Source organism: Acipenser ruthenus, chromosome 20 (assembly GCF_902713425.1).
Source record: "Acipenser ruthenus chromosome 20, fAciRut3.2 maternal haplotype, whole genome shotgun sequence".
NCBI classification, from domain to species: domain Eukaryota; kingdom Metazoa; phylum Chordata; class Actinopteri; order Acipenseriformes; family Acipenseridae; genus Acipenser; species Acipenser ruthenus.
The window spans coordinates 12,861,876-12,933,964 of NC_081208.1; the positions used below are offsets into that span (position 1 = coordinate 12,861,876).

At 46.6% G+C, this 72,089-nt stretch overlaps 2 protein-coding genes across 4 annotated transcripts in view; both read right to left on the reverse strand.

The window, feature by feature from the left end:
- Window positions 1–7,930: 7,930 nt before the first annotated feature.
- On the reverse strand, window positions 7,931–45,085 carry p3h3 (prolyl 3-hydroxylase 3). Its single transcript, XM_034043248.3, has 15 exons — window positions 44,473–45,085; window positions 42,867–43,019; window positions 30,651–30,843; window positions 29,982–30,113; window positions 29,050–29,189; window positions 28,237–28,326; window positions 27,064–27,116; window positions 24,922–24,992; window positions 21,577–21,704; window positions 21,290–21,385; window positions 20,386–20,536; window positions 9,903–10,020; window positions 9,014–9,089; window positions 8,617–8,757; window positions 7,931–8,149 (listed from the first exon to the last, which is right to left on the reverse strand). Exons 1-15 carry the CDS (start codon window positions 44,998–45,000, stop codon window positions 7,958–7,960), a joined length of 2,262 nt encoding a protein of 753 aa, XP_033899139.3. The 5' UTR covers window positions 45,001–45,085; the 3' UTR covers window positions 7,931–7,957.
- A 23,429-nt stretch (window positions 45,086–68,514) lies between these two features.
- The window catches only part of LOC117425400 (probable G-protein coupled receptor 162), a 14,179-nt gene continuing 10,604 nt past the window's right edge, over window positions 68,515–72,089 (reverse strand). The window contains exons 3-5 of one of the 3 annotated variants that reach the window (XM_058993506.1): window positions 69,984–70,135; window positions 69,445–69,632; window positions 68,515–69,362 (exon numbers count right to left, since the gene is read on the reverse strand). In XM_058993506.1, coding sequence (XP_058849489.1) covers window positions 69,080–69,362; window positions 69,445–69,632; window positions 69,984–70,135 — 623 coding nt within the window. In that variant the 3' untranslated portion in view covers window positions 68,515–69,079. The remainder of the gene's footprint in view (window positions 69,363–69,444; window positions 69,633–69,983; window positions 70,136–72,089) is intronic. The other 2 variants (XM_058993505.1, XM_058993507.1) reach the window with 2 other exon arrangements.

Here is a 72,089-nt window from a genome sequence, read left to right on the forward strand (position 1 = left end):
TAACAGTCCCAGCCTCCCTAAGAAAGGAAGGAAGGGCATTCCATACCTGTGGTGCTCTGTGTGAGAAAGCCCTTCAGAACACCTGCATCCTGTGATCTGAGTTAGTGACGGGGTGACACTCAGAACACCTGCGTCCTGTGATCCCATTGAATAAACGGGTGCCAGGCCATTCTGGGTTTTACAGGTTAGCAGCAAAATCTTCAAATCAGTTCTAAACTCCACTGGGAGCCAATGTAAAGAAGCCAGAACAGGGGTAATGTGTTCCCTGCTCCTAGTTTGAGTTAGGATCCTAGTGGCAGTGTTTTGGACGAGCTAAGTAATCAATTCTGGATGATACAAATGCATGCATAAGTCTCTTGGCATCACATATGGAAATTATGGGCAGGATTTTCAAAACCCAGTGTTATTATATGGAACTCGTGGTATAGAAATGACAGCTTCAGAAGCATGTGATTTTCAAACGAAATGTGTTAATTACATCAATCCGTTAATGCTTTGAAATTGAGTCAATGAGGTTGTTAATGAATGCATTTCCTGTTAAAAAGTTTAATTGTCGCAGGTGACCTACATCACTTCCTGTCTTAACGACTAGATAAGGGGAACTCGTTAATCAAAATGCATGTTAACGAGATCAGGAAAAATGAATGGAAGCAGAATTCACTGTTATGGAAACTACTAGCGTACAGCGAGACGACTCTCTCACAGCAGCAGCCAAATGGAAATGAAATAAAAAATAATGGGAATATCTATTTTGTGTATAATTTGTAAACTTCATGTAAAATTGTGCATTTTGTCATGCAGAATGTACATTTATTTAGAACACTTCACACATAAAATGTTGATTTGCGATTATCTGGCGTGCCGAAATCGGACGGCACGGATTAAAAAATAATAATAAATCAATACAAATGAAAGCCCATTATTCATTTCCCCTCTTCCGGGGGATATTGTGCCACATCTTACCGTATACAACTCTTTTAATGGGCATTTCACTTATTTTATTGGTTAAAAAGAAAATAAATACGGTAAGCCATCTATATATAGTGGCTGACATTTATTTTCTTCTGTTGACCTCTACTTGTGTCTGTATTTTAGTATGTATGATTGTAGGCTATAAATAAATATGTTTGAAGTGCCATTGGTGTTTGTAGTTGTTAGTTATTATACATGTGTACCATGTATGTAACACTTCATTATACATGTATTAAGATTTTATAATGATGATAGAACTCCCTACCCATACACAATGTGTTTCTAATTAATTGTTTGGTGAATCTTCTAGTCTTCTGCATTTAATCTGGTATAAACTCAGCATGATTAGAAGTATCATCAGACACTGACAGTGTTATAAGAACATGTTATATGCATACAAACGAGTGAAGGTGAAAGTGTACATAAAGTATGAGGGACAACATTAAATAGACAGAATCCATGTCCACGGCCTCGATCACATTCCCAGTGCATCGCTGTGTGTCCTTGACGTCTGTTCTTCGTTCTTGTGTGGATTAGACACAGGTGCCAAGGACGCATTGCAAATCCACAATCACCTAAGGAAACTTTAGTCTAATATCTAATATGCCATTTACTATATCAAGATTTCAGTTATATAATTCAAATACAATCTACAGTAGAGGTTGTATGTACGGCTTGAAATTTCAAAGGAACAAACTTCTTTTTATTTGGAGGGCTTCAGGCGAAGGCAGGAGTATAGCAAGTCTTCCATTTTACTACACCGCTGTTTCCATAAACGTCCACAGCTTCATAACATAACTGTTCTAAAATAATTCTATTACATAAACAGCCAATAGAATCTACACGTATCACCCAAAATACGTGAACACCCAATAGTAGACTCAGTGCTTAACAAGTGAAAAAGAAATAGCGTTCTGCTTTAACCCTTTATACACCACAGAGGTCAGCTGTCACAATGTATGTATGCACAATTCAAATAGGCTACAGCTGCATTGATAATTTCTTGGTAGTACACTTTGTGTAAATAACGGTATATCATTTTAGCAATACAACAAATGTTCCATAAGGTTACAAATGGTTAAAACAAGTGAATAAATCTCTTTCATAGAAAAAAAAGAGCAGACGCACACTCAAGCAGCATAGCCGAGCCAGACAACGGAGCAAAGCATAAATCAACAAAGAAAAGGGGACGTCGCACACTCAAACATGCTCCAAATTTATTGAGAAAGAAACCGACGTTTCAGCTGCAAAGCTTTCATCAAGGTATAGAGAGCCACTATAGAGTGTTTTATTATAGCAAAAGTAGCAGATGTTAACAAATCAGCAAGTTAAGAAGTCACAATCAGTCTCCATAACTGATAGCTGTATAAAGACTTAATAGACTGAAACAAGTTATTAATTAAAGATAAGTATAGAATCACTAGGATAACGCTGCGTGATTCATCATCAGTAATAATGCAAACGATAAAGCTAATATATAACCAATTATACTTTATAATAGAAGAATAGAAGAAATGCAATAATAATAATTTAAAGGAACGGTCTAAGATTGAAATCAATATTCATACCATTAGGAATAAAGTTTTTAGACATGGAGCCAAAAAACTTCTCTTTTTAAGAGAAAAGTATCAAAATCACCACCCCTCCTTGAAAATACAACCTTTTCTATACCAAAATATCTAAGAGATGAAATGGAATGTTTGGCTTCTATAAAATGGGCAGCAACTGGATAGGTTTCATTTTTACATCTTATCGTGCTATGGTGTTCAGATATTCTAGTTTTAAGAGCATGTTTAGTTTTACTGACATAAGATTTACCGCAAGGGCATTGGATCAAGTATATCACTCTCTTTGTGGAGCAAGAGATTATACCTTTAATAGGAATCATTTTACCAGTAAATGGGTGTTTGAAGGGATGACATTTCAAAGCGCTGTTACATTGAGCACATGCTCCACATTTATAATTCCCATCTGGTATAGGTGTTAAGAGGAGTCGTTGAGGGAAGGGAAGCAAATCAGTTTTAACCAGACGAGCCCTAAAATTCTGTCCTCTTAAAAACAACAAGAGGGGGATCCAAGAACAGGTGTGTCAAATTGCTGTCCGATTTTAAAATGTGCCAATATTTATATCACATTCCTTTCATTTGTTTAAAACATTTGGTATATTTAGTGGAAACAATTACAGAATCGTGCTTCGTTTTAGTTTTAGCTTGTAAAAACTGTGTTCTTGAGTTGTGTTCTTGTTCCATTAGCATAATTTGGTGCCATGGACGCCCCCATGGCAGTTCCTTTAATTTGATTGAAAAACAAAATAACACTGTGGAACAATTTTTTTTTTTTTGGTTCCTGGTTAGTAAGTGTTATTTCCTAATTGCTTATGCCTCAAAAGTATAGAATATGGCTATTATTCCCCACAAACTTTGCTTTTGTGACCAGGACAGTGATATTTTGAAATTTACCTATTTTCCAGAACATTCCAGATAGATTCAGTGCTGAGTAAACTTGGAGTAACTTCTAGAACTTTCTAGAACTTTCCAGTAATATAAATAGTAGTATAAATACAGGGGCCTTAAGCCCACCAGTTCAGTTTAGTTCCAGCTGCCTAAGTGGATACATATCTGCATTTTACTGAGATGGCATCAAGGTCATAGGAGACTTCAAAATGGTGGCATTCCTGATGGGTCTCCCAGGTGGTTTTACCAAGTTTCCCTGCTATCTTTGCCTTTGGGACAGCAGGGACACCAAGGCGCACTACCACAGGCGGGGCTGGCCACAGCGGACCGAGTTCTCTGTGGGGAGGAACAACGTCAAGTGGGAGCCACTGGTGGACCCCCGGAAGGTGCTGATGCCACCACTGCACATCAAATTGGGCCTTATGAAACAATTTCTCAGAGCTCTAGATAAGGAGTCGGCAGCCTTCAAGTACCTTCAAGACTTCTTCCCTAAGCTGTCTGAGGCAAAGGTCAAAGCCGGTGTCTTCGTTGGACCACAGATAAAGAAGATCCTGGAGTGCAATGAATTCCCCAAGAAGCTCACTAGTAAGGAGAAAGCGGCTTGGAACAGCTTTGTCGCAGTGGTTCGGGGCTTCCTGGGCAATCACAAGGCCGAAAACTATGTGGAGCTGGTTGAGACTCTGGTGAAGAACTACGGCACAATGGGCTGTAGGATGTCCCTCAAAGTCCATATCCTTGATGCTCATCTTGATAAATTCAAGGAGAACATGGGAGCGTACTCGGAGGAGCAAGGCGAGCGCTTCCACCAGGATATACTGGACTTTGAACGCCGCTACCAAGGACAGTATAACGAGAACATAATGGGAGACTACATTTGGGGGCTGATTCGTGAAGTGATTTACAGTATAATTGTAAATCTCGAAAAACTACTCACTTCTAAATCTTTTGTAGTCATTTTTGTATTACTTTAGTATAAATACATGTTAATTTGGATTCATATGTTGTTTTTTTCTGACTTTATGTGAACGAAAAGACACAAATTCGCCCGTTTTCTCATTGGAAATAGGTAAATTTCAAAATATCACTGTCCTGGTCACAAAAGCAAAGTTTGTGGGGAATAATAGCCATTTTCTATACTTTTGAGGCATAAGCAATTAGGAAATAACACTTACTACCCAGGAACAAAAATTGTGTTACATAGTGAAATCATGAGAAAGTACCGATTCAGCCAAACTCAAAATACATGAATTAGAAGGTAAGGGGTCATCTCGTTTTTGGAGGAAGTGTTCAAGTATAGAAAAGTCTACAATATTTTCATAACTACAAATATTGAATTATCTAGGTTGTCTGTGAGACATTAACTCTGGTCCTGTACACTCTTTCTCACTCTCTGTATCGTCAGCCACAGTCTGTTTCAAGGGGAGTTATACTCTTTCGCTAATTAAAACCCTTCTTTTCAAGTGAAAAAATTAACACGGATTTGCTTTGAAATTCCCACCCAAACAAAAGAAAGTCAGAAGAACATTAAGATTACAACATTATTTTATAAATCAACATAATTTTGGGGATCACGTTAGCATGATTATTTAATAACGAGAGAGGCATAACGACCTCTTGAAAATACCAAAATCAATGCTACATACCGATGTGTTGATTAACACTGGAGACTGCATTTACAACATTCTGAAAATATGACCCTATGTGTTTAATTTCTGCAATATTTCACAAATGATAGTAGGAAACCTTCGTAACTTCTCTGATATGTTTCTCAAATGACAGAGCGGGGTCAAAAATAACACCTCTGTTTTTATATCTGATCTAGACCTGCAGAGAATTTACTAAGCTCAGGCTCATGTAATACCAGCACTTAATATCTGCTAGAATGGCTTTACGGACAAATAAAGCTGCATAACACTGGTAAATTCACCCCATGTCTACGGATAATGTCACCCAGAGGAAGCATATAGAGTGAGAACAACAGTGGAACAAAGACAGAGCCCTGTGGGACCCCATATATGACATCAGACCTTTCAGACATGTCCTCCCCATAAGAGACAAACTGGAATCTGTCTGCAAGATAAGACTTGAACCATGAAAGAACAGTACCAGACAGTCCCACAGTGTATTCAAGGTGTTTAAGTAGAATGGAGTGGTCTATAGTGTTGAATGCGGCACTTAGATCTAAGAGATCTAATACTGAAGGAGACCCAAGTCAGAGCTGAAGAGCAGGTCGTTAACAACTCTTACAAGGGCTGTTTCAGTGCTATGAGCCCTACAGAATCCAGACTGGAATTTCTCCATGACTACCTTTAGAGTGATATATTTATCTAGTTGGGTTGCAACTACTCTTTCTAAAATTGTCTAAAAAAGGTAGATTGGAAATTGGCCTATAGTTAGTAAGGACTTGAGGATCCAGGTTGTTTTTATTTATTTATTTATTAATTTATAAATTTAGTAATTGCCAATTATTTTATTATTTTCTCACAATTTGGCATATCCAATTATTTTTAGGCTCTGACCTGCGCTGACTCGGGAGGGCGAAGATGAACACACGCTGTCCTCCGAAGCGTGTGCCGTCAGCCGACCGCTTCTTTACACTCTGCAGACTCACCGTGCAGCCGCCTCAGAGCTACAGCGTTGGAGGACAACGCAGCTCTGGGCAGCTTGCAGTCAAGCCCGCAGGCGCCCGGCCAGACTACAGGGGTCGCTGGTGCGCGGTGAGCCGTGGACACCCTGGCCAACCTAAACCCTCCCCTCCCCCGTGCGGCGCTCGGCCAATTGTGCGCTGCCCCCTGGGAGCTCCAGTCTACGGTCTGCAATAGAATAGCCTGGACTCAAACAGGCGACCTCCAGGCTATAGGGCGCATCCTGCACTCCACTCGGGAGCCCCAGGTTATGTTTTTTAAGTACTGGTTTTACCACAGCTACTTTGAGTGCCAGTGGAAAGTGAGTATTTAAAATGCGGTTGCTAGCAGCATTAAAAATATCTTTTAAGAGTGTAGTAGGAATTGGGTCAAGGGAACAGGTAGTGGTTCTCATCTGCTTAACTATCGTTTCCAATTCCTCGAAGGTAATTGGAGAGAAGTCCTCCAGCTGTCTGTAGAGTTCAGAGCAGTGTACTGGGAGCCTCCTGAGTAGAAGGCGTCAATGTGATTTGGTTTCTAACGGCCACTATTTTATTGTTTAAAAAGTCAGTGCAGCTAAGAGAAGAATCAGACTTAATAGTAGGATTATTTTTGGGCAGATTTATTAACTTGTTTACGGTGTTAAAAATAACCTTAGTATTATTTACATTGGTTTGAATAGAGTTTGAGTAGTATGCTGACCTGGCTAACGACAGAGCCTTCCTGTACTTGGCCTGATATTCCTTCCTCTCTCTCTCTCTCCTCTCTCTGCAATAGGAAGTGGAGCTCTGTCTCTATCGGGCCTGGCTCACAGTGCTCACACAGTCTCCTCTCTCTCTCTCTGCAGTAGGAAGTGGAGCTCTATCTCTATCTGGCCTGGCTCACAGTGCTCACACAGTCTCCTCTCTCTCTCTCTCTGCAGTAGGAAGTGGAGCTCTATCTCTATCGGGCCTGGCTCACAGTGCTCACACAGTCTCCTCTCTCTCTCTCTGCAGTAGGAAGTGGAGCTCTATCTCTATCTGGCCTGGCTCACAGTGCTCACACAGTCTCCCGATAGAGACAGAGCTCCACTTCCTACTGCAGAAAGGAGAGAGAGAGGAGACTGTGTGAGCACTGTGAGCCAGGCCCGATAGAGATAGAGCTCCACTTTCTACTGCACTGCCCCAAATACAAGCTGGTCAGACACATTCATTCCCAAATTCACGAGTTACAGAAGTGACTTCACCCACCTCACAGAAACAGAAAAATTACAAATATTTTTAGGAGAGGTAGGGACAACATCTGGACTAGCTGCAGAATATGCGACTGTCTGCCACAGTCTGAGAGACAAAAACTAACCTGTACTGAAAATATGTCTATACATTGTGTCTGTTTGTTTGTTGTTCGTGTGTTTTCATACACTGTAATTGCTTTGTCAAAACTTGTTTATTCTTATCATGCCTATAAAGCTTATTTACTTGAATTGAATTGAGAGAGGGGAGAGAGAGAGGGAGGGCAATCAAAAATCACATGGAAATGATACAATTACAAAAGTGTAATTTATTACAAATATTTATTTTTTTTATAAAATTCTCAGCATGACATATGCAAGCTGTACAAGAAATACAAACACCATTCTCCCTGTCTTCCCTCATCCTCCCTCTCTCCCCCTCCCTCTACTCCTCCACCCTCTCTCCCCCTCCCTCTACTCCTCCACCCTCTCTCCCCCTTCCTCTACTCCTCCACCCTCTCTCCCCCTCCCTCTACTCCTCCACCCTCTCTCCCCCTCCCTCTACTCCTCCACCCTCTCTCCCCCTTCCTCTACTCCTCCACCCTCTCTCCCCCTCCCTCTACTCCTCCACCCTCTCTCCCCCTCCCTCTACTCCTCCACCCTCTCTCCCCCTCCTCCTCCCTCTCTCCCTCACCCTCTCACAGCTCATCTCTCCACCCTACTCTCTCCCTCCTCCTTTCTCTCGCTCCCTCTCTCAGTCTCCCAGAGCGGGGGGGCTGCGGGATGGGGTCATTGCTCTCTGCCACCCTCTCCTCCTTCCCCTCCTCTCCCACACTTCTTCCATCTTCCTCCAGAATCTCTGTCCAAATTGACTCAGCTTCCTTCCGCTCCTGAAACAAAAAACACACAAGCTACAGGGCGAAGAGAGAGAACCAGCCTGCACTCTCACACTCACACCCACACACTCACTTTCACTCACACCCACTCTCACTCATTCTCACTCACACCCACACTCACACACTCTCTCACACTCACTCAAACTCTAACTCACTCACCCACCCACACACTCTCTCACACCCACACACTCTCTCACTTAAACTCTCACCTCACACCCACTCTCACACTTTCACTCACTCTCTCTCTCTCACACTCACAATCACACTTGCACTCTTACCCTCTCATTCATTCACTTGCTCTCTCACACTCACTTGCACACTCTCACACTTACACTCACTCACTCAATCACCTCACTCTCTCACACTCACTCATACACTCATACTCTCACTCTCACTGTTCCACTCTGTCACTGGCACTCACTCTCACACTCACGCTCTCACACTCATTCACACTCTCACACCTGGTCGGCCTGTGTCTCCTGCAGAGTGAACCACAGAGCGAGAGCGCAGCGCTGCCCCCTGGTGACGGCTCGCACCCCATGAGGATTGTCCGAGCCCGAGGTGAAGCCAAGGAGACGCCCACAGCGAGGAGAGACCTCCGCCTGGGGGAAGAGGGCACAGCTGTGATTTAATAAAGTTCATCAGTAATTACTGTACACATAGGGAGAGTCAGGCAGACAGACAGGCAGGCAGGCAGGCAGACAGAAAACAGACAGACACACAGAGACAGACAGACAGGCAGGCAGACAGACACACAAAGAGACAGACAGACAGAGAGACAGACAGGCAGACAGAGAGACAGACAGACAGACAGACAGACAGAGAGACATATAGACAGACAGACTGACAGATCCTTACTGTGACCGTTTTGCCATCCAGGTCACTGAAGAAGAAATTTCCTCCTTCGAAATCTTCATTAAGATACAGGATCGCACTGGAGAGAGAGAGAAAGAGAGTGAGAGAGACACAGAGTGAGAAGAGACACAGAGAGGAGAGCCACAGAGAGTGAGAGAGCGTGAGAGACACAGAGTAGAAGACAGAGAGAGAGACAGAAAGTGAGAGAGAGCAAGAGAGTGAGAGAGCCACAGAGAGTGAGAGTGAGGAGAGAGAGTGAGAGTGAGGAGACACATAGTGAAAGACAGAGTGAGAGTGAGGAGACACATAGTGAAAGACAGAGTGAGAGTAAGACAGGCACAGAGAGTGAGAGAGACAGAGAGTGAGAGAGAGGAGAGACAGAGAGAGAGAGCGCAAAATAGTGAGAGAGACACAGAGAGTGAGTGTGAGAGAGAGAGAGGGGAGAAAGGCATTTATTTATTTCACTAAAAACAGTCCAACTACTTTTTGTTAAGTCTTTAGATATTCTTCAAATGAAGCAACTTTTCAGAGCCTCACAGATCTGGGGTACCCTTACCGAGGCTCCCTGTGCATGTGGACAGACTGGCAGGCTGGGGAGTGTTGCCTGAGGTCCCTGTGCATGTGGACAGACTGGCATGCTGGGGAGTGTTGCCTGAGGTCCCTGTGCATGTGGACAGACTGGCATGCTGGGGAGTGTTACCTGAAGTCCTTGTGCATGTGGACAGACGGACAGGCTGGGGAGTGTTACCTGAGGTCCCTGTGCATGTGGACAGACGGACAGGCTGGGGAGTGTTACCTGAGGTCCCTGTGCATGTGGACAGACGGACAGGCTGGGGAGTGTTGCCTGAGGTCCATGTGCATGTGGACAGACAGGCATGCTGGAGAGTGTTACCTGAGGTCCCGGTGTATGTAGGCTGGTGGTTCTCTCCAGCACTGCCTGGTCTCGGGTTCAAGGAGGCAGTTATCAGCATGGACTGGGTGAGAGAGATCAACCCTGCCCTCCTGCTCCCCTGAGAGAGAGGGATGAGAGAGAATGAGTGGAAACAATACGCAATAAGAGACCTAGACATCATGGATATCAATGCACTGACAGTCAGACCACAACCTTACATAAGAGAACATAAGAAAGTTTACAAACGAGAGGAGGCCATTCAGCCCATCTTGCTCGTTTGGTTGTTAGTAGCTTATTGATCCCAGAATCTCATCAAGCAGCTTCTTGAAGGATCCCAGGGTGTCAGCTTCAACAACATTACTGGGGAGTTGGTTCCAGACCCTCACAATTCAATATGTAAAAAAGTACTTTCCTGAACAAAAACTACAATCAGACCCAAAAAGATATAAATGTGGCCGTTACAGATCTAAACACCATCTTCAAAACAACTGCAGAAAAATCACTACACAAAGGATCAACAACAAACACTAAGAGAGATGAGAAGAGATGGTTTGACAGAGAATGTGCAAAATGAAGACACACAGTAAGAAAACAGGCCAACCTGAAACACAGAGAGCCCCTCAAGACCTGCGAGACTCCTACCACCACACACTGAGAGAATACAGAGCCACTCTCAGACACAAACACACCCGCTCCCTAACCCTAAACCTGAGAGAATACAGAGCCACTCAGACACAAACACACCCGCTCCCTAACCCTAACCCTAACCACACATTGAGAATACAGAGCCACTCAGACACAAACACACCCGCTCCCTAACCCTAACCACACCTGAGAGAATACAGAGCCACTCAGACACAAACACACCCGCTCCCTAACCCTAACCACACATTGAGAATACAGAGCCACTCAGACACAAACACACCCGCTCCCTAACCCTAACCCTAACCACACACTGAGAATACAGAGCCACTCTCAGACACAAACACACCCGCTCCTTAACCCTAACCCTAACCACACTGAGAATACAGAGCCACTCTCAGACACATGCAACACACACTGATCGACGAGGCCATAGATGACAACTCCTTCTGGCATACCTGGAACAAACTGAAACCCAACAAAAAGACACACCCCACAGCAATCCAAAATGGACACACCTGGACAGAACATTTCCAACACCTATATAAAGGAATGATCTGATCAGATCCTCAGTGAGATGTGGAGACACAGCAGCCCTGATCAGATCCTCAGTGAGATGTGGAGACACAGCGGCCCTGATCAGATCCTCAGTGAGATGAGGAGACACAGCGGCTCTGATCAGATCCTCAGTGAGATGTGGAGACACAGCGGCTCTGATCAGATCCTCAGTGAGATGAGGAGACACAGCAGCCCTGATCAGATCCTCAGTGAGATGTGGAGACACAGCGGCTCTGATCAGATCCTCAGTGAGATGAGGAGACACAGCAGCCCTGATCAGATCCTCAGTGAGATGTGGAGACACAGCGGCCCTGATCAGATCCTCAGTGAGATGCGGAGACACAGCAGCCCTGATCAGATCCTCAGTGAGATGAGGAGACACAGCGGCTCTGATCAGATCCTCAGTGAGATGTGGAGACACAGCAGCCCTGATCAGATCCTCAGTGAGATGCGGAGACACAGCAGCCCTGATCAGATCCTCAGTGAGATGTGGAGACACACCACTCACCTCCGGGCCTCAACAATAGTCCTGACACTGAGCTCAGCAGCCAGAGGGCTCTGAGAAAAGCTGTAGGATCTGCCCCGATAGAGAAATACACCCTCTACTGGAGACAAAATAAACGGCACCTCTACAGAGAATACATCCTAACCTTACCTAAATACCTAAAACCTATCTAAAAAAAAAAAAAAAAACACCTGTTAAAATATAGGATTAGTGACCACCAGTTAGCCATTGAAACAGGCAGGTATAGAGCACAGTGGAAACCTAGGGAAACCAGAATCTGTACCCAGTGCAACAGTGGAGAGATTGAAACTGAGACCCACTTCATCCTCCACTGTGAGAGACACAGCCTGAGACTGGCAGATAGGAAAGAGGGTTTCCTGCTCCAGACCCAAGAGGAGAAACTGCAGGTTTTCTATGGCAGGATGCTATAAATTCTGCAGCTATTATTGCTCCCTCTCTTTCCTGGGAGAAAGGGAGCAATAATTGCTGCAGAATTTGTAGCATCCTGCCATAGAGCCAGAGTCCTTCTGTAAAATGTGCTCAATATAACCGTGTGGTATCTGTTCTAATTTATGCTTGTGTATTGTGTTGTAGCTTTGGCAATACTTGTTCTGCTTGTTCTATGCCAATAAAGCATTTGAAATTGAACGAGAGAGAGAGAGAGAGAGAGACTGACTTAAGGGTCCTTTATTGAAAACATTTTGAAAAAACAAATAAAGTAATTAACAATTCACAATACACCTTTTTTTTTAAGATAAACAAGGTTATATATAAAACAGATCTAAATTATATATATATATATATATATATATTTTTTTTTTTTTTTCTCCCCCCAGTTAGATAAATCTGTATATACATGCACATAAATAAATACATACAGATTATTTCACACAAAAAACTGTAGCTCTCCCTCCTCCCCCAGCACACACAATTCCTCATTCACACACCAACGCTGCTGAAAACTCTGTAAGTCATGGACTAAAGAAAAATAAGCAAAATCAATTTGAATTCTTGTTTTCAACAACAATTTTAACATTAATTCAGCGTTATAAATTCCCGACCCCTGCAGCTTGTTTTTCCTGGTTTTCCAGATTGCTGATTTTCCTTGACCAAACATAAAATTAATTAAAGCACTTTTAAATCGTGTCTTGTGACTGTAAGGAAAATGAAAAATGAATAATTATTTAGTAAAAATCACATTTAAAGAATTTAGCAATTCAGCAATAGCATTAAACAAGGGGTCCAGCCTTCTGCAGTCAGGAAAAAGGTGAAACAGTGTTTCTTCCTCTTCACAAAAAACACAGTCTTTACTAACTGCAGGGTCAATACGGTGGACGTGGCGCCCAGTGGCTATGATGCCATGAAGAATGCGCCACTGTAGATCTCCTGAACACTTAGGCAAATGCGGTTTATATAAAGACCTCCAGGCCGGAGCAGTACTACCTACACAGTCCACATGAGCTCTCCAGCTGCTATCAGGCAGTGTCTTTAGCGCATTCACATGGCACACCTTAACACAGAGTGTGTACAGCTCCTTTTTTCCAGAAGAGTGTGCAGGAAGCTGTTGCAGCCTCTCAATACTGTACAAACCTTCCCCAAGGTTTTCAGGAACAGCAGGGGACACTAAAAAGGAAGGGCAAGCCAACTCTTGCTCATCAGTGCCTCCCAGAGCCTGGTTCAACATCTCTGTAACCCTAGGGGAGAAAGAGTCTCTGAGCTTTTTCAAAAGATTCTCTAGTACTCTGAGTGAGTGAATTCCCAGCTGTTTGGCCAGGCTTTCCACCTCTCTCCACCTCCCAATGCTCACCTGCAGTAAATCTTTTAGTTTTGTAATGCCCCCTTTTGCAAAACTAGAGCACAACGCCCCAGATTGGAAACTATCTGCAGGGAACAAGGAGTTAAAAAATAAAGGCTCCTCTAGCAATGCTCCTACGGTCAAATAATCCTCCAGTCTCTCCACCTTCACCATTCGCCAGGCTTTGAGCATGTTCTTATAGAAATCTGGGAGTTCATTGGTGTCTAGCTGAGATAGATTTATTAAAAACAATTGCCAATCCCAGCCCAGTTCCCTCACTCTGTGCAGGAAAGAGAAGGCGATGTTTCTCCAGCTTAGCTCAGGTAAAAACAGCAAACGCTGCACTGCTTGCAACCGGAAAGTAGCCACACGACTGCGTACATCCACTAACCCTTGACCCCCTTCACTAGGGGGCAGGTACAAGACAGCCTGCTTTAGCTAATGATGGCCACTCCAAAAAAACTCCAATAGCACTCTTTGTATCTCATTTATCAGCCCTGGGGGAGGATCCAGGCACACCAACCTGTGCCATAGCATGGAGGCCACCAGATTGTTGATCACAAGAACTCTCCCCTTGTATGACAGCTGAGGTATCAGCCACCGCCAACGCTGCAGCTTTCCCTTAACCTTTTCTGTTAAATCCTCCCAGTTCTTGGATTCATACTGTCGTTCTCCCAAATAGACTCCCAGAACCTTGATCCCAGTCCTCCCCCAGCGCAAAGGCTGAGGGAGCGTCGGGGGGCCGGCTCCACGCCACTCCCCTGACAGGAATGTGCTGCACTTGCCCCACTTCACCTTGGCTGATGAGGCTTTCTGAAAAATGTCCAAAGTGTTTCTCAGTGCTGACACATCAGCATGACTGGTGATGAAGACATTAACGACATCAGCATAGGCAGACATTTTGACTGGAGGAGCATTACGTGTAAAAGGTACTCAGACCAGCCAGCTTACTCCTAAGATGACAAAGCAGAGGTTCAATAGAGAGGGCATATAGACGTGCTCAAATTTGTTGGTACCCCTCCACAAAAAACGAAGAATGCACAATTTTCTCTGAAATAACTTGAAACTGACAAAAGTAATTGGCATCCACCATTGTTTATTCCATATTTAATAGAAAATCAGACTTTGCTTTTGATTTTTTATTCAACATAATATTGTAAATAAGAAAACAAATGAAAATGGCATGGACAAAAATGATGGGACCGCTAACCTGAGATTTCATTGTGTCCTGCACAGATTCAAGGCACCCTGTGCCAGGCGCAGCAAAGCAGCCCCAAAACATAACCAAGCCTCCTCCATGTTTCACTGTAGGTATGGTGTTCTTTTCTTTGAAAGCTTCATTTTTTCGTCTGTGAACATAGAGCTGATGTGACTTGCCAAAAAGCTCCAGTTTTGACTCATTGTGCAAAGGACATTCTCCCAGAAGGATTGTGGCTTGTCAATATGCATTTTAGCATATTCCAGTCTGGCTTTTTTATGTTTTTCTGTCAAAAGTGTGGAGGACAGCAGTGTGGAGTAGTGGTTAGGGCTCTGGACTCTTGACCGGAGGGTTGTGGGTCCAATCCCCGGTGGGGGACACTGCTGTTGTATCCTTGAGCAAGGTACTTTACCTAGATTGCTCTAGTAAAAACCCAACTGTATAAATGGGTAATTGTATGTAAAAATAATGTGATGTCTTGTAACAATTGTAAGTCGTCCTGGATAAGGGCGTCTGCTAAGAAATGAATAATAATAATAATAATAAAAGTGGAGTCCTCCTGGGTCTTCTTCCATGAAGCCCACTTTCGCTCAAAAAGCGACGGATGGTGCGATCAGAAACTGACGTACCTTCACCTTGGAGTTCAGCTTGTATCTCTTTGGCAGTTATCCTTGGTTCTTTTTCTACCATTCGCACTATCCTTCTGTTCAATCTGGGGTCGATTTTCCTCTTGCGGCCGCGCCCAGGGAGGTTGGCTACAGTTCCATGGACCTTAAACTTCTTAATAATATTTGCAACTGTTGTCACAGGAACATCAAGATGCTTGGATATGGTCTTGTAGCCTTTACCTTTACCATGCTTGTCTATTATTTTCTTTCTGATCTACTCAGACAACTCTCTCCTTTGCTTTCTCTGGTCCATGTTCAGTGTGGTGCACACAATGATACCAAACAGCACAGTGACTACTTTTCTCCATTTAAATAGGCTGAATGACTGATTACAAGATTGGAGACATGTGTGATACTAATTAAAGAAACTAATTAGTTTGAAATATCACTATAATCCAATTCTTTATTATCTGTTCTAAGGGGTACCAACAAATGTGTCCAGGCCATTTTAGAATATCTTTGTAGAATAAGCAATAATTCATCTCTTTTCACAGCTTCTTTGCTTTATTCTATGACATACCAAAGGCATGCAAGTATACATGATAAAATAGCTTTTAATTTCATCACTTTTCAGGAGGAATGAAGCATTATTTCAATGAGCTGTAAGGGTACCAACAAATTTGAGCACGTCTGTATAACCTGCCTGATAGGGAACATCCCTGGCGAATCCCTCTGTACACCGGAAACGGACGGCTCAAGCTATTATTAATTTTCAAAACACTAAAAACATTTTTATATAACAGGGAAATAAAAGAAATGAAATTAGGACCAAAACCAAAAGATTGTAATGTTTTAACAAGATATTTGTGATCCACCCTATCAAATGCTTTTTCTTGATCTAGAGAAATAATCCCCAAATCAAGATTAAAAAGATTACTAGCAGTTAAAAAGTCTCGGATTAGAAAGATATTATCAAATATTGTCCTTCCTGGAATGCAATATGACTGGTCTTTATGAACCACAGTGTGAATACATTCCCTCAGTCTATTGGCCAAGGCTTTTGAAAATATTTTATAATCCGAACATAAAAGTGAGACGGGGCGCCAATTCTTTAGTTCTTTTAGATCTCCTTTTTTTGGCAACAGTGTAATCACAGCCTGACGACAGCTCAAAGGCAGCTCTCCTTCTCTAATGCACTCTTGTAAAACCCGGAAAAGGTCTTCCCCAATCACTGGCCAGAGCTTTTTATAAAACTCTGCCTGAAGGCCATCAATCCCAGGGGCTTTTCCTGGTGACACCTGAGTGAATGCCTCCGTCAGCTCCTGCATTGTCAAACAGGCTTCTAGGGGGCGCTGTTGTTCTTGAGACAAGCTGGGCAGGTCCTGGTGCAGTAAAGCAATTTGCTCCTCATCACAGGGCTCGGCACTAAACAGCTGGGTGTAGAAATACACAGCTGCTCTATTAATATCTTCTTTACTGTGCACCTCCTTCCCGCAGGGCAGACGCACACAAAACAGCTGCTTACTCTCCACCACCTTCTTCTCTAAATTGAAAAAGAATTTGGTGGGTGCGTCCATGTCCTTTAGCTGCGTGAAACGAGAGCAGATGAGGGACCCCTTCACTCTTTCCTCCAGTAGGCTGCTCAGAGTTTCTCTTTTCTCTCTCAGAGACTGGTTGATGTTTTCATCACTATCGAGAGTAATTTTTGTTGCTATTCTCAATATCTCTCTCTCAAGCTCTTCAACTGTCTGGTTCAAAACCCTGGTTGTATTTAAAGTATACTGCTGACAGAAAATTTTAATTTGTATTTTTCCAATGTCCCACCACTGTCGTATACTACTATATTTCATACTCTGCTGCCTCCAGGAGACCCAAAATGCTTTAAAAAGATCTAAGAACTGTTTGTCTTCCAATAATTTAGTATTAAAATGCCAGTATGACTTTGAGGGAGCAGCAGAAGGCAGGCAAATGGTAAGTAACACACAGTGGTGATCAGACAACATAGTGGGAATGATACTGCTCTTAAAAATCTGATTAAGATTTTGTTTAGTGCAGTGCAATCTATCTAGTCGCGCTTTTGATATCTGATTATTATTATTGATTTTAACCCAAGTGTACTGCTTTACTCTGGGATATAAATTCCTCCAGACATCAACCAGGCTTTGAACTTTTAAAACAGCAGACAGTTCTTTTGAGGACTGGGGATGTGGCTCATCATGATTCCTGTCCATAATAAAATGTTCTGTACAATTAAAATCACCCCCCACTAAAATCATATGTGCAGGATTACAATTAGATAAAACCTGATTTAATTTTTTAAAAAATAAAACTTTTTCCCTGCCCTCATTTGGTGCATATAGATTGATAAAAAGAATCTCAGTGCCTTTGTCGGACTGGGTCCGACATTGCAATTATTCCTCACAGGTCCTTTGTCGGACTGGGTCCGACATCATTATAGCAATGCAAAAAACGGGTTTCTAGTCGGTTTTTCTCCGGAAAAAGCCGAGAAAACCATTCAATTGCCGAGTGATCCGGAGATGATCGATCGGTATGTACGACTATTATTATTATTATTTATTTCTTACATAGGTGAACGCTATAGCAAACAAAAGGGTGGGGCGGGGCTGGAGATGCCTAGTGAGTGCTTTGTTGATATGCAGGGCCATTTAAACCTGTTTGACTGTGAAAAAAAATACTTTTAAACAGCGCATCTAAAATGAACTGCGCGTGTGAAAATTAATTAGACCTGACGTGCCTGACGCGCGATTAATAAATGGACCGCAAAGGGTTAAAAACCGTTTCTATTTTTAAAAGGCGCCCTTGGATTTCCTCACTAACTGATAAAATATCTATTTGCAGCCCTGGGGAGAACAGCACAGCTACTCCAGCACTGACATTAGAACCGTGACTTAAGACGCCCCGCCCCTTCCATTCGCTCAGCCACTCACTCTCATTCATACTGTCTGTATGCGTTTCCTGTAAAAACATCACATTCACTCTCGTCTGTGTGATAAAATGAAATAAATGTGCTCTTTTATTGACACTCCTACAACCATTTACATTAAAAGTAGCTATTTGAATTTGTTCCATAGGAAACAAAGAAATCAAAAACAAAAACAACTAAAAACTATATTAAAATGTCTTATTAAATAATCCATTAATATGTCTTCGGTTTGTTATCATTCAACAACTTTCTTGCAGAGGCTATTACTTTTTTTAAACGATACCGTTTCTTTTGGTCTAGCTCCTCTAACGTAGCTTTTCTCATTGCTATTTTTGCAGAGTAGATAAACAGCTGGATATTAGGAAAGAACTGTGTTAAATCAGTTCCCCTTTTCTCTTTGATTTTATCTAAAAACGCTGATATTGTATCAACTGGATACATTTTACTCTTACCAGACGGGTTGGGCAGAGCCTCATCGAGCAGCACCGAGGAGTCAGAGAGCTCTCCTCCATCATCCATCTCTGATATCACCGACTCCTCTTCGGATTCTTCAGCGTCATCCACAGCTACTGTATCCAGCAACAGGTCCTCTGATCTGGAGGCTGTCTCAGCGCTGGACTGAACTGCAGCGCCGCTGTTACCCTTCTTCCCTGAACGCTGGGTTATCGCAGGTTTACACTGAGATCCAGCTTTACCTTGATCTCCTGTCCCAGAGCTCTGAGCTGCAGCAGCACCGCTGCCCTGAGAGAGCGTCTCAGAGTCCCAGACAGACTGCCCTTCTTCAGCTACCTTTCCTGGGGTAGCCACACGTCTTTTCCTCTTTTTTACAACAAGTTGAATATCTGTGTCCTCTAGGGTATTCACTGTTCCAGCTCCTGTTTCTTTATTGTTTTCTTTAACCTCTGCACCGATCCCCCGCTTCAGTCGAGGCGCTGGCTCGGGTGTCACTGTCTGCGCTGGCGGCTGCGTTTGCTGCTCAGCCCCCGGTGCTGTCTCAGAGACTCCGTCCTCCCCACTTGCTGGCTATCTTGCCTTATTATGCTCAGTATCATTATTTTTTGAGGGCAAGCCCTTCTAAGGTGTCCTTGTCCTCCACAATGAAAACATTTCATTGATTCTGTGCTGGCAAATATAACATAATTACTACGGTCAATATTGAAAGTCCACGCAACTTCAATAGACGAGTTGGGGTCATTCAATAATACAAAAACTTGTCTCCTAAAAGACATGACATGCTTAACATCTGGGTTTTTACACCTGAGTAAAATAGGTTTAATTGGGGACATTATTTTTCCGTATCTTAGTAGCTCATTAATAATCAACTCATCTTTAATGAAAGGTGGGACATTTGAAAGGATAACTTTAGTGACAGGGGAAGCTAAAGGTAAAACGCTGACAAAACTTTCTTTGATATACAAACCTTCTTCAACAATCCTGTTCACTAACAGTTCACTACTAAGAAAAACAACGATGGCTTTATTCATTCTTGCAGCAGAGTTTCTTTTTCCATACCCTATTTTTTCCCCGACAGCTAACAAACACTCCTCCACTGTTACTGAACTGTCTGGAATACATTTAAATCCGTGCCTGCGGGTCAGCGACCCAAAACCTCCCGATTTGGAACCCATGGCGGCTCCAAATCAGGAGAAAAAACTCAAATTAAATAATACAAATAAATAAATAAAACTAAACGTGTACAAAATGAATATAACTTCAGTAAAAGTTTTAGTCGCGCACAGTACACACCACTCACTCTACACAAGCCCCTCCCACGATCCCACAATCCTCAGAGAGAGAGAGAGAGAGAGATCAACCCTGACCACCTGCTCCCGAGAGAATGAGACAAACAAACACACACACACACACACACACAGACAGACAGACAGACACACACACGCACAGACAGACACACACACGCACAGACAGACACACAGACAGACACACAGACACACACAGACACACACAGAAGCACAGACAGACACACACAGACAGACAGACAGACACACACACAGACAGACACAGGCAGACAGACACACAGACAGGCAGGCAGGCAGACAGACACACACAGAGACACACACGCACAGACAGACAGACAGCCAGACACACACAGACAGGCAGGCAGGCAGACAGACACACACAGATACACACACGCACAGACAGACAGACAGCCAGATAGACAGACAGGCAGGCAGACAGACAGACACACAGACGGACGGACAGGCTCGGCTCTCACCTGGCACGGCCGCTCTGCACACCAGGTGAGTGAAGGAGAAGTACAGGGGGGAGGGGCTGTTGAAATATGATTGGAGGAGGAGCCGAGCACGTTCACCAGCATCAAAGAACAAGCGGGCGTCTAACTGGCTGACAAAGCCCTCCTGAGACAGCTGGAACACAAACAGGAAGTAGGAAGATGAACATGAATCAGGGGTCACACCGAACTAGAACACTGAATGGAGAGAGATGGGGAGAGCGAGAGGGAGAGAGGGGAGTGAGAGAGGGGAGAGAGAGGGAGAGCGAGAGGGAGGGGGAGTGAGAGAGGTAGTTAGAGGGAGACTGGAGTGAGAGACAGCGAGAGAGGAGTGAGAGAGAGCAAGAGAGGAGTGAGAGGGAGAAAGGGAGTGAGAGGGGGAGAGAAAGGAGGGGGAGTGAGGAGTGAGAGATGGGGAGCGAGAGGGAGAGAGGGGAGTGAGAGGGGGAGCAAGAGGGAAAGAGGTGAGAGAGGGGGAGAGGGGAGTGAGAGGGGTGAGCGAGAGGGAGTGAGAGGGGGGAGCGAGAAGGAGAGAGAGGAGTGAGAGAGGGGGAGCGAGAGGGAGAGGGGAGTGAGAGGGGGAGCAAGAAGGAGAGAGGGGAGTGAGAGACAGGGAGAGAGGAGTGAGAGGGGGAGAGGGGAGTGAGAGGGAGCGAGAGGGGCGAGCAAGAGGGAGTGAGAGGGGGGAGCGAGAGACAGGGAGAGAGGAGTGAGAGAGAGGGGGAGAGGAGTGGGAGGGGGGAGCGAGAGGGAATGAGAGAGAGGAGTGAGAGGGGGAGCGAGAGAGAGGGGAGTGATCCCGTGGTGTAAATAAGAGGTAATCCCGGCTGGACTTGCTGGTGAAGAGCACTGTGGGAGCTGTATTCTTTATATTCTCTCTCACTCTTACCCTGAGCGCTCTCAACACGGTCAGACCATCAAATTTCTCGTGCGGGGTATGGGGAGACCGTCGCCCCCGGTAGCCGTCACCTGACGCTGCTGCGGCCTATCAGAGGAGAAAGGGGGTGGGGTCAGAAAACAGGAAATATTGTGTCTCACATTACAACTTTATGTAGACACCACGTAGTTCTGTACAGGGTTTTATATTGGGTTATATAGTGTGGTCTGTGATTGGCTCCCCTGTCCCTGCACTGTTTTTGGCTCCTCAGTCCCTGTGCTGTGATTGGCTGGTCTCACCTTGGCCAGCCTCAGGATGGCACCGCACTCTTCTGGGTTCAAAACCCCATCCAGAACCGAGCGGAGGGACCCATTCAGAGAGAGAGAGTCCTGAGAGACTGAAACACCAGGGAGAGGGAGAGCGCCACCTACAGGAGACAGTGAGAGAGAGAGAGAGAGACTTTTTGACTTTAAAGGTCCTTAATTAAAATATTTGGTTAATCCATAAAACCTTTAATAAATAAAAAAGCTCCCTCTGTAAAAAGACTTCACCAATACAACATGATAGACTAATACAATACTGCACCCTCCTGTAAAAACAAACTTCACTGCATACAACATGTCCCTCCTGACTCACAGCACACACAGCCTGGTCAGTAACCTGGAAGATTCTAAAATACCCACAATCCATGTGATCCGGCTGACCAGTACTCTGAACTGCAGCACAACATCCACCCCGGCTCCAGAGAAATTGCTTTAAAACACTCGGGTAAAGCGATGGGAGATCTGCCTTGCCCAACCTTTTACTTTCAATTAAAAACAGGTGCTTCCCAATCCCCAGATCCCTGACTCTGCTGAGGAGGAAGCAGGCCAGCCTCCTCCCCAGCGTCCAGGAGCCTCTGCACCTCCTGCAGTCTGAAGGCTGCCACCCTGCTTCATCAGTGGAGAGGTACAGAACTGCAGGCTCAGCCAGTGTCTTCCGCTCCAGAAGTCGTCCAGCTGCACCCTCTGGATCTCCTCCACTATGGGGGCACACCAGCCTGTGCCACAGCATGGAGGCTCCCAGGTTATTCAAGGATGGCTGAGCCAGCAGTCCCCACCCTCTCATTCGGCTGAGCCAGCAGTCCCCACCCTCTCATTCTGTCCACCAGATCCTCCCAGTTATTCTGCATGTATTTTTCGATTCCAAAGAACACCCCCAGCATTTTAATACCTGTCCTGTCCCATCTCAGTGCCTCGGGCAAGACAGGGGGATGCCCTCATGCCAACTGCCCGACAAGAAGGTGCCGCACTTTGCCCAGTTGATGTCTGCAGAAGACGCTCTCTGAAATGTGCTCAGACTCTGCTGTAGCGCCTGGATGTCTCTGTCACTGCACACAAACACATTTACATCATCTGCACAGGGAGACACCTTCACTGTGACAGGGGAGGTGAGGAGGGCACTGCCCAGCCAGCCAGCCAGAGACACCTTCACTGTGACAGGGGAGGTGAGGAGGGCACTGCCCAGCCAGCCACAGACACCTTCACTGTGACAGGGGAGGTGAGGAGGGCACTGCCCAGCCAGCCAGCCAGAGACACCTTCACTGTGACAGGGGAGGTGAGGAGGGCACTGCCCAGCCAGCCAGCCAGAGACACCTTCACTGTGACAGGGGAGGTGAGGAGGGCACTGCCCAAGCCAGCCAGACACCTTCACTGTGACAGGGGAGGTGAGGAGGGCACTGCCCAAGCCAGCCAGACACCTTCACTGTGACAGGGGAGGTGAGGAGGGCACTGCCCAAGCCAGCCAGACACCTTCACTGTGACAGGGGAGGTGAGGAGGGCACTGCCCAGCCAGCCAGAGACACCTTCACTGTGACAGGGGAGGTGAGGAGGGCACTACACAGCCCGATCTCCCTGTCAGGATCACACCCCCTCCACTCCACCTCAATCTCCCTGTCAGGATCACACCCCCTACACTCCTCCTCAATCTCCCTGTCAGGATCACACCCCCTCCACTCCGCCTCAATCTCCCTGTCAGGATCACACCCCCTCCACTCCACCTCAATCTCCCTGTCAGGATCACACCCCCTCCACTCCACCTCAATCTCCCTGTCAGGATCACACCCCCTACACTCCTCCTCAATCTCCCTGTCAGGATCACACCCCCTCCACTCCGCCTCAATCTCCCTGTCAGGATCACACCCCCTCCACTCCACCTCAATCTCCCTGTCAGGATCACACCCCCTCCACTCCGCCTCAATCTCCCTGTCAGGATCACACCCCCTCCACTCCGCCTCAATCTCCCTGTCAGGATCACACCCCCTCCACTCCGCCTCAATCTCCCTGTCAGGATCACACCCCCTCCACTCCGCCTCAATCTCCCTGTCAGGATCACACCCCCTCCACTCAGCCTCAATCTCCCTGTCAGGATCACACCCCCTCCACTCCGCCTCAATCTCCCTGTCAGGATCACACCCCCTCCACTCCGCCTCAATCTCCCTGTCAGAATGCGTTTCTTGTAAAAACGCACTTCTCCAAGGCGGATAAAAAATTATGTAAACCGACAAATTCTTCTAAAGTTGCTTTTCTTGTTACGGTATGTGTAGAGTGGAGCTTGAAACAAACGCTTTCAATTTCGATCGCTGTCTCCCGTTTGTTTCTTCCAAGAACTGCTTGATTTGTTCAAGGGAATACATAGGGTTGACTATCGGGGATATCAGAGATGAGCGAGGGGTCGGAGGAGCTCCCCTTCCATCTCCTCTGCTTACAGAGATGAGCGAGGGGTCAGAGAGCTCCCCTTCCATCTCCTCTGCTTACAGAGATGAGCGAGGGGTCAGAGGAGCTCCCCTTCCATCTCCTCTGCTTACAGAGATGAGCGAGGGGTCAGAGGAGCTCCCCTTCCATCTCCTCTGCTTAGAGAGATGAGCGAGGGGTCGGAGGAGCTCCCCTCTTTGTGACAGGCTGTCGCTGGTCTCTTTGTGACAGGCTGTCGCTGGTCTCTTTGTGACAGGCTGTCGCTGGTCTCTTTGTGACAGGCTGTCGCTGGTCTCTTTGTGACAGGCTGTCGCTGGTCTCTTTGTGACAGGCTGTCGCTGGTCTCTTTGTGACAGGCTGTCGCTTCTCTTTGTGACAGGCTGTCGCTGCTCTTTGTGACAGGCTGTGGCTGGTCTCCGCAGCTGAAGCACCACATTGTGTCTTAGCTGGCGAACACCAGGTGCCCTCGACAGTGAAGCTCCAGGTGACATCAATCACTTGACCTGGGTTGTGAAGCAGCAAGAACGTCTGTCTTAACACTGTCATGCTTGCAGTCCAGAGGAATGCTTCAATGGGAGACACTATTTTACCACACGGCAAGCTCTTTCTCCAGCGTCTCATTTTTGATATTATTTTTGTTACAAGGGTTACTAGGGGGACATCTGAACAAATTCACCTTTTATTGAAAACCATTCCATGACAGGGTCTACAAACACTAAACGTCAGACAACAACCAAAATATTAAAGAAACAAGCTAAACGATTAACAAATAAACACAAAACAAGAAAAAATGGAGCGCAAAAATCCTGCTCTGTGCAGCACTACCTCCCTGCAAGCTCCTCCCACGAGACCACAATCCTCAGAGACACAGACACACACACTGACACACACACTGACACACACACAGATTACCTTCAATGAAGTCAGCCTGATCCCCCTTGTTCTCTTCTCCTTTCTCGCTTCTTCGCTTATCCTTCTCAGATCTACAAAAAATAGAAGAAAGAAAATCGGTGCTCCCAACAATCTCCAAACATGACCCCCCCCCCGTGCTCCCATTCTACCAACAACAGCCTCACCTCACTGCAGAGGCCCTATAGTACTACCCCCCTCAGTGTAATACACCCCCTCTCACCCCCCTCAGTGTAATACACCCCCTCTCACCCCCCTCAGTGTAATACACCCCCTCACACCCCCCTCAGTGTAATACACCCCCTTACACCCCCCCACTGTAATACACCCCCTCAGTGTAATACACCCCCTCTCACCCCCCCACTGTAATACACCCCCTCAGTTTAATACACCCCCCTCACTGTAATACACCCCCTCACACCCCCTCAGTGTAATACACCCCCCACACCCCCCTCACTGTAATACACCCACAAAGTGTAATACACCCCCTCACTGTAATACAGCCCCCCACACCCCCCTCACTGTAATACACCCCCAAAGTGTAATACACCCCCCACACCCCCCTCACTGTAATACACCCCCTCAGTGTAATACACCCCCTCTCACCCCCCCACTGTAATACACCCCCTCAGTGTAATACACCCCCTCAGTGTAATACACCCCCTCACACCCCCCTCACTGTAATACACCCCCTCAGTTTAATACACCCCCCACACCCCCCTCAGTGTAATACACCCCCTCACTGTAATACACCCCCTCACACCCCCCCCACTGTAATACACCCCCCCACACCCCCTCAGTGTAATACACCCCCTCACACCCCCCTCAGCGTAATACACCCCCCACACTGTAATACACCCCCTCACACCCCCTCAGTGTAATACACCCTCCACACCCCCCTCAGTGTAATACACCCCCTCAGTGTAATACACCCCCTCACACCCCCCTCACTGTAATACACCCCCAAAGTGTAATACACCCTCCACACACCCCTCACTGTAATACACCCCCTCACTGTAATACACCCCCTCACTGTAATACACCCCCTCTCACCCCCCCACTGTAATACACCCCCTCAGTGTAATACACCCCTCTCACCCCCCCACTGTAATACACCCCCCACACCCCCTCACTGTAATACACCCCCTCTCACCCCCCCACTGTAATACACCCCCTCAGTGTAATACACCCCCTCACACCCCCCTCACTGTAATACACCCCCTCAGTTTAATACACCCCCCACACCCCCTCACTGTAATACACCCCCTCACTGTAATACACCCCCTCACACCCCCCCCACTGTAATACACCCCCCCCACACCCCCTCAGTGTAATACACCCCCTCACACCCCCGTCAGTGTAATACACCCCCTCACACCCCCCTCAGTGTAATACACCCCCCACACCCCCTCACTGTAATACACCCCCTCACACCCCCTCAGTGTAATACACCCCCTCAGTGTAATACACCCCCTCACACCCCCCTCACTGTAATACACCCCCAAAGTGTAATACACCCCCCACACCCCTCACTGTAATACACCCCCTCACACCCCCCCCCACTGTAATACACCCCCTCAGTTTAATACACCCCCCACACCCCCTCACTGTAATACACCCCCTCACACCCCCGTCAGTGTAATACACCCCCCACACCCCCATCACTGTAATACACCCCCAAAGTGTAATACACCCTCCACACACCCTTCAGTGTAATACACCCCCTCAGTGTAATACACCCCACCACACACCCTCACTGTAATACACCCCCTCAGTGTAATACACCCCACCACACCCCCTCACTGTAATACACCCCCTCACACCCCCCTCACTGTAATACAGCCCCCCACACCCCCCTCACTGTAATACACCCCCTCAGTGTAATACACCCCACCACACCCCCTCACTGTAATACACCCCCTCACACCCCCCTCACTGTAATACAGCCCCCACACCCCCCTCAGTGTAATACACCCCCTCAGTGTAATACACCCCACCACACCCCCTCACTGTAATACACCGCCTCAGTGTAATACACCCCACCACACCCCCTCACTGTAATACACCCCCTCACACCCCCCTCACTGTAATACAGCCCCCCACACCCCCCTCAGTGTATTATTTATTGGGATCTCTGTCGCTCACCTCCACTCTTCCAATATTGATTCTGGGATGACAGATTCCGGGGTCCACAAATCCTGAAATAAACAAAACAATCAATTACTCTGTCCCTCACCCTGGTCCTTCACTCTGTCCCTCACTCTTGTCACTCACCCTGCCCCTCACTCTTGTCCCTTACCCTGCCCCTCACTCTTTCCCTCGCTCTTGTCCCTTACCCTGTCCCTCACTCTTGTCCTTCAAACTGTACCTCACCCTGTCTCCCACCGTCCCTCAATCTTGTCCCTCATCCTGTCCCTCCTCTTGAGCTTCACCCTGTCCCTCACTTTTGTCCTTCACCCTGTCTCTCACTCTTGTCCTTCACCATGTCCCTCACCCTGTCCCTCACCCTTGTCCCCCACCCTTGTCCCCCACCATGCCCCTCACTCTTGTCCTTCACCCTGTCCCTCACCCTTGTCCCCCACCCTGCCCCTCACTCTTGTCCTTCACCCTGTCCCCCACCCTGCCCCTCACTCTTGTCCTTCACCCTGTCCCCCACCCTGTCTCTCTCTTGTCCTTCACCATGTCCCTCACTCTTGTCCTTCACCCTGTCCCTCACCCTTGTCCCTCACCCTGCCCCTCACTCTTGTCTCTCACCCTGTCCCTCACCCTTGTCCCCACCCTGCCCCTCACCCTTGTCCCTCACCCTGCCCCTCACCTTGTCCCTCACCCTTGTCCCCCACCGTGCCCCTCACTCTTGTCTCTCTCTTGTCCCCCACCCTGCCCCTCACTCTTGCCCCTCACTCTTGTCCCCCACCCTGCCCCTCACTCTTGTCCCCCACCCTGCCCCTCACCCTTGTCCCTCACTCTTGTCCCCCACCCTGCCCCACACCCTTGTCCCTCACTCTTGTCCCCCACCCTGCCCCTCACTCTTGTCCCCCACCCTGCCCGTCACTCTTGTCCCTCACTCTTGTCCCCCACCCTGCCCCTCACTCTTGTCCCCCACTCTTGTCCCCCACCCTGCCCCTCACTCTTGTCCCCCACCCTGCCCCTCACTCTTGTCCCTCACTCTTGTCCCCCACCCTGCCCCTCACTCTTGTCCCTCACTCTTGTCCCCCACCCTGCCCCTCACTCTTGTCCCCCACCCTGCCCCTCACTCTTGTCCCTCACTCTTGTCCCCCACCCTGCCCCTCACCCTGTCTCACTGGTCCGCACACTTACTGGATCGTTGAATGTAATTCCAAGGTTTTTGACTCCAAAGTAAAGTAATTTTTTTTCTCCGAGGGACTGGTTCACAAAAGCTGAGATTTCCTGGACAAAAAAATAGAAATGCTGTATTATACGCAGACACCAGCAATCTCCACACTTTTCTATATTATACATAGGGCTTCTGTTTTTCGGTTGTTATTCATTTCACAATATGTATAGTAACTCGACAGGACTTACCGCCCGTCTTCCACAAAGGAATCCCCATGTTCGCAGCACATTCATCCGATTGTAAATCCTCGCTATTGAACTGTAATATAACTTTACATGTCGCGAACAAGAACAATCGTCCGTATCTTGTAATCTCGTTTTAAATCTCGCAAGCGTGTACAGTCCTCCCTGTGTGCCACGCAGTGCTTTTCAGAAAGAATCAATGCCAGAACTAGGAAGGAGGGACATTGCATAACTGCAGTGGGAAACGTTTCTATTTTCCACTGGGAAAGTTATTCTCTTTTTGTAGGTATATATTATTTTTTTTCCACGGGGAAAGAGGTCGACGTGAATTGAGGAACCATTCCCAGTTCATCCGGTGTTTACTGGATATACACCAATTTCAGTTTTTTGTATTGGGGGTGTTTTATCGGTTAATATTAGTTAACAATGAAAACCAGAAGCCCAAATTATACAGCATGGACACCAGCAATGATTCAGACAGCTCCCCTGAGTTTCAATCTGCATAGTTTAATATATTATACAGCATGGACACCAGCAATGATTCAGACAGCTCCCCTGAGTTTCAATCTGCATAGTTTAATATATTCCTCTCACCTCTCTTGCAGTGACAGCCTGTCCCGCAGCACCCCCCGCAGTCTGGAGGTAGTACTGCAGGTTCTCCAGCATGGGCTCATCCGCAGGGTAGAAGAGCAGGAAGGTTCTCACACTCTCGAGAGCCTTGTCAATCCTGCCAGCTGGGGAGGGGGGTAAATTATTTAAGTTCTTTTAGTATTTTCTAATTTAGTATTATAGTTATAGATGACACACCACACAATCACTCACACACACTCACTCACCCTCACACAATCACTCACCCCCTCACACACTCACCCTCAACCTCACTCACCCTCACCCTCACTCATACTCACTCTCACCCTCACTCACCCCCTCACACTCACCCTCACTCACACACTCACCCTCACCCTCACACTCACACCCTCACATACACTCACACAATCACTCACTCCCTCACACACCCTCACTCACCATCACACCCTCACTCACCCTCACCCTCACACACTCACCCTCACCCACTCACCCTCACTCATACTCACTCTCACCCTCACTCACCCCCTCACACTAACTCACCCTCACCCTCACTCACCATCACTCACACACTCACCCTCACACACACTCACCCTCACATACACTCACTCACCCTCACACAATCACTCACCCCCTCACACTCACTCACCCTCACACCCTCACCCTCACTCATACTCACTCTCACTCTCACCCTCACTCACCCCCTCACACTCACTCACCCTCACCCTCACTCACCATCACACACACACTCACCCTCACACACACTCACACTCACACAATCACTCACCCCCTCACACACCCTCACACTCACTCACCCTCACACCCTCACTCTCACCCTCACCCATACTCACTCTCACCCTCACTCACCCCCTCACACTCACTCACCCTCACCCTCACTCACCCTCACATACACTCACACTCACCCTCACACAATCACTCACCCTTGTAATAGGTGAAGTGTAGGTGCTCAAATATGGAGGGCAGGAAATCCTCGACTGCGGAAATACGTCCGGGGCGAGTCGCCACCTGAGAGACACAGGACTGACGGCAGGAGAGCACCTGCAAAAAATGGTCTGGAGAAGAGAGAGAGGAGCGAGACACACTGTGAAAAATAGAAAAACATAAGGGACATTTTCTTCCCCAATTTCGGCGATTTAGTCCCAGAATTCCACAAAATGCACGATACCCCGAAGCTGTCAATCCTGCTGGGGGAAGACAAACACACAGCCTGTGGCAAGGTGCCCGTCCCTTTTATTATTTATTATTATGATGTTTGTGTTCAGACGGACAAAAGCCATCCAACAGTATTATTTATTATTTGAGACTGGAGAAAAGCTGGTCTCGTACAATGAGGTTGGCATGGATGGGGCTGAGCTCGTGATAATGTGGCTGGAGTCTTAATAAGGTAATTATGTAATGGGTAATTAAAGCTCCAGCCACAGTATAAAAGTCCCAATCCGGGCTCAGAGCAGGGGAGAGTTGTGAGGAGAGTTAACGAGTTTAAATAAGGTAGATGAAGAAGGCCATGAAACTGCACCCAGTGTATGCCATCTTGGCTCCATGTTCCCATCCTCCAGGACAGAGACACAATGGCGTCAGTTTCCTGGTACCTGCAGTGCTCTGGTAGAGGTCTCTCTTGTCGGTCAGGTGACTCTCCTCTCCATGGTAACGGTATGGCCCCTCACACAGCGCTCTGCACTCGTTTATTGCAGTCAGTGTCTCTCTCACACACTCCTCCCAGTGCTCTGCCGCAGCCAGGAAATCACCCTGTCCTTCTGACAACAAAGCAGCATCAAACTGGAACTGGAGAGAGGGGGGGGGGGGGGAGAGGGTGGGGAGAGAGAGAGAGGGGAGAGAAAGAGAGAGGAGGAGAGGGAAGAGAGAGGGGGAGAGAGAGAGGGGAGAGAGAGGGGGGAGTGGGGGAGAGGGTGGGGAGAGAGAGAGAGGGGAGAGAAAGAGAGAGGAGGAGAGGGGAGAGAGGGGGAGAGTGAGGGGGGAGAGAGAGAGAGAAAGGGGGAGAGAGGGGAGAGGAACAGAGAGAGAGGGGAGACAGGGGGGGAGAGAAGAGAACCTTTTAAGATCATTTAATAATCATTCCAATTAAAATCCATTACAATACTATATAGTAAAAATACAATAAAAGTGAAAGACTTTTGCTGCCTCCGGGGATCAGCCGAAGCCTCTGCAGCGCAGCAGCATTAAAATCTCAACACAACATCATGTTTTCTTTAAAAACAGATTTTAACAAATACAAAAGGATCATAAATATCAATATCATTAGCCTGTCCCAAGAGGAAATTAATGAGCACATGGACGTTCCTGTGCTTCTGCCTGTAGGGGACCCCAAAGATTAACAGCTTTTCTGTAAAAACCACCCCCAGGACCTACAGAAGGGTTCTGATCTCTCACAGTCACTGTACGTGTGAAAAACAGTCTCCTCCTGTGAACAGAAACGGCAGGTTGAGCTGAGATTAGGAGCAGTTCTGTGGAGGAGCCTGCCTGTGGCCAGGATGCCATGCAAGAGTCTCCACTGCAGGTCTCCCGCTCTCTTGTTCAGTGGGGGTTTGTACAGCACCCCTCCATTCTGGGGTCCCCTCCTCTCCTAATGACAGCTGAGCCCTCCATCTGGAGTCTACCATCCCCTTCAGCTGCCTGCAATACGCTGCTTTTATACAGAGATTGTATAACTCTTTACCATTGAGATTTTTAAAATCTAAAGTTTTTAACTTTGTTTTAAAATCTTTCCTTTCTCCTCCCCTTGTTCTTCCTCCCTCTCAGCCGGCGACACCAGCAGTTCTGGAAACAGTGTCTTGTCTCTGTCCTCCTCCCTGTGTTATCCCCTCTCAGGGTTTCCTTGAACCCAGGGGACAGACAGTGAATTATCAGGGTGAATTATAGTTACCATGCAGTCTCTCAGTCTGTTCGCTAAACGTTTAGAAATTATTTCAAAATCTGCAAATAAAAGTGAGACTGGTCTCCAGTTCCTTAGTAAACACAAGTCCCCCTTCTTCGGCAGTAGAGTAATGACGGCCCTACGGCAGTATAGCAGCAGTTCTTTCCAAAAGCTTTTTAAAAAATCCACAGGTAACCCATCAATCCCTGGAGTCTTTCCGCTGGCCAGCTGCATGATGGCTCCTGTAAAGGCTCCTTCCAGACCTTTCTGCTCCTCCTCACTCAACCTGGGCAGTCCCTGCAGTAGCATGTCTGTATCAGCTGAGCTGCACTGTTCTGTACTATAAAGCTGGTTAGAAAAGTCCACCCCCACCTCACTAATCTTCTCCTGACTGAGAAATTCTCTGCCGCAGGGCAGCAGGACACAGTGCAAACGCTTGCCATTTGATTTTTTCCTCTCCAAACTGAACAAGAATTTACTAGAGGAGTCCATGTCTCTCAGCTCCATGAACCTGGAGTGCACTTGAGCCCCCCGCACCCTCTCTTCCAGCAGGCTGCTCAGGGTGTGTCTCTGCTGCCTCAGGGCCTCTTGTGCTGTTTCGCTCGGGTCTCTGTCTGCTCGGCTCTCCATCTCCAAAATCTCTCTCTTCAACTCTCTCATGGCTGCATTTAGTGACCTGGTTGCATCAAGAGTATATTGTTGACACAAAAGTCTAATCTAAGTTATTGTATTTCTTGCTCTTATTGTATTACTTGTATTGTAACACTTGAAATGTATTTGCTTACGATTGTAAGTCACCCTGGATAAGGGTGTCTGCTAAGAAATAAATAATAATAATAATAATAATAATAATAATAATAATAATAATAATAATAATAATAATAATAATAATAATCTGCACCTTACCTAAATCCCACTATTGCCGCAGACAACTGAATTGATTCTTTTGTTTTCTCCAATTAAGCCACATGTCCCTTAAATGCTGCTTAAAAATATTATCTTGCAGTAGTTTGTTATTAAAATGCCAATGAGAAGAAACATGGGAGTGATGTAATTACAATGGTGACTGAAAGACAGTGATGGTCAGAAAGACTGCTAGGTATTAGTTTTGCTGTAATGAATGTATTAAGAGAAAGCTGAGGAGTGTAGTCTGTCTAATCTGGCTCTAACGGTGCCCTTTAAAAGATTATGTGACCAGCTATACTGTCTTGTATTAAGGTGCAGATTCCTCCAGATGTCAACCAGGCCTCTAGACTGTAAAACTGCAGCCAGCTCTCTTGAGGAAAGGGAATGAGGTTCAGAACTATTCCTATCTTTGGTAAAATCAATTGTGCAATTAAAATCCCAAACCACAACTAAAATATCTTCTGTATTCATAGTTAAAAGGGTCTGCTTCAATTTCTTAAAAAATAAAACCCTATTGCTCCCTATATCTGGGGTATAAATATTAATAAAAACAAACTAAATCTTTAATTTTGGCTTTAACTTTTAAAAACTCACTTTTTCTACCTCCTCTAGTGCTAAAATGTTTGCCCCCAGGCTTTGTTCACAAAGCCCAGCCGCCCCTGCAGTGTTATTGGAGCCGTGGCTGAGCACACACTGTCCTCTCCACTGCACTCGCCACGCAGCCTCGCTCTCTCTCTGTCAGAGTGCGTCAGCTGAAGAAACGCAACCCCCACACGCTTCTGCTAACAAAACAAAAACTTGAGTTCTTTTAAAGTTTTGCCTGCAACCATTAACATTAAAAGAAATAACATTTGATCTTCCTGCAGCCATTAAAAAAGTTAAAACCAACCAATAAATACAGATAGTAAAATAAATATGAAAGTTAGTCATTTGAATTATTTTCTTTATGTTTTTTTCTCAGTATATCTCGGACTTCACATACTATTTTTTAAGTCTGTATCTTCTGGGCATATCTAACTAACTGTTTTTCTAAAAGCAATCTCTAGAGTTAATAAATAATCTGAGGTCAGGAAAAAAAGTGCGATATCAACACCTCGGTTACCTTTTGTCTGATCTAAAAAATGATGAATCATTTCAACAGAATAACATTTACTACATCTGGGGGTTTGGCTTTCAGGGATGTCGGAGAACAACGAGGAGTCCGAGATTTCTCCTGCATCCATTTCCTCACAGTTATAACCATCACTTTCATAGTCTTCTGTTTCTGTTTTCTGCTTGTCTTCACCTACATCCTCAGACTCTGCTGTCTGTTGCAGCTGGGAGTCTGTCTGTGTGTAATCCACTCAGAGCTGAGCTGAGACTCAGCACTGCGCTCTGCCCCCAAGGGTTAGTTTGTACAGGTTCCCCCTGCTCTCCAGTCACATCACAGACCCTCCCTGAAACACAGTGGAGTCACATCACAGACCCTCCCTGAAACACAGTGGAGTCACATCACAGACCCTCCCTGGAACACAGTGGAGTCACATCACAGACCCTCCCTGAAACACAGTGGAGTCACATCACAGACCCTCCCTGAAACACAGTGGTCACATCACAGACCCTCCCTGAAACACAGTGGTCACATCACAGACCCTCCCAATCAAATGAGGGGAGACGCATATATGGCTGAAAATAAAACAGAGATATCACCTGTCCCATACAGACATCTACCTGTGTGCAGCCTACATCCCCCTAGGGGAATGTGCTGCTGTGTGGGGATTTTAATGCCAGGACAGGCATACAGCCTGACTCTTATCAAAACACAGGGAAACAGCCATATATTTGGACAGGCCCTGCTGTACTACACACCCACCACAAAACACAGAAACAATTCAGACAGTGTGGTGAACAAAAATGGGGGAGGATTAGTGCGTGTCTGTCAAGGCCTGGGTCTGTACATCGTTAATGGCAGGATCAGAGGGGACTCTTTGGGAAGGTTTACTTATAGCTCAGCTCTTGGTAACAGTGCGGTAGACTGTGCCATTACTGACCTGGACTCCCACTCTATTAATGCATTCACTGTCAGACCACAACCAAATCACTGTGTTTATAGAAGAACACAGCAGCCCCACAGCACACAGACACATCCCTGTAACACACAGACACAGCCCCACAGCACACAGACACAGCCCTGTAACACACAGACACAGCCCCACAGCACACAGACACAGCACTGTAACACATACACAGCCCCACAGCACAGACACAGCCCCACAGCGCACAGACACAGCCCCACAGCACACAGACACAGCCCCACAGCACAGACACAGCCCTGTAACACACAGACACAGCCCCACAGCACACAGACACAGCCCCACAGCACACAGCCTCACAGCACACAGACACAGCATCACAGCGCACAGACACAGCCTCACAGCACACAGACACAGCCTCACAGCAGACAGACGCAGCCCCACAGCGCACAGACACAGCCCCACAGCACACAGACACAGCCTCACAGCACACAGACGCAGCCCCACAGCACACAGACACAGCCTCACAGCACACAGACACAGCTTCACAGTGCAGACACAGCCCCACAGCGCACAGACACAGCCGCACAGCACACAGACACAGCCTCACAGCACACAGACGCAGCCCCACAGTACACAGACACAGCCTCACAGCACACAGACACAGCTTCACAGTGCACAGACACAGCCCCACAGCACACAGACACAGCTTCACAGTGCACAGACACAGCCCCACAGCACACAGACACAGCCCCACAGCACACAGACACAGCCCCACAGCACACAGACACAGCCCCACAGCACACAGACACAGCCTCACAGCACACAGACACAGCCTCATAGCACACAGACACAGCCCTGTAAGCTGCACAAGCTTCATCACTCCTACAGATTGGTTCCAAACACCACACAGGAATACAAGAACACCACTGACACTGAGGAAATAAAACATTGAATAAACACTCTCCAAAACAAACAATTTCAACCTGATGGGAAACGAGTCAATCTGGCAGTAAAGGACCTAAATCAAATATTTGAAAAAATAGCTACAAAAACAAATATAAAAATAGTCAACTTGATAAACAACCAAAACCAAAAACCCAGAGAAAACTGGTTTGATGACGAATGTAAAAAAAAAACTTAAGACAGTTATGAAACCAGAAACATTATCAACACAGACTTACACCTCAGGTACTGTGAAACATTAAAATACTACAAACACACCCAAAAAATGAAAAAACAACACCACAGAAATCGAGGAATCTATCAACCCAAACCACTGGGAAACATGGAATAATATAAATTCAACCAGAGAAAGATCAAACAACAGAACAGAATTGTATTCAAGAAAAACTAAAGAGATTAGAATCATGTATTAAAGACAACCAGACTCCCTTAGACACCCCAATCAATCCGCAGGAGCTAAATGAGAGAACTAGACACCCCAATCAATCCGCAGGAGCTAAACGAGAGAACCCCTACACACCCCAATCAATCCGCAGGAGCTAAACGAGAGAACCCCTACACACCCCAATCAATCCGCAGGAGCTAAACGAGAGAACCCCTACACACCCCAATCAATCCGCAGGAGCTAAACGAGAGAACCCCCAGACACCCCAATCAATTCGCAGGAGCTAAAGGAGAAACAGCAGGCGCTCAAGCCCAGGAGAGCCTGTGGACCCGACAGCATCGGCACTGAGATGCTGAAACACAGCAGGCCCAAGCTGCAGGAGGCCCTGCTCAGACTGCTCAACCTCACCCTGAGCACTGGCTGCTTCCCTGACATCTGGAACAAAGGGCTAATAAACATTATCTATAAAAGTGGAGACAAATTACACCCCAATAACTACCGAGGCATCTGTGTGAGCATTAACCTGGGGAAGCTGTTCTGCAGTATCATTAACGCCCGGATACTGGCCTTCCTTACTGAACACAGTGTCCTGAGTAAGAGTCAGATTGGCTTCCTACCAAACCACCGCACCTCTGACCATATTTACACCCTACACACCCTAATATACAAACACGCAAATCAAACTAATAAAGGAAAAATATTCGCCTGATTTATTGATTTTAAAAAAGCACTTGATTTAATTTGGCACGAAGGACTATTTTATAAACTTCTCCAAAGTGGTGAAGGGGGTAAAGTATATGACATAATAAAGCCAATGTATTCAGAAAATAAATACAGCGTGAAAATTGGTAACAAAAGAACAGAATTCTTCACACTGTGGCGTGGAGTGAGACAGGGCTGCAGTCTGAGTCCAACACTGTTCAACACCTATATCAACAAGCTGGCTACAGTGCTGGATCAGTCTGCAGTCCCTGGCCTCACTCTAGATGACAGAAGTTAAATTCCTGCTCTAGGCAGATGACCTGGTCCTGCTGTCACCCACAGAGCAGGGGCTGCAGCACTGCCAGGCACTGCTAGAGCAGTACTGTCAGACCTGGGCACTGACAGTAAACCTGGACAAAAAAAGCCACTGCACTCTGGGAACCACCACCCAGGAACACACCACTAGCTACGTTTACCCGGGTCTGACCATCAGCGCGTCAAGAAGCTTCAATATGGCTAGAAATGCATTGAGGGAAAAAGCACACAGAGCCTACTATGCCATAAAGAAAACACTTTACAAATATAACCACCCAATAAAGATCTGGCTAAAAATCTGTGATAGTGTTATCCAACCAATCCTTCCTTATGGCAGCAAAATATGGGGCCCACTTCGAAAATGTAATTACAAAACATGGGAAAAAAAGTCAAATTGAAACTTTCCATTTAAAATTTTGTAAAAAAATGTTGCATATACATAGAAACTCCACACTCCTACCAGCACAAAGCATCCCAGAGACCCCAGCTCTGCTCAGAGAGACACTCCTACCAGCACAAATCACCCCAGAGACCCCAGCTCTGCTCAGAGAGAGACACTCCTACCAGCACAAAGCATCCCAGAGACCCCAGCTCTGCTCAGAGAGACCCTCCTACCAGCACAAATCACCCCAGAGACCCCAGCTCTGCTCAGAGAGAGACACTCCTACCAGCACAAAGCATCCCAGAGACCCCAGCTCTGCTCAGAGAGACCCTCCTACCAGCACAAAGCATCCCAGAGACCCCAGCTCTGCTCAGAGAGACCCTCCTACCAGCACAAAGCATCCCAGAGACCCCAGCTCTGCTCAGAGAGACCCTCCTACCAGCACAAAGCATCCCAGAGACCCCAGCTCTGCTCAGAGAGACCCTCCTACCAGCACAAAGCATCCCAGAGACCCCAGCTCTGCTCAGAGACCCTCCTACCAGCACAAATCATCCCAGAGACCCCAGCTCTGCTCAGAGAGACCCTCCTACCAGCACAAATCATCCCAGAGACCCCAGCTCTGCTCAGAGAGACACTCCTACCAGCACAAATCACCCCAGAGACCCCAGCTCTGCTCAGAGAGAGACACTCCTACCAGCACAAAGCATCCCAGAGACCCCAGCTCTGCTCAGAGACCCTCCTACCAGCACAAATCATCCCAGAGACCCCAGCTCTGCTCAGAGAGACCCTCCTACCAGCACAAATCATCCCAGAGACCCCAGCTCTGCTCAGAGAGACACTCCTACCAGCACAAATCACCCCAGAGACCCCAGCTCTGCTCAGAGAGAGACACTCCTACCAGCACAAAGCATCCCAGAGACCCCAGCTCTGCTCAGAGACCCTCCTACCAGCACAAAGCATCCCAGAGACCCCAGCTCTGCTCAGAGAGACCCTCCTACCAGCACAAAGCATCCCAGAGACCCCAGCTCTGCTCAGAGAGACCCTCCTACCAGCACAAAGCATCCCAGAGACCCCAGCTCTGCTCAGAGAGACCCTCCTACCAGCACAAAGCATCCCAGAGACCCCAGCTCTGCTCAGAGAGACACTCCTACCAGCACAAATCATCCCAGAGACCCCAGCTCTGCTCAGAGAGACCCTCCTACCAGCACAAAGCATCCCAGAGACCCCAGCTCTGCTCAGAGACACTCCTACCAGCACAAATCACCCCAGAGACCCCAGCTCTGCTCAGAGAGACACTCCTACCAGCACAAATCATCCCAGAGACCCCAGCTCTGCTCAGAGAGAGACACTCCTACCAGCACAAATCATCTCAGAGACCCCAGCTCTGCTCAGAGAGAGACACTCCTACCAGTACAAAGCATCCCAGAGACCCCAGCTCTGCTCAGAGAGAGACACTCCTACCAGTACAAAGCATCCCAGAGACCCCAGCTCTGCTCAGAGAGAGACACTCCTACCAGTACAAAGCATCCCAGAGACCCCAGCTCTGCTCAGAGAGGGACCCCCTGAGACAAGCAAAGAAACACGAGCCTGGAAACCGTGCCAATGACAAAATTACAGCAATAACATTGAAACAAATTGATCTCAATAATACAATGACATACATTGAGCATTGGCATAATGAAACAAAATTAATTAACAAATTGGAATGCTATCTGATGTAACTTAAAAAAAAAGGATGGTGAGTAAGTAGATTCAAGAAAATGCAGTCCTTTTCTTCAATCAGTTGTTAGGTTTATTGAAGTATGCAGGGAGTCTGGTCCCAGGTACAGGACAAACAGAATACTCGTTCTTACAATTTTTGCATGACATTAAATACCCTTCTGTATAGATGGTCCACCTCCTCTTTCTCTGACACTTAACCAATAGAAAAGGTACAACACATTATTTTGTTACCATATATTTAATTTAGTGTGTGTGTGTGTGTGTGTCTGTGTGTGTAGTCTAGTGTGACGACCTCTGAACTCTGCATTCTTCAGACCCCTGGTGCCAAAAAGGTCCATACATCTGGCTTTTGTTATCTTCTTGAGACCCTTTGATTCCAGTGGCATTATCTCTTTGGATCTCTCTGAAGTCTTAGAGCCTGGCCCCTTCTGGTCCACAGCATTGTTATCTTGTTAGCTTGCAGTCAATGTTGGGCAAGAAGCTTGTAGACACAAGGTCTCTTCTCAATTGTTAGCAGTACATGCAATTTGAACCAAACAGTCTGCTATTTGCAATATTAGTCTCTTTTCAGAAAAGAACACCAGTATAGCTCTGCCAGTCCACATGCATAGCAAACTGCTAATCAATTCTTGATCCATGTTTTCCAACACTATCGGGCCCTGGACAGGGATTTTACCCAGGCACAATATCTAATAGATCCCAAACAAAGACAAACCCTAACGAAGTACAGACTCAGTGACCACAGCCTGGCCATCCAAACAGGCCACCATAAAAAGAGTTGGCTGGCCAGACGGAGCAGGCTGTGCAGTCACTGTGAGCGGGGAGAAGTCGAAACAGAGGCGCGCTTCTTGCTGTCCTGCTCCAAATACTGCCAAATAAGGGACACATACCTCCCTAAATTCCTGAGTCAGTTAACCCAGTTTCCACACCTGCCTGCGGATCCTGCTGGGACAGGAGGCTCTCTGTGTTATTAACGTTATATTTTATTTTATTTATTTATTTTATTTTATGTGTGTTGAAATGCTTTGGCAACACTGGATCACTCCTGTCATGCTAATAAAGCCAGTTTGAATTTGAATTTGAATTTGAATTACAAAGAGAAAGATACAGAGAAAGACACACAGAGAGAGATATGGAGAGCTGAGAGACCGAGACAGGAGAGAGGAGACTGAGACCCACTTCATCCCCCACTGTGAGAGATACAGAGAGCTGAGAGAGCAATACTCCCTCAGGCTGGCAGGCACTATAGAGGGTTTTCTGCTCCAGAGCCAAGAGGAGAAACTGCTGGGGAGAGGAGAGAGGGAGCAGTAGTAAGAACATAAGAACATTAGAAAGTTTCCAAACGAGAGGAGGCCATTCAGCCCATCTTTCTCGTTTGGTTGTTAGTAGCTTATTGATCCCAGATTCTCATCAAGCAGCTTCTTGAAGGATCCTAGGGTGTCAGCTTCAACAACATTACTGGGGAGTTGGTTCCAGACCCTCACAATTCTCTGTGTAAAAAAGTGCCTCCTATTTTCTGTTCTGAATGCCCCTTTATCTAATCTCCATTTGTGACCCCTGGTCCTTTTTTCTTTTTCAGGTCAAAGAAGTCCCCTGGGTCGACATTGTCTATACCGGGACTTTGTCAAAAGCTTTCTGGAAATCTAAATAAACCATGTCGTATGCTTTGCAATTATCCATTGTCAATGTTGCATCCTCAAAAACGTCAAGTAGGTTAGTTAGACACGATCTCCCTTTCCTAAAACCATGCTGAATGTCTCCCAGGATATTGTTACCATATAGATAATTTTCCATTTTAGATCTTATTATAGTTTCCATAAGTTTACATATAATAGAAGTCAGGCTTATTGGTCTATAGTTACCTGGTTCTGTTTTGTCTCCCTTTTTGTGGATCAGTATTACGTTTGCTATTTTCCAGTCTGTCGGTACAACCCCTGTGTCAAGAGACTGTTGCATGACCTTCGTTAGTGGTTTGTAAATAACTTCTTTCATTTCTTTGAGTACTATTGGGAGGATCTCATCCGGCCCAGGGGATTTGTTTATTTTAAGGGCTCCTAGTCAGTTTAACACTTCTGCCTCTGTTATGCTAAAGTTATATAAAATTGGATAGGAACAGGTCAATATGTGGGGCATGTTGTCCGTGTCCTCCTTTGTAAAAACCTGTGAAAAGTAATCATTTAATATATTTGCATGTTGTCTGGCTGTTATAATATTGGAAAAGCATTTTGGAATTGGTTTTAGCCCCCTTAGCAATATTGATTTCTATCTCTCTCTTGGCCTTTCTAACTTCCTTTTTGACTTGTGTTTGCAGTTCCAAGTACTCTTTCTGAGTACTTTGTTTTTGGTCCCTTTTAAACGCTCTGTAAAGTGCCTTTTTTTGCTGAATTTTTTTTTAATTGATCTATTAAACCATTTTGGCCATTTTGTTTTAGATGTAGATTTGTCTACTTTTGGGATGTAATTGTTTTGCGCCTCTAGTACTACATTTTTAAAAAACAGCCACCTTTTTCTGTGGATGTTTTCTCTATTTTACTCCTTCTACTTCTGTTAGTCTCTGTTTCATACCTTCATAGTTTGCTTTTCTAAAATTGTAAACCTTAGCTTTAGTCATTACTTTTGGGGTTTTAAAAAATACTTCAAATGAGACTATGTTGTGGTCTGAGTTTGCCAATGGCTCTCTGACCTCTGTTTTAGTTATTCTGTCTTCGTTATCTGAAAAGACTAAATCAAGGCATGCCTCCCCTCTAGTCGGTGCCTTAACAAATTGCGTTAGGAAGCAGTCATTTACCATTTCCACCATTTCAATTTCGTCCATCGTGCTCCCCACCGGGTTCTCCATTTTATATGGGGGAAGTTGAAATCCCCCATTAGTATGGCTTCTCCTTTTCTACACGCATTTCGAATGTCATTGTATAACAGATTATTTTGCTCAGCGTCTGAATTTGGCGGTCTATAGCATGCTCCTATTATTATGCCCTTTGAATTTTTGTCCATTATTCTGACCCATATTGATTCGGTAGTAGTAGAGTGAGGAGAGAGCAGTAGTAGCTGCAGACTTTGTAGCGTCCTGCCACAGGACCAGAGACACACGCAGATGAGCCAGACTCACAGATATCATTGTTTATTTCATGTCTGGCCCTTTGTGTTAATGCAGTATCTTTGGCAATACTTATTGAATTTGTCATGCCAATAAAGTATTCAGAGAGAATTTTTGACTTTTTAAAATCTTTTAATAACCATTGGAAATTAAAATCCATTAGATTTTTTAAAAAAAAATCAATAAAAATGTCAAAACACAACATGGAGATTCTTGCTGGCTCAGGAGATTGGCCGAAACCTCCCCAGCACATCTTATCACTATTATCACTTGTTGCATCAGCATTCAAATGCTAAAAAACAGGTTTTAAAACACCAGCTTTAAACTTAAAACAGGGTTTAAAAACACCAGCTGTAAAACACCAGCTTTAAAGTTAAAATAGGTTTTAAAAAGGACCAAAAAATCTAAACAAAAACTCATATAAGGGGGGGGGGGGGGTCTCTTACCCAGTGTGCTTTGCTCTCCAGGTCAGTGAAGCTCTCCTCTTTCACTCCCTTCATCTTCCTGTAGTTCCGCAAGTTCAGCTTCATCTCCAGGTGATTTGGGTTCGACACAAAGAACGTGTGCGCTGCTGATACTGCCTTCTCAACCTTCTTCAACTGAGAGAGAGGGAGAGGGGGAGAGGTGGGGAGAGAGAGAGAGGGAGAGAGATGGGGAGGGGGTGGGGAGGGAGAGATGGGGAGGGAGAGGTGGGGAGGGGGAGAGAGAGAGGGAGAGATGGGGAGGGGGATGGGGATGGGGAGGGGGAGGGGGAGGGAGAAGGGGAGAGGGGAGAGAGGTGTGGAGGGAGAAGGGGAGAGAGAGGGGAGAGGAGGAGAGAGGAGGGAGAGGTGGGGAGGGGGCAAGGGGAGAGAGGGAGAGGTGGGGAGGGGGAGAGAGGGAGAGGTGGGGAGGGGCAGAGAGGTAGATTATTTCAGTCTGTCACCATACTTGAAGACTGTGTGACTCCTGTAGTTAATAATCACATTAGTTAATACAAATCACACTGAACAGCATGAACACATGGCTTTAAACCAGCCAAGCAGCTTTAAAGCACTTCACACAACGGGACGGACACAGACGGAGTATCAATACAGGATGTATTAATGCACTGCATTCCTAGTCTAGTCGACCCAGTCCCCTCTTGTACTTGGAATACTGAATCTCATTGACTGTGTTTCTGTATCTCGTTCAGAAGCACGTCTGAGTTCACCCTGGTTATTGAAGTGCAGCAGCGATGGGACAGGAGACAGCGAGAGGACTGCTCCAGGATTTCATTAGCCAGCTTCACAGCTTGCATTTCATCTCACTATATCTGTGGGCAGCAGTGTGGAGTAGTGGTTAGGGCTCTGGACTCTTGACCGGAGGGTTGTGGGTTCAATCCCCAGTGGGGGACACTGCTGTTGTACCCTTGAGCAAGGTACCTTACCTAGATTGCTCCAGTAAAAACCCAACTGTATAAATGGGTAATTGTATGTAAAATAATGTGATATCTGTATAATGTGAAATAATGTATAATGTGATATCTTGTAACAATTGTAAGTCGCCCTGGATAAGGGCGTCTGCTAAGAAATAAATAATAATAATAATAATAATAATAATAATAATAATAATAATCTGTGCAGCTGAATGCTGGAGAGCCTGAGAAAGCACACCTGGCACTGATCAAACAGAATCACTATGGAATACACAGTCCCCAGAACCACCTGGGAATGTGCAGCCCTGCTTACTGTTGAGTGCTTTGTTATCATTATTATCATTAGTATTATTAGTGTGATTAATATTGTTATTATTATAGTAGGTTTCAAGACAGTCTCATCCTGTTCAGTTTGACACTACAGTACAATATAATTCCTTCTTGGTGTCTGTGTAGTTTTACTGCATTCCTTCAGAGTTTAGTTTCATTAGAGACAGGCAGACAGAAACACCCTGTTCAGTTTGACACGACCATTCCTTTTTGCTAGTTTAGTTTTCAGTAAGCTGGTGTTAATCAGAACCAGGCCTTGCTGCTTTCAGTTTGTTTATTTTCACCTCCCTATCTCAACACTCTCCGCCCTGTCCCGCTGCACCCACCTTGTAATACGCGACCTGCAGATAGTTATAGGGGTTCCGACTCTCAAAATCCGCCAGCACGTCCTCTGACACTGCGGACCGCGCCGTAGGTTCGAGTTGGTTCCGTTCACAGAACAGGAGACACTCGGCTCGTCTCAGCACAGTCCAAAAAAACTTCAGATCCGATAAACTGTCGCCCCCCGCCGCAGCCTCGGAGCCGAACCCGTCCAGCGCACACCCGGCGAGGCAGCTTCGCTTCACCCGGTCCAGCGCGGCTCGGGTCTGCAGCGAGCGCTCCAAATACTCCACCGCTTTCTCCCACTCCTCCGCGAAGTAGGCGCGGACACCCGCCAGGTACAAGCCGTCGTAGGGAGGCAGTAAACCGGCTTGCCCGTTCGCGGAGTTACCGGTGTTTTGTAAAGAGTCAGGAGAGGAAAAAGAATAATTGAGAGTAAGGGAGGACAGGAGACAGAGGATGAAAATAAAACTAAAGGGAGAGAGAGGGAGGCAACGCGAGAGAGGTGCCACGTTATCAAGAGTCGCCGCCATGGTTCACAACTGCGCTGGGCAAGCAGGAGCAGGAGAGGAGGGAGCGAGAGAGACGGGGAGGGGGAGGAGGAGAGAAGGGGGAGCGAGAGAGATGGGGAGGGGAGGAGGAGGAGGAGAAGGGGGAGCGAGAGAGAGAGAGAGATGGGGAGAGGTGAGGACAGTCTCTTTAATGCGATACAATATTATCCGTTACAAAGTTTTAGACATGCTAGCGATGACGTGCTAAAACGAATGACAAACAAATCAATGCACATTAGAAAACGAGACAAAAAGCAATGAAAGCATCCATCTTAAAAATGATAAACGGATCCTAAAACTTAAAAGCGGATTGACCTGGAATGACAGACCTGGAATCATGGGTGTCAAGTCTCAGGTTTACCCGTGAAACTCAAGGTTTTTCACAATTTTGAGATTCTCACGGCCGTGCAATGGATTCTCACGTTTGTGCGTAAGTTTGTTATTGTTTGTGAGGCTGCGAAACCCTTTATACATGATACAGCGGTAAATCCAATACAACTGTCCAAGCGTATTACATTTTTTTTTTTGGGGGGGGGTCTCACCATGAAGAGGGGTACATTAACATTCTATATTCCTGTAGCTGCTACGCAAACTCCCCCCTTACTCCAAACTGACGGTTTGTCTGCGCGAGCCTTGTGTTTCTGTACACAGCACGTCATCACTCGGACAGTCGAAGGAGAGGCTGTCAGACTGTCACCGTCTCGTTCACGCAGAAATTACCACAGAAATAAAAGAGAAATTGACATCAATGTGAATGTAATTGTTAAAGACTATTTTTTTGTTTTATTTATTTTATTTCGTTTCCACAAAAGGAGCAAAAGCAGACAGTATTTTCTTTTTATGACTAGCAACAGTTGTGTTTCTGATCTGTCACCAGCCCCCCCCAAACAAAATCTAGTGGTCTAGGTTAAGGTTTTTCATCAATCCCAAGGTTTTTCAGCAGGGGTCTCACTGGTATGAACACACCGAAAATACAGAAAACCAGTGAGAGCGCTCACTGAAACACCATACCCGACTGTCACAGCACTGCAGCGTGCACTCCGAGTGAGAGCGCTCACTGAAACACCATACCCGACTGTCACAGCACTGCAGCGTGCACTCCGAGTGAGAGCGCTCACTGAAACACCATACCCGACTCTCACAGCACTGCAGCGTGCACTCCGAGTGAGAGCGCTCACTGAAACACCATACCCGACTCTCACAGCACCGCAGCGTGCACTCCGAGTGAGAGCGCTCACTGAAACACCATACCCGACTCTCACAGCACCGCAGCGTGCACTCCGAGTGAGAGCGCTCACTGAAACACCATACCCGACTCTCACAGCACCGCAGCGTGCACTCCGAGTGAGAGCGCTCACTGAAACACCATACCCGACTGTCACAGCACTGCAGCGTGCACTCCGAGTGAGAGCGCTCACTGAAACACCATACCCGACTCTCACAGCACCGCAGCGTGCACTCCGAGTGAGAGCGCTCACTGAAACACCATACCCGACTCTCACAGCACCGCAGCGTGCACTCTGAGTGAGAGTGCTCACTGAAACACCATACCCGACTGTCACAGCACTGCAGCGTGCACTCTGAGTGAGAGCTACAGTTAGTCAGTACAACATTGGTGCCGAAAGACCCATAAAAGAATGCTCAACTTGTCGTACCTTGACACGAATGGGGTATGCAGCCAACGACCTAACAGAGTTCCACTTCTTTCAGCAAAACAAGAAACTGTGGTTGCAGTGGGCTAAGGAACAAAAACACTGGACACTGGAGGATTTGTAAAACATTGCCTGGTCTGATGAATCCCGGTTCCTTCTGTTTCACGCTGATGGGAGGACTAGGGTATGGAGAAAACCACATGAGTACATGCATCCATCATGTCGTGTGTCAGCATTGCAGGCTGGTGGTGGTGGTCTGATGGTGTGGGGTGTGTTTTCAAGGCACACATTGGGTTCCTTGATAAAAGTGGAGCAACGTTTGAATGCCACAGGATATCTGAACATCATTGCCAATTAGGTGCATCCCTTCATGGCATGCAGTGTATCCATCTGCTAATGGATATTTCAGCAGGATAATGCCCCATGCCACAAAACCGCTACCCAAGATCATGCAACAGTCTCTTGACACAGGGGTTGTACCGACAGACTGGAAAATAGCAAACGTAATACCGATCCACAAAAAGGGAGACAAAACCGAACCAGGTAACAAGCCTGACTTCTATTATATGTAAACTTATGGAAACTATAATAAGATCTAAAATGGAAAATTATCTATATGGTAACAATATCCTGGGAGACAGTCAGCATGGTTTTAGGAAAGGGAGATCGTGTCTAACTAACCTACTTGACTTTTTTGAGGATGCAACATTGAAAATGGATAACTGCAAAGCATACGACATGGTTTATTTAGATTTCCAGAAAGCTTTTGACAAAGTCCCACATAAAAGATTAATTCTCAAACTGAACGCAGTAGGGATTCAAGGAAATGCATGCACGTGGATTAGGGAGTGGTTAACATGTAGAAAACAGAAAGTACTGATTAGAGGAGAAACCTCAAAATGGAGTGAGGTAACCAGTGGTGTACCACAGGGATCAGTATTAGGTCCTCTGCTATTCCTAATCTACATTAATGATTTAGATTCTGGTATAGTAAGCAAACTTGTTAAATTTGCAGATGACACAAAAATAGGAGGAGTGGCAAACACTGTTGAAGCAGCAAAGGTCATTCAAAATGATCTAGACAGCATTCAGAACTGGGCAGACACATGGCAAATGCAATTTAATAGAGAAAAGTGTAAAGTATTGCATGTGGGCAATAAAAATGTGCATTATAAATATCATATGGGAGATAGTGAAATTGAAGAAGGGAACTATGAAAAAGACCTAGGAGTTTATGTTGACTCAGAAATGTCTTCATCTAGACAATGTGGGGAAGCTATAAAAAAGGCTAACAAGATGCTCGGATATATTTAAATCAAGGGAAGTAATGTTAAAAGTCTACAATGCATTAGTAAGACCTCACCTAGAATATTGTGTTCAGTTCTGGTCACCTCGTTACAAAAAGGATATTGCTGCTCTAGAAAGAGTGCAAAGAAGAGCAACCAGAATTATCCCAGGTTTAAAAGGCATGTCATATGAAGACAGGCTAAAAGAATTGAATCTATTCAGTCTTGAACAAAGAAGACTACGCGGAGATCTGATTCAAACATTCAAAATCCTAAAAGGTATAGACAATGTCGACCCAGCACAATACTAGCAGTTGTTTTTAATCTGTTTTCTCTCTCCTCGCTGTCTCCGCTCCCCGTACTCTCCTCTGTACACTCTCCCCGCAGCACGGACAGCTGCCGGTTCTTATACTCTGGCCGAGGGGTTAACTAGCTGTTAATTATCTTATTACCCCTCGGCCACAGTCTGCACGCGTTTGGTAAGGATGCGTGACTGTCAACTAGTTAAATAATCAGTAGCTGATCAGTCACGCATCCTCACAAGGTTTTAAATGCAAAACAATAACAAATAACAGTCGGCTTTCGTCGTAATATAAAACATAAATCATAATATAAATAAATAACAAACAAAGGGGTGGGACACTCCGCCACACCGTCCCAACCCTTTAGTTAGGGAAACAGAAAGTTTAGTCAGTGCTGCAATTGGAGCTTTTGTTTTGCTGTTTTATTTTTGTGTGAATAGAAGTGTGCAGGAAAGCGCTAAACTACAGTTCGGTGTCTGGGGAACCTATTTAAAAGGGGCTATATCACAATGAATATTTCATTTTTGTTAGGCCACTCAAAGTGAACCGCAATTGGAACTCCCACCCCACACCTCACCCCTCAATACATGATTCTGACTCGATAAATGTAAACAATGTTCACAAACATTACAGCCATTACAACACACCTGTCTCCCTGTCGTCAACTCTCATCTCTTTCCACTCTCAGCTTTCCACTGTGTTTTTGTAACAGCAGCAGGCACCTTTCTGTAGACGTGCTCTACACGCCACTGGCGCAGGTCTAACTTTAGATGCCTAAGTGTTTAGACAGAGTCTAAATGTTTGAAAATCACCCGTAAATATGGTAATGAGCTACAACCCGACTAGACACCGAAAGGCGGGGCAGGGCGTCTCAGGACATCAACGTGAGGATTTAGATGCTTTAGAAAATCGCTCTAAGACTAGACCCCCGTCCAAACGTCTAGAAAGCTGAGTTACACCCGTCTAAAGTCCTTGTCGCCTTTGAAAATCTACCTCAATGTGTCTGCATTTTTAAAAGTATAAATGCTCCAGTAAACAAAAATAATAATGAACAATACTCATACTTTGACAGTTTTTGTTTTATATATTATTAGCGGCTGCATTTTAATAACAGCATTGACTGCTGGTTTAATTAGTTTTTGTGTTTGAAATGGATAAGAACATATTCTTATCCATTGTTTGTAATGTTTGTAAATGTTCTTATGTTCTTATAAGAAAGTTTACAAACGAGAGGAGGCCATTCGGCCCATCTTGCTCGTTTGGTTGTGTGTAGCTTATTGATCTCAGAATCTCATCAAGCAGCTTCTTGAAGGATCCCAGGGTGTCAGCTTCAACAACATTACTGGGGAGTTGGTTCCAGACCCTCACAATTCAATATGTAAAAAAGTGCCTCCTATTTTCTGTTCTGAATGCCCCTTTATCTAATCTCCATTTGTGACCCCTGGTCCTTGTTTCTTTTTTCAGGTCAAAGAAGTCCCCTGGGTCGACATTGTCTATACCTTTTAGGACTCTGAATGCTTGAATCAGATCACCGCGTAGTCTTCTTTGTTCAAGACTGAATAGATTCAATTCTTTTAGCCTGTCTGCTTACGACATGCCTTTTAAACCTGGGATAATTCTGGTTGCTCTTCTTTGCACTCTTTCTAGAGCAGCAATATCCTTTTTGTAACAAGGTGACCAGAACTGAACACAATATTCTAGGTGAGGTCTTACAAATGCATTGTACAGTTTTAACATTACTTCCTTTGATTTAAATTCAATGCTTCTCACAATATATCCGAGCATCTTGTTTGCCTTTTTTATAGCTTCCCCACATTGTCTAGATGAAGACATTTCTGAGTCAACATAAACTCCTAGGTCTTTTTCATAGTTCCCTTCTTCAATTTCAGAATCTCCCATATGATATTTATAATGCACATTTTTATTGCCTCCATGCAATACTTTACACTTTTCTCTATTAAATTTCATTTGCCATGTGTCTGCCCAGTTCTGAATGCTGTCTAGATCATTTTGAATGACCTTTGCTGCTTCAACAGTGTTTGCCACTCCTCCTATTTTTGTGTCATCTGCAAATTTAACGAGTTTGCTTACTATACCAGAATCTAAATCATTGATGTAGATTAGGAATAGTAGAGGACCTAATACTGATCCCTGAGGTACACCACTGGTTACCTCGCTCCATTTCGAGGTTTCTTCTCTAATCAGTACTTTCTGTTTTCTATTATTATTATTATTATTATTATTCATTTCTTAGCAGACGCCCTTATCCAGGGCGACTTACAATTGTTACAAGATATCACATTATACATTATTTCACATTATACAGATATTTCACATTTTCTAGATGTTAACCACTCCCTAATCCATGTGGATGCATTTCCTTGAATCCCTACTGCGTTCAGTTTGAGAATTAATCTTTTATGCGGGACTTTGTCAAAAGCTTTCTGGAAATCTAAATAAACCATGTCGTATGCTTTGCAATTATCAATTTTCAATGTTGCATCCTCAAAAAAGTCAAGCAGATTAGTTAGACATGATCTCCCTTTCCTAAAACCATGCTGACTGTTTCCCAGGATATTGTTACCATATAGGTAATTTTCCATTTTGGATCTTATTATAGTTTCCATAAGTTGACATATAATAGAAGCCAGGCTTATTGGTCTGTAGTTACCTGGTTCGGTTTTGTCTCCCTTTTTGTGGATCGGTATTACGTTTGCTATTTTCCAGTCTGTCGGTACAACCCCTGTGTCAAGAGACTGTTGCATGATCTTGTTAGCGGTTTGTAAATAACTTCTTTCATTTCTTTGAGTACTATTGGGAGGATCTCTTCTGGCCCAGGGGATTTGTTTATTTTAAGAGCTCCTAGTCCCTTTAACACTTCTGCCTCTGTTATGCTAAAGTTATTTAAAATTGGATAGGAACAGGTCGACATGTGGGGCATGTTGTCTGTGTCCTCCTTTGTAAAAACCTGTGAGAAGTAATCATTTAATATATTTGCTATTTTTTTTTTCTTCATCTATGATTTTGCCATTTGTGTCTCTTAGACATTTAACCTCCTCTTTGAATGTTCTCTTGCTGTTATCATATTGGAAAAACATTTTGGAATTGGTTTTAGCCCCCTTAGCAATATTGATTTCTATCTCTCTCTTGGCCTTTCTAACTTCCTTTTTGACTTGTGTTTGCAGTTCCAAGTACTCTTTCTGTGTACTTTGTTTTTGGTCCCTTTTAAATGCTCTGTAAAGTGCCTTTTTTCGCTGAATATTTTAATTTTTTTTTTAATTGATCTATTAAACCATTTTGGCCATTTTGTTTTAGATGTAGATTTGTCTACTTTTGGGATGTAATTGTTTTGCGCCTCTAGTACTACATTTTTAAAAAACAGCCATCCTTTTTCTGTGGATGTTTTCTCTATTTTACTCCAATCTACTTCAGTTAGTCTCTGTTTCATACCTTCATAGTTTGCTTTTCTAAAATTGTAAACCTTAGCTTTAGTCATTACTTTTGGGGTTTTAAAAAATACTTCAAATTAGACTATGTTGTGGTCTGAGTTTGCAAATGGCTCTCTGACCTCTGTTTTAGTTTTTCTGTCTTCGTTATCTGAAAAGACTAAATCAAGGCATGCCTCCCCTCTAGTCGGTGCCTTAACAAATTGCTTCAGGAAGCAGTCATTTGTCATTTCCACCATTTCAATTTCGTCCGTCGTGCTCCCCAACATGGCAAATGACATTTCATATTGAAGGTAAGGCACTGCACGCAGGAAATATATATATCATATGGGAGATACTGAAATTGAAGAAGGAATCTATGAAAAAGATCAGGAGTTTATGTTGACTCAGAAATGTGTTCATCTAGACAATGTGGGGAAGCTTTAAGAAAAGGCCAACAAAATGCTCAGATACATGTGAAAAAATTTAAATCAAGGGAAGTAATGTTAAAACTTTACAATGCATTAATTGTAAGATCTCATCTAAAATATTGTGTTCAGTTCTGGTCACAAATGGAGATTAGATAAAGGGGCATTCAGAACAGAAAATAGGAGGCACTTTTTTACACAGAGAATTGTGAGGGTCTGGAACCAACTCCCCAGTAATGTTGTTGAAGCTGACACCCTGGGATCCTTCAAGAAGCTGCTTGATGAGATTCTGGGATCAATAAGCTACTAACAACCAAACGAGCAAGATTGGCCGAATGACCTCCTCTCGTTGGTAAACTTTCTTATGTTCTCATGTCTTTAATTAGCAGAAAACCCCATGTTCACTCTCAGTTCCTGGCTTAGGATGATCCCTTGATGAGTCCAAAGGAAATCCTGTTTAGTGAAGCAATTCAGTCGTTTCTGTTTCTTTATTGTCCTTCTGTTTGTAATCCACTACTTAGCCAACAAACAAAACAAAATGCTGGTAGGGGCAGCAGTGTGGAGTAGTGGTTAGGGCTCTGGACTCTTGACTGGAGGATCGTGGGTTCAATCCCAGGTGGGGGGACACTGCTGCTGTACCCTTGAACAAGGTACTTTACCTAGATTGCTCTAGTAAAAACCAAACTGTATAAAGGGTTAATTGTATGTCAAAAATATGTGATATCTTGTAAAAATTCTAAGTCGTCCTGGATAAGGGTGTCTGCTAAGAAATTAATAATAGGTGTGATCCAACTCCAAGTTCTACCTTGGAACAGTTCTGGATGTCTATAGTTTTAACCCTTTGAAGGTTCATTCGCTGGCCAGGAATTCAAAGACAGTTTTAACCCTTCGGAGGTTCATTCGCTAGCCAGGAATTCAAAGACAGTTTTAACCCTTCGAAGGGTCGTTTGCTGGCCAGGAATTCAAAGACAATTTTAACCCTTTGAATGTTCGTCAGGCTCATTCACGCACTCTGTTTTTTTTTCTGTTGTATTAAAATCCACTACCAAATTGTTATACATAGCAACTCTTCATGGCGCCGCTGCCGTGTATGGAGCAGGGTATAATATCCAAAGCACTGGGGGCTGCCTGTAGCGGTTACAGTGCTTCAGTAAAATATGTACTGAATACCTTGTGTACAGGACAGTGTAAGAGAAGTGCTATGGTAGAATATGTTTGAAACATACAAAATATATGCTAACTAATCACCAGTAGATTATGCAAATGAGTACCATCTAAGGTTCGAACCTTCCTTCGGTAATGTGTTCCGAACCTTCGAAGCTCAAAGTGCACTCTCTTGCAGCACAGTTTTATTTTTTTGTCGTGGTGCGGTGTGTCGTACGACACATTCGCTTGTCGCATCACGTCCGGGGTGTGGAGACCTTGAAGGAACATACATTTTCAAAAGAATTGTACTTCTATGCAGGTCAATTGCATAGAACTGTTACAATACTGTAGGTACATGGGCTATGCAATTAACAAGAATCTACTGTAATAGGAGTTAATATGATGTGCCTCTGGTGTTTTTTAAAGTTGTATTTCAATGTTACTTACATGAATTGTCTCTTAGCAAATTCAGTATATATAGGCCCTATTGAACAGGAACTTGAGCTCTCATACTAAAGATTTTTTTCCTAGAGGTATGATGGGCGATTCTAAAGGTTTTCTTGTATTTATCTAGAGGTTTCTTGTATTTATGTAGCTAACACTGACGAGAGTTTATGCAAAGTATGTTACAGTGAGGTGGTCTTGAACTCTAAGTGCTGTATTAATGTTGTATTTTAAACACACGTTGGCAGTGTGGAACAGTTCAGTTCATTAGAATAAATTACGGTGCACTACTGTTTTCTTTTTTCGGCTGGCCGGTGGAGAAAATGCTTTTAACAGCTTTGAATTGGGGCAAAACATTAAGATATGAAAAGTGTTTTCAGTCAGAATAGAATAATAAGATTTTTCTCTCACTGGTGGCATAAGGGGACCCCAAGGCCTCTGCTTTTTTCTTCCTCCCCATTTATTTAACCACTAGCCACCACTGCACTTGTCTTGGGTTAGCCACTGAAGGACTGTTCATCACAAACTTCTCTGTCACCTTTTACACCCCCATGCTGTGTGATCCAAATATCCACATGACAAGAGGATTGGTGCAGAAGACATTTGGAAGTTCAGGGGAATCCAATTCAATCCAATTCAAAATACATGCTGTGCAGAGAGTGTGGTGCTCGCGGGGGTACGTGCTGTGCAGAGAGCGTGGTGCTCGTGGGGGTACGTGCTGTGCAGAGAGGGTGGTGCTCGTGGGGGTACGTGCTGTGCTGTGCAGAGATAGTGGTGCTGGCGGGGGTACATGCTGTGCTGTGCAGAGAGCGTGGTGCTCGTGGGGGTACGTGCTGTGCAGAGAGCGTGGTGCTCGTGGGGGTACGTGCTGTGCAGAGAGTGTGGTGCTCGTGGGGGTACGTGCTGTGCAGAGAGTGTGGTGCTCGTGGGGGTACGTGCTGTGCTGTGCAGAGAGGGTGGTGCTCGTGGGGGTACGTGCTGTGCTGTGCAGAGATAGTGGTGCTGGCGGGGGTACATGCTGTGCTGTGCAGAGAGCGTGGTGCTCGTGGGGGTACGTGCTGTGCAGAGAGCGTGGTGCTCGTGGGGGTACGTGCTGTGCAGAGAGTGTGGTGCTCGTGGGGGTACGTGCTGTGCAGAGAGTGTGGTGCTTGTGGGGGTACGTGCTGTGCTGTGCAGAGAGGGTGGTGCTCGTGGGGGTACGTGCTGTGCTGTGCAGAGATAGTGGTGCTGGCGGGGGTACATGCTGTGCTGTGCAGAGAGCGTGGTGCTCGTGGGGGTACGTGCTGTGCAGAGAGCGTGGTGCTCGCGGTGGTATGTGCTGTGCAGAGAGTGTGGTGCTCATGGGGGTACGTGCTGTGCTGTGCAGAGAGCGTGGTGCTCGCGGTGGTATGTGCTGTGCAGAGAGTGTGGTGCTCATGAGGGTACGTGCTGTGCTGTGCAGAGAGTGGTGCTCGCGGGGGTACGTGCTGTGCTGTACAGAGAGTGTGGTGCTCGCGGTGGTATGTGCTGTGCAGAGAGTGTGGTGCTCGTGGGGGTACGTGCTGTGCAGAGAGTGTGGTGCTCGTGGGGGTACGTGCTGTGCAGAGAGCGTGGTGCTCGTGGGGGTACGTGCTGTGCTGTGCAGAGAGCGTGGTGCTCGTGGGAGTACGTGCTGTGCTGTACAGAGAGCGTGGTGCTCGTGGGGGTACGTGCTGTGCTGTGCAGAGAGTGTGGTGCTCGCGTGGGTAAGTGCTGTGCAGAGAGTGTGGTGCTCGTGGGGGTACATGGTGTGCAGAGAGTGTGGTGCTCGTGGGGGTACGTGCTGTGCTGTGCAGAGAGCGTGGTGCTCGTGGGGGTACGTGCTGTGCTGTGCAGAGAGTGTGGTGCTCGCGGGGGTACGTGCTGTGCTGTGCAGAGAGCGTGGTGCTCGCGGGGGTACGTGCTGTGCTGTGCAGAGAGCATGGTGCTGGTGGGGGTACGTGCTGTGCTGTGCAAAGAGTGTGGTGCTCGTGGGGGTACGTGCTGTGCTGTGCAGAGATAGTGGTGCTGGCGGGGGTACATGCTGTGCTGTGCAGAGAGCGTGGTGCTGGCGGGGATACGTGCTGTGCAGAGAGTGTGGTGCTCGTGGGTGTACGTGCTGTACTGTGCAGAGAGCGTGGTGCTCGCGGTGGTACGTGCTGTGCAGAGAGAGTGGTGCTGGCGGGGGTACGTGCTGTGCTGTGCAGAGAGTGTGGTGCTCGTGGGGCCACGTGCTGTGCAGAGAGTGTGGTGCTCGCGGGGGTACGTGCTGTGCAGAGAGCGTGGTACTCGTGGGGGTACGTGCTGTGCTGTGCAGAGAGCGTGGTGCTCGTGGGGGTAGGTGCTGTGCTGTGCAGAGAGCGTGGTGCTCGTGGGGGTACGTGCTGTGCTGTGCAGAGAGCGTGGTGCTCGTGGGAGTACGTGCTGTGCTGTACAGAGAGCGTGGTGCTCGTGGGGGTACGTGCTGTGCTGTGCAGAGAGTGTGGTGCTCGCGTGGGTAAGTGCTGTGCAGAGAGTGTGGTGCTCGTGGGGGTACATGGTGTGCAGAGAGTGTGGTGCTCGTGGGGGTACGTGCTGTGCTGTGCAGAGAGCGTGGTGCTCGTGGGGGTACGTGCTGTGCTGTGCAGAGAGCGTGGTGCTCGCGGGGGTATGTGCTGTGCTGTGCAGAGAGCATGGTGCTGGTGGGGGTACGTGCTGTGCTGTGCAAAGAGTGTGGTGCTCGTGGGGGTACGTGCTGTGCTGTGCAGAGATAGTGGTGCTGGCGGGGGTACATGCTGTGCTGTGCAGAGAGCGTGGTGCTGGCGGGGATACGTGCTGTGCAGAGAGTGTGGTGCTCGTGGGTGTACGTGCTGTACTGTGCAGAGAGCGTGGTGCTCGCGGTGGTACGTGCTGTGCAGAGAGAGTGGTGCTGGCGGGGGTACGTGCTGTGCTGTGCAGAGAGTGTGGTGCTCGTGGGGCCACGTGCTGTGCAGAGAGTGTGGTGCTCGCGGGGGTACGTGCTGTGCAGAGAGCGTGGTACTCGTGGGGGTACGTGCTGTGCTGTGCAGAGAGCGTGGTGCTCGTGGGGGTACGTGCTGTGCTGTGCAGAGAGCATGGTGATCGTGGGGGTACATGCTGTGCAGAGAGCGTGGTGCTCGTGGGGGTACATGCTGTGCTTTGCAGAGAGTGTGGTGCTCGTGGGGGTACTTGCTGTGCAGAGAGCGTGGTGCTCGTGGGGGTACGTGCTGTGCAGAGAGTGTGGTGCTCGCGGTGGTACGTGCTGTGCAGAGAGTGTGGTGCTCGCGGTGGTACGTGCTGTGCAGAGAGTGTGGTGCTCGTGGGGGTACGTGCTGTGCTGTGCAGAGAGTGTGGTGCTCGTGGAGGTATGTATTGTGCAGAGAGTTTGGTGCTCGTGGGGGTACGTGCTGTGCTGTGCAGAGAGTGTGGTGCTGGCGGGGGTACATGCTGTACTGTGCAGAGAGCGTGGTGCTCGTGGGGGTACGTGCTGTGCAGAGAGTGTGGTGCTCGTGGGGGTACGTGCTGTGCAGAGAGTGTGGTGCTCGCGGTGGTACGTGCTGTGCAGAGAGCGTGGTGCTCGTGGGGGTACATGCTGTGCTGTGCAGAGATAGTGGTGCTGGCGGGGGTACATGCTGTACTGTGCAGAGAGTGTGGTGCTCGTGGGGGTACGTGTTGTGCAGAGAGCGTGGTGCTCGTGGGGGTACGTGTTGTGCAGAGAGTGTGGTGCTCGTGGGGGTACGTGCTGTACTCTGCAGAGAGTGTGGTGCTCGTGGGGGTACGTGCTGTACTGTGCAGAGAGTGTGGTGCTCGTGGGGGTACGTGCTGTGCAGAGAGCGTGGTGCTCGTGGGAGTACGTGCTGTGCTGTGCAGAGAGTGTGGTGCTCGTGGGGGTATGTGCTGTGCAGAGAGTGTGGTGCTCGTGGGGGTACGTGCTGTGCAGAGAGTGTGGTGCTCGTGGGGGTACGTGCTGTGCTGTGCAGAGAGTGTGGTGCTCGTGGGGGTATGTGCTGTGCAGAGAGTGTGGTGCTCGTGGGGGTACGTGCTGTGCTGTGCAGAGATAGTGGTGCTGGCGGGGGTACATGCTGTACTGTGCAGAGAGTGTGGTGCTCGTGGGGGTACGTGCTGTACTGTGCAGAGAGCGTGGTGCTCGTGGGGGTACGTGCTGTGCTGTGCAGAGAGTGTGGTGCTCGTGGGGGTACGTGCTGTGCTGTGCTGTGCAGAGATAGTGGTGCTGGCGGGGGTACATGCTGTGCTGTGCAGAGAGCGTGGTGCTCGTGGGGGTACGTGCTGTGCAGAGAGCGTGGTGCTCGTGGGGGTACGTGCTGTGCAGAGAGCGTGGTGCTCGCGGGGGTACGTGCTGTGCTGTGCAGAGCGTGTGGTGCTCGTGGGGGTACGTGCTGTGCTGTGCAGAGCGTGTGGTGCTCGTGGGGGTACGTGCTGTGCTGTGCAGAGAGTGTGGTGCTCGTGGGGGTACGTGTTGTGCAGAGAGTGTGTTGCTCGTGGGGGTACGTGCTGTACTCTGCAGAGAGTGTGGTGCTCGTGGGGGTACGTGCTGTGCAGAGAGTGTGGTGCTCGTGGGAGTACGTGCTGTACTCTGCAGAGAGTGTGGTGCTCGTGGGGGTACGTGCTGTGCAGAGAGTGTGGTGCTCGTGGGGGTACGTGCTGTGCTGTGCAGAGATATTTGCAGCTCAGATTCCTTTTCTCCTTGAAAATCTCTTGGTGATAACTTTAAAATTTCCTTTCATGCAAAAGAAAAGCCACAGGAAATGCAAGGTTACTGTGACATTACACATCACAAACGGTGATACAGAGAAATCGCCAGGATTGAATTTGGTATCATAAGATGCTCTGTGGAAAAGAACGACCCTTCTTACTCAAGTCGATTGGAGTTTGAGCTTCAATAATGAGAACAGGATGAACAAAGGAAACTAATCTTTGAAATGCACTGCTGGCATACAGGCTGAACATTTCATCATTGGAATTGCGTGGCTTTCTTGTGTCTTGGTATTTATGTTTTGCGCTTGGTTTAAATTCCTTGGTGAATCAACAGCTCTATGTCTATCTACCCGATCTCACATTGTTTCCTGAGTGCACTCTGGCATGTTTACATGGGAGCCCCTGTGGTTTTGTAGCCTCTCTTTTATGTGTTAGTAGACTTTGGGGAGGAAAAGAAAGGCTTTCTGGAATTTTTCTGCGAACTATGAGGTGATAGCTAGTGGAAAGCTTAATTTCCTAAATAATACACTTGGCAAGGCAGTGGCTTAAGGCTTAAGCAATAGATATGGCTGTAAACTAGAAATTGAGTTTTTTTTCTTTTCCACTGCTGTACCTTTTCAATACAGCTGGAGCAGTGTTCCGTCTGAATGATAATTTGACCCTTTCGATTCCTGTCTATACTGGGCAGAGCGCACATAAAGTGCAGGCTGCTGAACTCCTCCACCCTGCATGGAGGGGCAGTTATGACTCTGGCATCATTCATGTTTGATATTGTAAGATTACACCGTGTAACAATTTTTTTTTTTTTTGGTTCCTGGGTAGTAAGTGTTATTTCCTAATTGCTTATGCCTCAAAAGTATAGAAAATGGCTATTATTCCCCACAAGCTTTGCTTTTGTGACCAGGACAGTGATATTTTGAAATTTACCTATTTTCCAGAACATTCCAGATAGATTCAGTGCTGAGTAAACTTGGAGTAACTTCTAGAACTTTCTAGAACTTTCCAGTAATATAAATAGTAGTATAAATACAGGGGCCTTAAGCCCACCAGTTCAGTTTAGTTCCAGCTGCCTAAGTGGATACATATCTGCATTTTTCTGAGATGGCATCAAGGTCATAGGAGACTTCAAAATGGTGGCATTCCTGATGGGTCTCCAAGGCGGTTTTACCAAGTTTCCCTGCTATCTTTGCCTTTGGGACAGCAGGGACACCAAGGCGCACTACCACAGGCGGGACTGGCCACAGTGGACCGAGTTCTCTGTGGGGAGGAACAACGTCAAGTGGGAGCCACTGGTGGACCCCCGGAACGTGGTGATGCCACCACTGCACATCAATTTGGGCCTTATGAAACAATTTGTCAGAGCTCTAGATAAGGAGTCGGCAGCCTTCAAGTCCTTCAAGACTTCTTCCCTTAGCTGTCTGAGGCAAAGGTCAAAGCCGGTGTCTTCGTCGGACCACAGATAAAGAAGATCCTGGAGTACAATGAATTCCCCAAGAAGCTCACTAGTAAGGAGAAAGCGGCTTGGAACAGCTTTGTCGCAGTGGTTCGGGGCTTCCTGGGCAATCACAAGGCCGAAAACTATGCAGAGCTGGTTGAGACTCTGGTGAAGAACTACGGCACAATGGGCTGTAGGATGTCCCTCAAAGTCCATATCCTTGATGCTCATCTTGATAAATTCAAGGAGAACATGGGAGCGTACTCGGAGGAGCAAGGCGAGCGCTTCCACCAGGATATACTGGACTTTGAATGCCGCTACCAAGGACAGTATAACGAGAACATGATGGGAGACTACATTTGGGGGCTGATTCATGAAAGTGATTTACAGTATAATCGTAAATCTCGAAAAACTACTCACGTCTAAATCTTTTGTAGTCATTTTTGTATTACTTTAGTATAAATACATGTTAATTTGGATTCATATGTTGTTTTTTTCTGACTTTGTGTTTTCTCATTGGAAATAGGTAAATTTCAAAATATCACTGTCCTGGTCACAAAAGCAAAGTTTGTGGGGAATAATAAGCCATTTTCTATACTTTTGAGGCATAAGCAATTAGGAAATAACACTTACTACCCAGGAACAAAAATTGTGTTACATAGTGTTATCAGGCCCCTGTTCCAGGGAGCGTTAGACCTGTGTGATATTGTAAGATTATCAGCCCCTGTTCCAGGGAGTGTTAGACCTGTGTGATATCGTAAGATTATCAGCCCCTGTTCCAGGGAGTGTTAGACCTGTGTGATATCGTAAGATTATCAGCCCCTGTTCCAGGGAGCGTTAGACCTGTGTGATATTGTAAGATTATCAGGCCCCTGTTCCAGGGAGCGTTAGACCTGTGTGATATCGTAAGATTATCAGCCCCTGTTCCAGGGAGTGTTAGACCTGTGTGATATCTTAAGATTATCAGCCCCTGTTCCAGGGAGCGTTAGACCTGTGTGATATTGTAAGATTATCAGGCCCCTGTTCCAGGGAGTGTTAGACCTGTGTGATATTGTAAGATTATCAGACCCTGTTCCAGGGAGTGTTAGACCTGTGTGATATCGTAAGATTATCAGCCCCTGTTCCAGGGAGTGTTAGACCTGTGTGATATCGTAAGATTATCAGCCCCTGTTCCAGGGAGTGTTAGACCTGTGTGCTATCGTAAGATTATCAGGCCCCTGTTCCAGGGAGCGTTAGACCTGTGTGATATTGTAAGATTATCAGCCCCTGTTCCAGGGAGCGTTAGACCTGTGTGATATCGTAAGATTATCAGGCCCCTGTTCCAGGGAGCGTTAGACCTGTGTGATATCGTAAGATTATCAGGCCCCTGTTCCAGGGAGTGTTAGACCTGTGTGATATTGTAAGATTATCAGCCCCTGTTCCAGGGAGCGTTAGACCTGTGTGATATTGTAAGATTATCAGGCCCCTGTTCCAGGGAGCGTTAGACCTGTGTGATATCGTAAGATTATCAGGCCCCTGTTCCAGGGAGCGTTAGACCTGTGTGATATCGTAAGATTATCAGGCCCCTGTTCCAGGGAGCGTTAGACCTGTGTGATATTGTAAGATTATCAGGCCCCTGTTCCAGGGAGCGTTAGACCTGTGTGATATTGTAAGATTATCAGGCCCCTGTTCCAGGGAGTGTTAGACCTGTGTGATATTGTAAGATTATCAGCCCCTGTTCCAGGGAGCGTTAGACCTGTGTGATATCGTAAGATTATCAGGCCCCTGTTCCAGGGAGCGTTAGACCTGTGTGATATTGTAAGATTATCAGGCCCTGTTCCAGGGAGCATTAGACTTGTGTGTTATCTATTATGTGGTTTAGACATTGCATAGAACCAGTCTTGGGTCCTCGAGACCAGTCCTCGGCCTCGAGGCCGGCTCGAGGACATTTTTGCAGGTCTCGTCCTTGGCCTTGCCTTGCCTCGGGTGTCCTCGGTCTGAGGACTTCGAGGACTTGGGTGTTTAAAACTGGTCACGTATAATTTCTTATACTGATAACTGATTGCTAATTTTACTTTTTAAAAATGAATCTGTTTTCCAAAAATGTTATTGTGAGGAGTTCAATTGGATTTCATTTATCAGTTTTGTTGCAACACGCACAAGCTTTATTCACTGTAGCTAATCAGCACACGGCATTTAGAAAAAAAAAAGAAAACGGCGATTGACACTGACTGAGCATAACCAATGAACTTTTATTTGTGCTACAGTCAGTTAACTATTTTCCCGTTCTGGAAATACCACACTGGACTCACTGACACTTATAAATGATCTAAGTTATCTGTAATTTCTTATTTTTTGGTAATGGCCACTGAACCAAAAATTGTTAAATATGCGTTTTCACAGAAACTAAAGGGACAGTGTCTATATTTAATAAGTAAGTATTTTATTGTATCTCTCTTTATGAAATGTATATTCATGGCTTCAATAAATAAACAGCTAAACGTGAAAAAAATCCAGGTGTTCCCTACATTAACATTTGAATGGAAAAGTGCATTTTGTAAAACGATTCCGACATGTGGTAATAGTTATTTTAATTTTTTTCTTGTTTTAGTAAATAGAATATATACTAAAATGTTTATAGATGCATATAGTTGAAGCAAATTGAAACAAACAAAAAATGAGCAGTCTATAGTGTATTTGAAGTCTTCTGTTCAGAATGATTTAAGAGCCCGAATGTCCACAGCCCAAGTGGGAGGAGCCCGAACGTCCACAGCCCGAGTGGGAGGAGCCCGAACGTCCACAGCCCGAGAGGGAGGAGTCGGTGCGTCCACGGTCCGAGAGAGAGGAGTCGGTGTGTCCACAGCCCGAGAGGGAGGAGTCGGTGCGTCCACGGCCCGAGAGGGAGGAGTCGGTGCGTCCACGGCCCGAGAGGGAGGAGTTGGTGCGTCCATGGCCTGAGAGGAAGGAGTCGGTGCGTCCACGGCCCGAGAGGGAGGAGTCGGTGCGTCCACGGTCCGAGAGGGAGGAGTCGGTGTGTCCACAGCCCGAGAGGGAGGAGTCGGTGCATCCACGGCCCGAGAGGGAGGAGTCGGTGCGTCCACGGCCCGAGAGGGAGGAGTTGGTGCGTCCATGGCCTGAGAGGAAGGAGTCGGTGCGTCCACGGCCCGAGAGGGAGGAGTCGGTGCGTCCACGGTCCGAGAGGGAGGAGTCGGTGTGTCCACAGCCCGAGAGGGAGGAGTCGGTGCGTCCACGGCCCGAGAGGGAGGAGTTGGTGCGTCCACAGTCCGAGAGGGAGGAGTCGGTGTGTCCACAGCCCGAGAGGGAGGAGTCGGTGCGTCCACGGCCCGAGAGGGAGGAGTTGGTGCGTCCATGGCCCGAGAGGGAGGAGTCGGTGCCACCTCCACCAGCAGGGGAAGATTACCTGCTGTCTCTTCCTCCATCGCCGCCACCAGCAGAGGGAGCATGCCTGCTGGTTCACCTGCTGCTGCCGTCCCGAGAGCTAGAGGGGGAGAAGCCATCGCTGCCGTCTTCAGGGCCAGAAGGGGAGGAGTTACAGGCTCAACCCCCTGAATTTTCCTGGGGGGGAGAAGGGCAGGATGCTGGTGTCCCCCAGCAGCCTCTATTTATGCTGCTGAAGGGAGCACGGCGCACACCAGCCCAGCCGCCACGACAGAGGGAGCCAGCACCGCCACAGCCTCCCTCTGAGTGGCCAGCATCAGCCCCATCACCACTGCCGAAGGAGTCGGCAGCCTTTCCGCCACCTCCACTGCCAGGAGCAGAGCAGCAGGAGCTACCTCTGTCTCCGACACCACCACCGCTAGGAGCAGAGCAGCAGGAGCTGTCTCTGTCTCCACCACCGCTAGGAACAGAGCAGCAGGAGCTGTTCCCACCTCCACCACCAGAGGGACACAAGCTGCTGTTCCCGCCTCCGCCACCAGAGGGAGACGAGCTGCTGTTCCTGCCTCCGCCACCAGAGGGAGACGAGCTGCTTTTCCCGCCTCCGCCACCAGAGGGAGATGAGCTGCTGTTCCCGCCTCCGCCATCAGAGGAGCTGGAGCGGGCTCTACCTTCTGTAGCCAACAGGGAAGAGGAACTCTGGCTGCTGCCACCCTGGCCAGAGTTTCCTGCACTGTTGGCCATGCCCAAGGATGCCTGCCTCGCACCGCCCAAGGATGCCTGCCTCGCACCGCCCAGGGATGCCACAGCCACTCCGCTCAGGGATGCCACGTCTGGATCGCCTGGGGTTGCCTGCTGCTCCGCATCGCCTGGGGTTGCCTGCTGCTCCGCATCGCCTGGGGTTGCCTGTTGCTCCGCTTTTGTTTCTCCTAGGGTCGCCGAGGGTCCAGCTTCGCCTGGGGTTGCCTGGTGCTCCGCATCGCCAGGGGAATCGCCAGTTACGAAGGACAAGGGAGAAGTGGAGCTCCCGCTGCCGCCTTCATGGCCAGGGGCTCCCCTCCCGAGTTTGCCTCCCGAGGGTCTGTCGCTGCTGCCGTCGCCTCCCGAGGGTCCACTGCCGCCGTCGCCTCCTATGGGTCTGCTGTTATGGCCCGGGGCTGCCGGACTATCTTTGCTTGGGACCACCAGACTGCTTGTGGGCCAGGGGAAGCTTCTGCCCTCTCCCCAGCACCAGAAGAAACGATTTTGGGACTTTAAGGGGGGAGGTGGCCATTTAGGCCATGTTGTGCTGCGCACAAGGAGGGGAGGTGTGTGATGGGGTGCAGCCTATTTTGTGGTGGTTTTGTGTTTTTTGTATTGTTTAGAGTGAGTTTGGGGTGTGGTTCAGTGAGTTTGTGTGAGGAATGTGTGGAATGTGCCTGGGCTAATGAGGTGCGAATTGCCCAATTAGCCCAGGCACCTGTATAAAAGGGAGTGGTTGGGTATGTTAGTTGGTGAGTGTTTGTGAGAGTGAGAAGACCTGTATGAGAGAGTGAGTGGTTATTTTTGGTACAGTTTGTGTAGAGCCTGTTTTTGTGTTTGTCTTTTTGGTTGGCCATTGTGCCTTTTGTTTTGTGTATTTTGTTTAATTAAAAGTCTTTTATTTTCCCTGCACATCCTGACTCTGAGTCTCCTTACCCCGGTCAGCCTGTCACAATTATGTAAATAATTATTAAATTCAATGATTTATTTTTATAAGGAGACATATGGGAATTCTCAAGTATTACTCATTGATTATTATAACTGGAATTATGTTGTACAGTATTGTTAGGAAATTAGGCAATATTTTGCAATGATTATCTATTTTCATTTTTATTTTGCTACAACATATGCAGAGCATGTTCAGAGTATGTTAGATAGGACACCATGCACTCGCTTGTCATGCTTTGCACACACGCTGCAACTTGTTGTAAGAGATGGAATAAAGAAGCCTTCAGTGTACACCAGAGCAGCAATAGGTAAATGCTGCAAATTAGCAAATCTTTCTCATGAAAGCACCATATTCCGTGAAGCATTTGAAAATACATTTGGAGCAGGAAGATCAATTCCAAGTACAAATGCAACCCGCTGGAATAGTTTGCATAGACAAATCAAAATCATTGTGTCCTTGGATCAGTACAAATTAGGTCAGTTACTGAGAGAACATCAGCTGGAGCATCTTCTACCAACACCCAGAGATCATGCAGCCTTGACAGAATGTGTTAATGTTCTGCAGGCTTTTGCTGAAGCAACAGACCTGGTACAGGGTGACCAGTTCACCACAATTGGATATGTGGTGCCTTCTGTCATAGCACTACATAGGCACTTAAATGACTTGCATGGTCAAATTCGCTATCAGGGATCTCTTGTAGATGCACTTCTACAATCCCTTCACATAAGGTTCAGTGGAATTTTTAATTTGCTACAAATTACCCAAGACCACAGTGACAGACAGGATCTTTAGTGAGATGCTCTACCCAATGGCCAGCGTTCTCGATCCCACATTTGGGTTTCTGTGGTTGGAAGCAGACCATCCCGGCAATGACCAAACGAAAAGCAAGATACGAGAAGAAATCATTGGTAAATGTTTCAGTATTGATAAGTTTGTTGAATGTATTATAAAATTATTACCACACCTCTAAATATATATAAAAAAACATTCATGAAGTGTGATTGTGTACATGTACTGGAATTTAGTGCTATATATTTAATTTCAGATGAAACTGTGAACCAAGTAGACCTGATGTGCCCCAGAGAAACTGCAGGCCCATCAGAACAACAGGCGCCAACAAGTAAAGTACCCAAGGGAACACTGTTTTCCACATATGAGCAAAGACGCCAGACCGTGGCGACTGCTTCACCTTTATTAACAAGAAACATTTTGCAACGTTACTTGGATGACATCAGTTCCCAAACTCAAGGCACATCTTCAGGGACTGACTGCTGGGGTTCAGTACAGGAAACAAATGTTTACATTAATAGTGAAATATGAGAACAGGGTATTTGTGAAAAAATGCTACCATACTTTGACACAAACAGCATGATTTTCAAAAGGGGCAAAATAAGAACTAGGTCGCAAAATTATTTTTTTTAAAGTCTGATTTATGCAACTAAATTACATTATTGATGTTTTTCAAAAGTTCGAGGAGTGGATACACAACGCATTTTATATAAACCACTTGAAAGCCATGGATTCAGTAACCCAAACAAGGTTTGAGAAATCACTCATTCTTATTTTGCCCCTTTTGAAAATCATACTGAAATTGCTTCTCTTTGTTTTTGTCAATGTCTTTGTCTTCAATGAAAATATGCTTTACAAAATTACCAGAACAGCATAAAAAAGTGAAAAGTTGTAACTGAGTTAGTTAATTCTGAAAAAGTTCCCATTTAATTTGCTGTGTTTTCTACTCTGATGGAGTAAAGTGTTTACATGTACTGTACGTTTTGGAAAAGAGCTCTTTTACAGTTTACAATTGTACACATTTGATGAAAACTGTCTTCATCTAACCCAACTCATCCCATTAATAAAACTGCATATTTGACTGTGGCCTTGTCTTTTAAAATGCTTGTCATTGACCTTGACTGGCCTTGCCCTAAAAGGCTCCCGGCCTCGACTGGCCTTGCCCTAAAAGGCTCCCGGCCTCGACTGGCCTTGCCCTAAAAGGCTCCCGGCCTCGACTGACCTTGCCCTAAAAGGCTCCCGGCCTCGACTAGCCTTGCCCTAAAAGGCTCCCGGCCTCGACTGGCCTTGCCCTAAAAGGCTCCCGGCCTCGACCTTGAGCTTGGCCTTGGCCTTGTGAGTCCCGGCCTTAAATCCAAGACTGCATAGAACACGCATGGAATTAGGATTACTTTACAGACAGAACACTATACTTGTTTTTTTCTTGTTTGTTGTGCAATTTCAGTGATGATCATTACATTTATTTCCAAACAAACTTAAAAGGCTTATAAAATATTTTTTGTTGAAAATGCATCTTTCATATTTTTAATTTAAGTAGTGTCTGGCAAAGAAAAAGTTTCATGAAAAAATTGCGTGCTAAACGCAGTTGATGTGCAGGAAAAACGGATGTATTTTGCATGTAATTTCTGTCAGCTGTGTACTGAAGAGGGAAGGTGGTGGGGCTGCTGCTCTCAGTGTGGACTGGACACTGGCAGCTCAGGGGGATTCCAGCAGAGGAGCCGGTGAACTAGCCAACCCCCCAGGGGCCTCACAGAGATACAAGCTCCATTCCCAGTCCGACTGCAGCCTCAACCGAGCTGTGAGGGGCTGAGCCCAGACGTAACTGGAGCGGGGTGGAGCTGTGAGGGGCTGAGCCCAGACGTAACTGGAGCGGGGTGGAGCTGTGAGGGGCTGAGCCCAGACGTAACTGGAGCGGGGTGGAGCTGTGAGGGGCTGAGCCCAGACGTAACTGGAGCGGGGTGGAGCTGTGAGGGGCTGAGCCCAGACGTAACTGGAGCGGGGTGGAGCTGTGAGGGGCTGAGCCCAGACGTAACTGGAGCGGGGTGGAGCTGTGAGGGGCTGAGCCCAGACGTAACTGGAGCGGGGTGGAGCTGTGAGGGGCTGAGCCCAGACGTAACTGGAGCGGGGTGGAGCTGTGAGGGGCTGAGCCCAGACGTAACTGGAGTGGGGTGGAGCTGTGAGGGGCTGAGCCCAGACGTAACTGGAGTGGGGTGGAGCTGTGAGGGGCTGAGCCTATGGCAGCTGAATGATGTGACCCGAAAGGACTCTACCCCTCCTCGCATCGACGAGACTATGGACCTGCTCACTGCGTCTGCTTGGTTCAGCTCTCAGGACCTGAGAAGTGCCCGCTGGCAGGTGGGGCTGTGGCAGTTCATGGACACAGCTTGGGCCTATGCATCGTGAGATGAAGCACAGTGAGGTGAAGCACAATGAGATGAAGCAGTGAGGTGAAGCACAGTGTGGTGAAGCACAGTGAGGTGAAGCACAATGAGATGAAGCAGTGAGGTGAAGCACAGTGAGATGAAGCACAGTGAGGTGAAGCACAGTGAGGTGAAGCACAGTGAGGTAAAGCACAATGAGATGAAGCACAGTGAGGTGAAGCAGTGAGGTGAAGCACAGTGTGGTGAAGCACAGTGTGGTGAAGCACAATGAGATGAAGCAGTGAGGTGAAGCACAATGAGATGAAGCAGTGAGGTGAAGCACAATGAGATGAAGCAGTGAGGTGAAGCACAATGAGATGAAGCGGTGAGGTGAAGCACAGTGAGGTGAAGCACAATGAGATGAAGCGGTGAGGTGAAGCACAGTGAGGTGAAGCACAATGAGATGAAGCACTGAGGTGAAGCACAGTGAGATGAAGCAGTGAGGTGAAGCACAGTGAGATGAAGCAGAGTTGTCAAAAAGCACAGACTGGAGTCTCTAAAAGTAAATAAATCTTTGCACAAAAAATGACACTTGAAGCTTTGTTCTATAAACACTATTTAATATTAAGTAACACAGAAACATGCACACGCATACACACACACTGACACACACACCCCCACTGACACACATACACACTGACACACACACTGACACACATACACACTGACACACATACATGCACACACATACACACACATACACTGACACACATACACACACTGACACACATATACACACACATACACTGACACACACACACTGACACACATACATGCACACACACGCACACACACATACACACACATACACTGACACACATACACACACTGACACACATACACACACACTGACACACATATACACACACATACACTGACACACACATGCACACACACATACACACACATACACTGACACACACACACAGACACACACACACACACACACACTGGCTGGTTCAGTCCCAGTCTCTGTGTTCTCCGCAGTGCAGCTCCCTGAGGTTCTGGCTATTGGGTCCGCTGAGGGAGGCTCTCCTCGCAGGCCGCTGTCTGCGCCCCCTGTGAGTGCGCTCGGAGCAGGTTAGGGTGGGTGTTGTCATGACAACGGCAAGTGACGCTCTCCGGGCTTGGTTGCTGTGGTGACATCGTTGGGCCATGAAGAGGTCATCCTGGTCAATGAAGCGCATCACTTCCTGTCTGGAGAAGCAGGGGGAGGTGGCTTCCTTCATACTCTCAATACACCTGAGAGGACATTAAATAAATGGACAGTGCCGGACTCAACAGAACCAGAACCAGCCAGAATGATAGAGCTGGACCTGCCTACCTCTGTGCATCTGGGGGCGGGAGCATCTCCAGGAAGTGATGTAAGGACAAGGCCCCGCTCCCCACAGGTAGCCGGTGTCGGTTGCTGACGATGTCATCGGAGGAAGACCAACGAGGAAGCAGGGAGTTGGAGGGGGTGTGACTCCAGGAATCACTGTCATCGTGAGAGTGCCTCCTATTGGCAGGGACCTGGAAGGGGCGGAGCAAAGAGAATCAGCAAAACAAAAAATTGGTTCTGAATGAGTTTCAACAAGAATTAGAAGAGTGAAAGGAGTGAGAGAGAATTAGAGGAGAGAGGAGTGAGAGAGTGAGTGAGTGAGAGAATGTGAGGAGAGAGAGAGAGGAGTGAGAGAATGAGGAGTGAAAGAGTGAGTGGAGAGAATGAGATGAGTGAGAGAGAATGAAAGCAGTGAGAGTGAGAGAATGAGAACAGTGCTGAAATTGTTATTATTATTATTATTATTATTATTATTATTATTATTATTATTATTATTATTATTGATTGGATGATATATTGATGTATTGATTGGTTCTGGTTACCTGCAGATAATGCACTCTGCTTTGCAATGCTGTGCTGTGATTAGGTAGAAATGGTTTCCCTGTCCCTCTCTCCATAGTGAATAGCGTGGCTCGCTTCGTCTCTGCAGATCTGGAAACCATGGCGACAGAATCCAGGTCGTCAAGGCATCTCCCTGCAAACAAAACACACAGGTGCATCATGGGAGGGAAACCAGGAATAAAACGAGATTGCGGTGTGTCAGTGTATAATAGTGCAGTGTGACAGTGTGTTTTATTGCAGTAGGTCTTATTGCAGAGTTGCAGTGCATTTTATTGCAGTGTTGCAGTGTTTTATTGCAGTGTTGCAGTGTTTTATTGCAGTGTTGCAGTGTGTTTTATTACAGTGTTGCAGTGTGTTTTATTGCAGTGTTGCAGTGTGTAACAGTGTGACAGTGTTTCTCTGTTTATCCAGTTCTACAATGTTGCCCCGGGTCAATGGGTGAGTGTGTTATGATGCAGTGTGTCAGTGTAATGACTGTCTGTGTAATGGTTCTGTGTAACAGTTCTGTGTAATGGTTCTGTGTAACGGTTCTGTGTAACAGTTCTGTGTAATGGTTCTATGTAATGGTTCTGTGTAGTGGTTCTATGTAATGGTTCTGTGTAATGGTTCTGTGTAACGGTTCTGTGTAATGGTTCTGTGTAATGGGTCTGTGTAATGGGTCTGTGTAATGGTTCTGTGTAGAGGTTCGGTGTAGAGGTTCTGTGTAACAGTTCTGTGTAATGGTTCTATGTAATGGTTCTGTGTAGTGGTTCTTTGTAATGGTTCTGTGTAATGGTTCTGTGTAATGATTGTCTGTGTAATGGTTCTGTGTAATGGTTCTATGTAGTGGTTCTTTGTAATGGGTCTGTGTAATGGGTCTGTGTAATGGTTCTGTGTAGAGGTTCGGTGTAGAGGTTCTGTGTAATGGTTCTGTGTAAAGATTGTCTGTGTAATGGTTCTGTGTAATGGTTTTGTGCAATGGTTCTGTGTAACGGTTCTGTGTAACGGTTCTGTGTAATGGTTCTGTGTAATGGTTCTGTGTAGTGGTTCTTTGTAATGGGTCTGTGTAATGGTTCTGTGTAATGGTTCTGTGTAACGGTTCTGTGTAATAGTTCTGTGTAATGATTGTCTGTGTAATGGTTCTGTGTAATGGTTCTATGTAGTGGTTCTTTGTAATGGGTCTGTGTAATGGTTTTGTGCAATGGTTCTGTGTAATGGTTCTGTGTAATGGTTCTGTGTAACGGTTCTGTGTAATGGTTCTGTGTAATGGTTCTGTGTAGTGGTTCTTTGTAATGGGTCTGTGTAATGGTTCTGTGTAACGGTTCTGTGTAATGGTTCTGTGTAATGGTTCTGTGTAATGGTTCTGTGTAGTGGTTCTTTGTAATGGGTCTGTGTAATGGTTTTGTGCAATGGTTCTGTGTAACGGTTCTGTGTAATAGTTCTGTGTAATGATTGTCTGTGTAATGGTTCTGTGTAATGGTTCTATGTAGTGGTTCTTTGTAATGGGTCTGTGTAATGGTTCTATGTAATGGTTCTGTGTAATGGTTCTGTGTAATGGTTCTGTGTAGTGGTTCTGTGTAATGGTTCTGTGTAGTGGTTCTGTGTAATGGTTCTGTGTAAAGATTGTCTGTGTAATGGTTCTGTGTAATGGGTCTGTGTAGTGGTTCTGTGTAACGGTTCTGTGTAATGGTTCTGTGTAGAGGTTCTGTGTAATGGTTCTGTGTAGTGGTTCTGTGTAATGGTTCTGTGTAATGGTTCTGTGTAGTGGTTCTGTGTAATAGTTCTGTGTAATGGTTCTGTGTAATGGTTCTGTGTAATGGGTCTGTGTAATGGGTCTGTGTAGAGGTTCGGTGTAGAGGTTCGGTGTAGAGGTTCTGTGTAGTGGTTCTGTGTAATGGTTCTGTGTAATGGTTCTGTGTAGTGGTTCTGTGTAATGGTTCTGTGTAATGGTTCTATGTAGTGGTTCTTTGTAATGGGTCTGTGTAATGGGTCTGTGTAATGGTTCTGTGTAGAGGTTCGGTGTAGAGGTTCTGTGTAATGGTTCTGTGTAAAGATTGTCTGTGTAATGGTTCTGTGTAATGGTTTTGTGCAATGGTTCTGTGTAACGG

Excerpts from the sequence above, each read along its gene's own strand:
- p3h3 (XM_034043248.3), bottom strand. The coding sequence starts at position 45,000 with ATGGCGGCGACTCTTGATAACGTGGCACCTCTCTCGCGTTGCCTCCCT. Across the intron at positions 24,993-27,063 it reads TCAATATTGGAAGAGTGGAG|ATCTGAGAAGGATAAGCGAA; the intron begins GTGAGCGACAGA and ends TATTTTTTGTAG. Across the intron at positions 8,150-8,616 it reads AGGAGACACAGGCCGACCAG|GAGCGGAAGGAAGCTGAGTC; the intron begins GTGTGAGAGTGT and ends TTTTTGTTTCAG.